Below are 72,089 nucleotides of genomic sequence, written 5' to 3' on the forward strand. Positions count from 1 at the left end.
GTTGATCCTATTGATTCAACATGTGTGCGAATGCACCCAATCATCTATCAACCCTTCTAAATTATCTTTCCGGCTCAGACATCCTTTTAAACATGAGCTGGTTCCCGACCAGTCGGATTGCCATTGATTGTACCCCTAAGTCTATGCAACTTATCCATCCTTAAGTCAGAGTGTTTTCTTCTGATCCCTTGATCGGAAATCATAATCCTTTTGCATTTGAACTTTGAATTAGTCAGGTGTTTCTATAATCAGATCTCCTTGCATTCTTCTTCCTCTGGTTGAGTATCGATGCTCACATCATATCCCTTGTGGACCATCGGTTCCTTTGTTGGATTTTATCCGACAGTGTGCTTCATATTGAATAACCTTGTGAGCCTTTGCATGGGTATATAATGCCTTTGGTAAATTGTATCATCTGCTTTTGAACAATGCTCTACTTTCGAGCTTGTATTATTTACTCCGAAGTTTGTGGTATATGTTCCTAAGATGCCCTGATGGGTTGGACCTACGCCTTCCCTAATCCGCGTGAACCCGAAATATTACATGGGTCATACTTATCTGGTATTGCACCAGGTAAAAACTTTCAACAACTAATGTCATTTTCGAAATACGAGAGATGAATGAAAGGTTATGCGTTGAACAAGTGGGAGTCGACCTTGAACCCTATGTTCATGCCCATGGACACGATGTATACCTTATCATGGAAGCTTCTCTTAAAATAATTATCCCCTTGTTATAAGTTCATCTTGTATCCATGGACGTGGTTCCGACCATGTTCCTCCTTGATTCCGTTTCTCGTGCAAGTTTGAGCCCTTATCTTCTGCAGAGCAATACCCTAGTCCAACCTCTACCTTGATTTGTCATCGAGTATTACCCCCTGGTATCTTGAGATAATCATGGAACTGCATAACTTCTTATGAGTTCTTCATCAAGTGCTACATTCTCACTGATTCCAATTTTCCACGGGCTAGAGTTATTAGACACTCAAAGACACCGATAACTGAATCGAGATCGCACCGCGATTAAACAACTCTTGGTAACCTTCATTACTTACGAATTTGAACTCGGTCACATAAGTCCTGGCCTGCTCAGCTATATCATTATCATGCTAAACTTTAACTGTGCTACCTGGTCCTTAATCCCGGAGCACAACTTTCGATGATGAGCTAAGCTCATGTCGACCTTACTCGTCATAGCATTTCGCCTTGAATAGCAAGCTTGATTTTGAGTATGTGTCTAATCCTTGGTTCCAATAACCTTTCGCTTCATCATTCCTTTGACTTGATGTCATCGCCGACCGATTACATCTTCATGAAATTTCTCGACAAATGTGTCATGATCATCATCGGCATTCGAAGCTCTTCCTGTATATCAATTGAGTTCATGATGAGAAATACCATCCTTGCCCTCGATGATTTGTGTTGTCATCAACCACTTATTGACTTCCCTCCAACACAAACTTGATCGTGTTTTGTGTTATACCTTGAGTTCCTTGTTATCCAGCATCTATTTTCTTTACCATGGAGTATTACCGTCTTTTATGTCAAGAATGTGGCAAGAATTACATCACCTCTTGAGAATTCGTGATACAGTGATGCCTCTCGCCATCACCATTCTTTTCTTGGTCCCCGTGTTGAGTGAACTCCGTTGTGTGAATTTGATATCTCTAGCAACCCTATTGCTTCAGAGTTATTGGACAATGATTCTAATTTAGTGTGTTCATTACTTAATCGCCATTCCGACGTTGGGTGTGCAACCCAGCCCATGTCTTGGGTGCACCTTTCAACCAATGTTTAACTGTGTATGTTTTCCTCCAGCATACCTCATTATATCATTTGATCTGACAAATGTTATCTCCTTGTTCACATAAGTGTGGAAATCCATATTTTGAAAATCTCAATGAATTGTCGCTGAGTCAATCCGCCACCTCCTCACCACTCCTTGATTTAATGATGAACTCGTGTGTCGGAACTCGCTCCATAGTTCATTTCCCGAGAATCTTATAATGTCATCTCGTCAATTTGTATTGCCCCTTTTCTTCTCAGGCATCCTAAGTTGAGGTATCCTGACACCAATCGGATCTAAACCTCGGTCAGATATGATGGTTGGAACATATTTAACATTGGTCTTTAAATGACTCGGTAAGGTGATGTCATGCCTAGCACGCCTGGCCAGAGGATCTATTGTTATAGTTTCCTTCTTAGCAAGGATATCCATTCTTCCATGATGAAATTGTAGAACTTATTCTATAAGTTGTTCCTGATGGATGCTTTTGTGTATCCAAAGTCTAACCTTTACTTGGTGACCATGTCAATGCTATCTCGAAGCATGTCTGTGGTACTCCGATTTTAACAAGAACATTTGAAGCCCAATGCTAAATGTTTCTTGCTCAATTATCCAAACACCGTTGCATGGGTAATGCCATGAAATTTCTCTCCCCTTACCTAAAGGGTTTTCTACATTATATCCTGTCATGGATATCATGCTCTGCTTGTCCTTGGGAAGGATATACCCCCAGAATATGTGTTTTAACACATTTTCCTTTCCATTGTTCAGTCTAATCTGATAATCATATTTTCCTTTCCATTGTTGGGTTTAACCTTTCTTGTGATATATATGATCTAAGCAGCAATATTCTCCTGCTTATGTAAACCCCTCGTTGTACAATTCTGTCAGCAAGACCCTGTTACTATTGTTGATGACATTCCGGTAGCCACCGATGGACGAGAACTTTGCCTATTGGTCCGCCTCGTTCAACGAGCAGGAATATGGTTCTCCTCGTCCCTCGCCCTTGGTACCGACATTGTTGGCGACATAACTGACAGACTATTTTCTGACATGCCTTGCTATCATGACCATGAAAGATGACATCACCCTACCTATTTTTAACCCACATGGTGGGCCCATAACCCACAGTTCCACAGGGTCGAAATCTGACTCTCCTATACACCCCCGGTTTCCAAAGTTAATTCCTCGCACTTGGCTCGTATGTGATTCACGAGCCACCTTCCGAGAGATCATCAATTCTGGTATCACACGCAATACTTATTCCCGTTGCTTTGAACCCCTTTCACGCCCTGTTTCAGGCACCGAACGATTGCCTGCCCGCTCGAAAATTCTCATGATACCTTCTTACCCTGCTCTCGATATTTTCTAAGGTTTCAATTCGAGAGTTACTTTCCGCCGCCTTCCCCGATGTTATCTACCAGATAGTCAACCTTGCAAGGGTCCGTTCTCCAGGAATACCCCTCTTATTTTTTTCATAAGTACGATGAAGATCATGAAGGAAGAATGACAACTTTGTCACGATGCCCTGAAACAGAGAACTAAAGACATCAACGAAAAGGATCGACTACTTTGGGAAGAGCAATCAAGACTGAGAAGATCCGTTAGAATTTCGCAACCACAACTTTCCCCCTTACACCACCTCTTAAATCTCGGGACGAGATTTCTTGTAGTGGAGGAGATTTGTAACACCCGGGTAGTTAAGCTACAGTAACCACACACTAATGGTGCCATGTCATCGCAATTAATTTTCTAAACCTCACTTTGATCCAAACCGAATTTAATTCAAAATTTAAAATAAAGTCAAATTATTATTTCTTCCAACGGTAAAACAAAAATGTTAGTTGGGTTGCAAAAATTCACTAACCAATTGTCATGAATAAACCAATATTATTGGAATTATTAAAATACCCTTAACCTATTTTGAATTGGACCAACAACTTTTAATTGATCCTTTTCAATTTAAATAAATATTTGCACGTTTCAAAATAAGTTGGGACTTGATGTGCTAGCTCATAGCATTGCATAGTATTTATGTGTCAGGTACCTTGTTGAACCAAAACTCCATATCTTTTATGTAGAAATTGCAAAACAGAGAAGAATTGTGAAAGCAGAACATAAATAAAAGGTAAGAGGACCTAATCTACTAGGCACCTTGGCCCATCTAGCAAAATGGCCAGCCCAGCCCACCTCCACCTCTCCTCCCACCTCTCTACAGGAGACAGGGGATCGTGGAGGGCATCCGACCGGCCATGGCAGCACCATCTGTGCGTGGCGGCCATCCCGTGACTCCTCGACGTCCTATAAGGTGCTCCCGACCCAGTGGCAAACCCTAGCAACCCAACTCTCCCCCTCTCGCCCCAGATCCTCCTCCCCCGCACACACCCGGACGCCATCATCGCCATGACACTCTTCGATCCCGTGGCCACTGCCCTTCCCTTCGCCTAGGACTGCGCCAGGAGCTCCTCCCGCCTCCGCTTCTTCCTCTACGCTGAAGAACGCGAGCCGAGTGCCTCTGCTTCGACCGGATCGAGTCGTTCCCCTTCTCTGCACCGCCAACGCCATTGCCGGGATTCGTCGCCTCCGAGTCTCCCCCGAGCCCGCTATGCACACCTACAGGCTCACTGTGAGCTCCTCTTCCTTCCCCCTCACCTCTCTTGCACGAGCTCGTCCTCTAGGCCATAGGACCGTCATGGCCGAAGCTTGAGGCCGCACGGCTGGTCGCCGGCGTCACTCCAGTGGCCTACTGGTCACACGCGTGTGCCCATCATCTTCGCTGGATCGCGTAGGTGCTCCCCTAGCCTCATGCTCGTCGTGTGTGCGCCCGTGGCTTCGACCCCGTCGAGTCCGAGCCGACGCCACCGCTCAGCCTCGCGCTCCCTCGCCTCTGGCCGCGTCCGGCCGCGACCTTGGCCGCCCTACACGCGCTCACCCGCACATGCTCACGCCCACGCCCGCGCCTACGCCCGAGCTGCATCCTACTTTGCCGCGTGTCGCGTCTTCTGCCGTTGCTACTTTGCTCTGTCGCCGCGGCTGCTGCGTTCTGCTGCTGGCGCTGCGTATGGCTGCTAGTTGCTGTTGTTCAGGCCGCTGCGTTGCTGCCTTGCTTGCCGCCCGGCGCTGCTCGCTACTCCCCGTGCTGGCCGTGCCTTGCGCTTGCGCACGCGCCGTCGTGCGTGCCTGATACTACCGGCGACTACTGCTTCTGGTTGCCCAATGCTGCTGCCGCTTGCTACTCGTCTACTGCTAACTGATGATAGCTACTGTAGCTGCTAGCTAGCTTTGCGAATATTACATCGAGTAACCCCCTGGGCAGCCCCTAAACTGTGGTTAAACAGTTGTAAACATGAGTGAAAATAATATAAGTAGAAAGTATACATGACAAACTCCATTTTATCCCACTGGACCAAATACTTTTGATGCGTGGTTTAAATCCTACAAAAATCACAAAATGCTATCTTGTGTTAAAAGGAATAGAGTTACTCCCTAACATTATGTGTGTGCGCCGTGTGTGGCCGGCTGTGTGCCTCTGGCCGGCCCTGTGTGCTTGTGTGATGTGTGTGTGTGTGTGCAGCGTGTGTGTGGCCGGCTGCGTCTCTGGATGTGACCGGCCCTATTTAGGTTAGTAGCTAATGAGTAGTTAGACTAATTAGTACTTTGGATAATTGCTAGCCTATGACATGTGGCCCCCTGTGTTAATTTAACCCCTCCATTTTAGTTTATCCATCAATTAAATTATATGTCAATGACATGTGGGCCACATCCTCCCTTTTGACTAGTCAAATTGACTTGGTCAAATTCGGATTAGATTAAATAAAAATATTCCAGAAAATCATAAAAAAAATACTATAAACTTTGAAAAATCATATAAAATAAACCGTATCTCGGATGGAAATATTTTGTACATGAAAGTTGCTCAGAACAACGAGATGAATCTAAATACACAACCCGTTCGTCCGTCACACTTCCCTAGTATAGCAAACATGCAACTTTCCCCCACCGGTCCGTCTGTCCGGAAACGCGGAACATCGGGAATACTTTCCCGGATGTTTTCCCCGTTCGTCGGTATCACCTGTCCCTGCGTTTGGTCACTCCTAGCACAACGTATTGCCGCGTCTTGCTTTGTGTTGCATTTGATTGCTCTGTTATTTATTGTGTTCCCCCTCCGTTACTTCTTTCCGGTAAGCTCCGAGGCCGTTGTCGATACCCCTGTGATCGACTACATCGAAGACGACCCCTTCTTCTTGCCAGAGCAACCAGGCAAGCCCCCCCTTTGATCACCAGATATCGCCTACTCTTCTCTATACTGCTTGCATTAGAGTAGTGTAGCATGTTACTGCTTTCCATTATTCCTATCCTGATGCATAGCCTGTCCTTGCTACTACTGTTGTTACCATTACCTGCTATCCTACTGCTTAGTATAGGATGCTAGTGTTCCATCAGTGGCCCTACACTCTTGTCCGTCTGCCATGCTATACTACTGGGCCGTGATCACTTCGGGAGGTGATCACGGGCATATACAATATACTTTGCACAGTTACATTACCTGTGATACTGTTCGGAGATGGGGGCTGAAGGGGCAGGTGGCTCCATCCCGGTAGAGGTGGGCCTGGGTTCCCGACGGCCCCCGACTGTTACTTTGAGGCGGAGCGACAGGGAAGGTTGAGACCACCTAGGAGAGAGGTGGGCCTGGCCCTGGTCGGCGTTCGCAGATACTTAACACGTTTAACGAGATCTTAGTATTTGATCTGAGTCTGGCTATTGGCCTATACGCACTAACCATCTACGCGGGGACAGTTATGGGCACTCGACGTCGTGGTATCAGCCGAAGCCTTCGTGACGTCAGCAACGGAGCGGCGCGCGCTGGATTGGACTGGAACGCCTACTAGGCTAGGTCTGCTTCCGGCCGCCCACGCAACGTGCAGGTGTGCTAAGGGCGATGGGCCCAGACCCCTGGGCGCTTAGGTTTAGACCGGCGTGCTGACCTCTCTGTTGGTCTAGGTGGGGCTGCGACGTGTTGATCTTCCGAGGCCGGGCATGACCCAGGAAAGTGTGTACGGCCAAATGGGATCGAGCGTGTTGGGATATGTGGTGCACCCCTGCAGGGAAGTTAATCTATTCGAATAGCCGTGATCTTCGGTAACAGGATGACTTGGAGTTGTACCTTGACCTTATGACAACTAGAACCGGATACTTAATAAAACACACCCTCCCAAGTGCCAGATACAACCGGTGATCGCTCTCTCACAGGGCGACGAGGGGAGGATCATCGGTTAGGATTATGCTATGCGATGCTACTTGGAGGACTTCAGTCTATTCTCTTCTACATGCTGCAAGACGGAGGCTGCCAGAAGCGTAGTCTTCGAAAGGACTAGCTATCCCCCCCTTATCCCGGCTTTCTGCAGTTCAGTCCACATATAATAGCCTTATTCCAGTTGATACCAATGCATACATATGTAGTGTAGCTCCTTGCTTGCGAGTACTTTGGATGAGTACTCACGGTTGCTTTCTCCTTCCCTTTCCTCTATCCTTTCTACCTGGTTGTCGCAACCAGATGTTGGAGCCCAGGAGCCAGACGCCACCTTCGACGACGACTCCTACTACACCGGAGGTGCCTACTACCATGTGCTGCCCGCTGACGACGACCAGGAGTAGTTAGGAGGATCCCAGGCAGGAGGCATGCGCCTCTTTCGATCTGTATCCCAGTTTGTGCTAGCCTTCTTAAGGCAAACTTGTTTATCTTATGTCTGTACTTAGATATTGTTGCTTCCGCTGACTCGTCTATGATCGAGCTCTTGTATTCGAGCCTCCGAGGCCCCTGGCTTGTAATATGATGCTTGTATGACTTATTTTATTTGTAGAGTTGTGTTGTGATATCTTCCCGTGAGTCCCTGATCTTGATCGTACACGTTTGCGTGTATGATTAGTGTACGGTCAAACCGGGGGCGTCACAATATCCCTCTAATCATCTAAGTGATCACGTGATCCATATCAACTAAACCGTAACTGATCATCACGTGAGATGGAGTAGTTTTCAATGGTGAACATCACTATGTTGATCATATCTACTATATGATTCATGCTCGACCTTTCGGTCTCAGTGTTCCAAGGCCATATCTACATATGCTAGGCTCGTCAAGTTTAACCTGAGTATTCTGCGTGTGCAAAACTGGCTTGCACCCGTTGTATAAGAACGTTGATCTTATCACACCCGATCATCACGTGGTGTCTCGGCACGACGATCTTTTGCAACAGTGCATACTTAGGGAGAACCCTTGTACCTTGAAATTTTTAGTGAGAGATCATCTTATAATGCTACCGTCAATCAAAGCAGAATAAGATGCATAAAGGATAAGCATCACATGCAATCAATATAAGTGATATGATATGGCCATCATCATCTTGTGCCTTTGATCTCCATCTCCAAAGCACCGTCATGATCACCATCATCACCGGCGCGACACCTTGATCTCCATCGTAGCATCGTTGTCGTCTCGCCAACTATTACTTCTACGACTATCGCTACCGCTTAGTGATAAAGTAAAGCAATTACATGGCGGTTGCATTTCATACAATAAAGCGACAACCATATGGCTCCTGCCAGTTGCTGATAACTCTGTTACAAAACATGATCATCTCATACAATAAAATATAGCATCATGCCTTGACCATATCACATCACAACATGCCCTGCAAAAACAAGTTGGACATCCTCTACTTTGTTGTTGCAAGTTTTATGCGACTGCTACGGGCTGAGCAAGAACCGTTCTTACCTACGCATCAAAACCACAAAGATAGTTCGTCAAGTTAGTGTTGTTTAAACCTTCAACAAGGACCGGGCGTAGTCACACTCGGTTCAATTAAAGTTGGAGAAACTGACATTCGCCATCCACCTGTGTGCAAAGCACGTCGGTAGAAGCAGTCTTGCGTAAGCGTACGCGTAATGTCGGTCCGGGCCGCTTCATCCAACAATACCGCCAAACCAAAGTATGACATGCTGGTAAGCAGTATGACTTGTATCGCCCACAATTCACTTGTGTTCTACTCATGCATATAACATCTACGCATAAACCTGGCTCGGATGCCACTATTGGGAACGTAGTAATTTCAAAAAAAAATCCTACGCACACGCAAGATCATGGTGATGCATAGCAACGATAGGGGAGAGTGTCGTCCACGTACCCTCGTAGGCAGTTAAGCGGAAGCGTTATGACAACGTGGTTGATGTAGTCATACGTCTTCGCGATCGATCGATCCTCAGCATCAAACGTACGGCACCTCCGCGTTCAGCACACATTCAGCTCGGTGACGTCCCGCGAACTCACGATCCAGTAGAGCTCGAGGGAGAGTTTCATCAGCACGATGACGTGGTGACGATGTTGATGAAGCTACCGATGCAGGGCTTCACCTAAGCACCGCTACGATATGACCGAGGTGGATTATGGTGGAGGGGGGCACCGCACACGGCTGGGAGAGATCAATGATCAACTTGTGTGTTCTAGGGTGCCCCCTTCCCCCGTATATAAAGGAGCAAGGGGGGAGGCCGGCCGGCCCTGTAGGGCGCGCCAGGAGGAGGAGTCCTCCTCCTAGTAGGAGTAGAACTCCCCTCTTTCCTACTCCTACTAGGAGGGGGAAAGGAACGGGGAGAAGGAGAAGGAAAGGGGGCGCCGCCCCTCCCCCTTCCTAGTCCAATTCGGACCAGAGGGGGCGGGGCGGGCGGCCTGCCCTGGCCGGCCCCTCTCTCTCCACTAGGGCCCAACAAGGCCCATTAACCCCCGGGGGGTTCCGGTAACCCCTCCGGCACTCCGGTAAAATCCCAATTTCACCTGGAACTCTTCCGATGTCCAAATGTAGGCTTCTAATATATCAATCTTTATGTATCTACCATTTATAGACTCCTCGTCATGTCCGTGATCATATCCGGGACTCCGAACTACCTTCAGTACATCAAAACATATAAACTCATAATACCGATCATCACAGAACTTTAAGCGTGCGGACCCTACGGGTTCAAGAACTATGTAGACATGACCGAGACATGTCTCTGGTCAATAACCAATAGCGGAACCTGGATGCTCATATTGGTTCCTACATATTCTACGAAGATCTTTATCGGTCAAACCGCATAACAACATACGTTGTTCCCTTTGTCATCGGTATGTTACTTGCCCAAGATTCGGTCGTCGGTATCTCAATACCTAGCTCAATCTCGTTACCGGCAAGTCTCTTTACTCGTTCCTTAATGCATCATCCCGCAACTAACTCATTAGTCACATTGCTTGCAAGGCTTATAGTGATGTGCATTACCGAGAGGGCCAGGGGATACCTCTTCGACAATCGAGTGACAAATCCTATTCTTGATCTATGCCAACTCCACGAACACCATCGGATACACCTGTAGAGCACCTTTATATCACCCAGTTATGCTGTGATGTTTGGTAGCACACAAAGTGTTCCTCCGGTATTCGGGAGTTGCATAATCTCATAGTCATAGGAACATGTATAAGTCATGAAGAAAGCAATAGAAGTAAACTAAACGATCAAGTGCTAAGCTAACAGAATGGGTCAAGTCAATCACATCATTCTCCTAATGATGTGATCCTGTTGATCAAATGACAACTCATGTCTATGGCTAGGAAACTCAACCATCTTTGATCAACGAGCTAGTCAAGTAGAGGCATACTAGTGACACTATGTTTGTCTATGTATTCACACATGTATTATGTTTCCGGTTAATACAATTCTAGCATGAATAATAAACATTTATCATGATATGAGGAAATAAATAATAACTTTATTATTGCCTCTAGGGCATATTTCCTTCAGCAAGTCCCCCGAGTTCTTTAGGTTTGCAAACCATCTGCCAGTTTGCAAGGCAATTACCTTTCTTGTTTGATGTCCTTTCCATGCCAGAGAAAGTTTCCACCTGCCCTGTTTACATGTTCTAGTACAGTGACATGAATTCTGAAAGTGCACATTGCAAATATTGGCATGGATGCAATTACTGAGTTAACATATGTGAGTCTGCCAGCATAGTTCATGAAGTTTGCTACTCCAAAAAATTTCCTGTCAATTCTTGAGATAATGGGCATTAGATCATGTACTAAGGGCTTGGTGGTACCAAGTGGAAGGCTTAGATAAGTGAAAGGCAGGCTCTCTACTTTACATCCAAATGCATCATTCAATTGATTGATCGTATCATTATCAGTGTTTATTGGAACCATCGAGGATTTACTGTAGTTCACAAAAAGCCCAGTGGATGGGCTGAAGATCTGTAGTGGTGTTTTGAGATGCATCACTTGGTCAATATCATCAAGCATAATCATAAGCGTGTCATCAACATATTATATGATAGGATATTGTTGTTCATAAGCACAGTTGAAAGGAAGAGTTATTTCACCATTTCTCCATGCTTCATTGACAATAGATTGCAGTAGATCGGCCACAATCACATATAGTAGTGGAGAGAAGGGGTCTCCTTGTCCCACACCACATTTGCAGTGTATAATTTTGCCAGCAACTCCATTAAGTAGTACTGAAGTAGTAGCAGAATTCAGAATTCTTGTGACCCAATTGATCCACCTTGGTCCAAATCCTTTTGCATGCAGCATTACAATTATAGCACTCTGTTCCAGCTTGTCGAAGGCCTTTTCAAAATCAAGTTTCAGTATAATAATGGGCGTCTTTGATTGATGGCAGATGTGTAAGTATTCAAAAGCAAATCCCAGACAATCTTGGATATTTTTGCCCTTGATGAATCCATATTCATTTTGATGTATCATTGGGATTATCTCTTTCTGCAGTCTATTAGCGATAACTTTGGTAAACTATTTGAGTGGTAGACTTACTAGGGATATTCGCCTATAGTCATTCATGGTTTCAGGTGACTGCTTTTTTGGAATAAGTGTAATGTATGCAGTGTTAGTACCGTGAATGTCCATGTCACCCTCAAAGAAATCCCATATCATGGAGTAAAAGTCTTGTTTGATGATGTTCCAGCATTTTTTGAGAAATAATCCATTGAAGCCATCAGGGCCAAGAGCTCTGCTAGTTGGAAATTCTTTAACCACATTTTGAATTTCAACAACAGAAAATTGTTCATCTAAATGATTAAGATTATGTGGCAGAATGATCTCCAAGTTAATGAGTATGATGGGATTGATGGATGTACCCAATATGTCTTTGTATGCTTGCCATATAATTGTTGCTTTTTTAGCATGATCATGAAATATATTACCACCCTCTGTAGTAATGGATGATATGTAATTTGCTTTGTATCTATGTGTGGCTAAGGCCTGCAAAAAATTAATGTTTTCATCTCCACATATGATCTTCCTTATTTTGTATCTGCTTTTTTAGTAGATTCTCTTATCAATGAAAAATTTAGCGCTCTTATATTTCTTTACAGAGGGGTACCAAATAAATGCTTAACAATAGGATGATAGGTAAATCATGATGACTGCTTACAAAAACTTACTAAAATTTTATCACACCAATGTAATAATAAATGTGCAATTACAGGATAATCTACTAAAAAAATTACGTGTTGCAACGCGTAGGCAATTATCTATCTATACAAATGGTTGAGACTAGCAGCGAACGTGCAGTGATGAAAACCTGAATGTACCCTTAAAAGCCTCTAGTGGTCGAATATGTTCCTAATATTTCTTACTGTACATTTCTTATAAGTTATAACTACTACTTTTTCGCAAAAAAAAAGTTATAACTACTACTTCCTCCGTTCATAATAAGATATTTTGAATATTTCAATATAGCCTATATACAGATTGAAATGAATAAACAAACACACTAAAATATGTCCATATACATACGATTCAGAAAAAAATCAAAACACCTTAGTTAGAACTCCCTCCTTCCCATCTTATATTATGGGACGGAGGGAATATTCGGAGTATTTTTTTTACTGTAAATCTACCATAAGACACAGGGAATATTTAATTTCTGATGCTATATATAGTCCCTAAAAAGCAGCTAAAACGCCCAAAATCCCCACGGAGAAACACAGCCCCATGGAGAAGGACAACGTTCACTCGTGGCCGTGCCGACGTGGATCCAATAATTGTTGCGGGCCCACACCTCCACCCGAAGCCGATCTGACGAGCCGTTCCGGGCCCAGGCACTACTCACAACTCCCTCCAAACAAATTGTATAATTATTTTGAAGTCCTTAAAACCTTTTTGTGCTCGATGACATGCGGGCCAGAGCAGCCTCCGACCAACTATTTCCCAATTTATATACTCGAGTGAATTGCTTCCCCCTCTCTACCCCCCCCCCCCCCCCCCCTCTCTCTCCTCTCTCCCGTTCAAAGTCGTCGTCTTGCTCTCGAGCTGCTTGATTCGATTCTTATCAATCCACCATCCTCCGTAGCTGCAGGTCCGATCGTGGCGGTTATGCCATCGGCAGCGCTGGCTGCCACGCCGGACTCTCCGTCGCCGTCGCCGCACCACTACCGCGGCCGGTTACGCTCGCCGCTGGCAAACGGCGGCACCAAGGGGAACTTCGAGCTCCGGCACTGGCGCACGCCGCTCAAGCGGGCTCCGTCGTGCCCCCCGCCGGGGATCGAGATACCCAGCAACGACGACGATGGCAGCGGGAACGGGTACACCAGCCTCCGGGACATCCTAGCGTCGCCGCGGTACACGGGGGCAGGGAGCTCACCGGCGGCCTGCGTCATCGGTGGCGCCGGCAGCTGTGGGGACATACACATGATACGCCACCCGCTGGTAAAACACGCGGCGTACGCGTACCTGCAGATGACGCCGTCGGCGAGGGAGGACCCAACCCGCCGGAACCGGCGCTGGCGCGGCCCGCTCTGCCGCCTCCTGTTCGGCTGCCTCAGCTTCATCGGAGCACTCTTCCGGCCGTGACTTCTCCTGACGGCGCACCTCCATGCGGTTCTTGTTGCACCTCCGTGAATTCTCTTTGATTTCTCTTTTCTTCTTTTCTTTTGTGCGATTAGATTCTTTTGTAGAGTTTGCCGGCTTATGTTTGGGTTGTAATTTGTGTGAATAATTTGGTAGGATTAGACACAAAGAGGAATGATAGCAACAAGAGAAATGATTAATGTCATACTACTAACAAAGCTGATTAGTCGTCATGAACTCATGATTGATGCAATAATGGAATGATCAGAACACAAGCATGTGGAGGAAAACAATTGAAGTAAATTGATCCGGAAAAAGAGACAATAAATTGCTATCACCACAAGTCTACAACATGCTTCATTCATATCTCTTCACACTGGGTTAATTGCTGGATTGTTTTTCTATGTACTAGATTTCTTCTTTCAATTTGACCTTTGCTTGAATCATTCTATTTCTATGTACACAATCATTTCCTTACACCGGTGTAAAATTCCATCCCTCTCCTCTAATAGTCCTTGTCATTATGAGCTCGCCGGGGCTTAGGGTTGATGGCCGCGCGCAGAACTTCAGCGACAACTGCAGCATCAGGGTTGTCAAAGAGAGATTCCTGCGGCGGCGATGGCGGCCGACGTTTAGTCGCAAAGGGACTCCAGCTAGACTTCTTATTCCTCTGCTGAACACGCACAATCAGAAAAGAGATGAAACTGCTGTCAATACCACTTGTGCTCAAATTGTTTCCAGTGCATTGTATCTTATCATATGATTCGTGCACGTGATTTCTATAGCTGACAGGCAGGATGTTCAGGATATTTATCAGATAACAACATACATACTTGATTATATGAGGGAATTCCAGTTTTTACCCCTGGTTTCACGTTTGTGGTAGGTTTTACCCCATTTAGCAGAAATTCTCAATTTAGCAAAACTTGTGCCACAAATTACCCCATTTCATTTTATTTTTTATTACTCTGCTGACTGTGTATATGCCACGTAGATGGTTCCGTTAGCACCCCTGTGTTTTCTCTGGTGCGCTCCGGTCTTTGGATGATCAAACCAATGACACAATTGAAGACTGGCCGCCCTACGCCGGGGAGCTTGCCGGTGACATTTTCCCCTGAAGCAGAGATGCGGGAAGGGTTATAGGGGTGGAGGGGATACAGGAGTAACTGTTCGGGATATACCGAACTAGTTGGAATAGGCTCAGTGGCCATGGCAGCATGTCCTGCCAGATGCGAGTTAGGAGGCGCATGCGGCCTAAATTGGACCGGGGGGGGAGCTCCAAGGAGAGATGGGAGCAGCATGAGCAGCGCCGGTACCGGCCTATGGCGGTGGCACATGCCGACCACGGCATGGAGACAAGGGAGTTTGAGGTGTACAGGGTGCCACACGCGGCTAACAGAAGTCAGGCGTCTCCCCTGCTGCTCTGGTCAACAGAAAAAACCAGCCAAAATAACCAGAAAAATAAAATAAACTGTCGATGTGGCATGCGTGGTTAACAGAGAAACTTAATAAAATAAAAGGGCACAAGTTTCGCTAAATTGAGTAAAAATTAAGAATTTCTGCTAAATGGGGCAAAAGCTGTCACAAACATGAAACTGGCGGTAAAAAATGGAATTCACTCCAATTATATCAACAGTCATGAAAATCAGGGCAATGCAAGAATGAAGAGAGCAAAATTACAAGATGGGAAGGTGCAGTAGTAACATGACAGGAATTGGACAGGAGATTTGGTCTGTGGAAGGGGACGAATCAACAAACGGTTCCGTTGTGTCTTTGGCTCTTGTGCAGACAAGACCCACGTTGCCTGGGGAAATGGTTTCCCCCTGTTTACAATACAGCAGGTTGCGGCGTCGCTATCCGGTGGGCCGACACTGAGTGCTGACAACGGAAGGGGCCTATGGCCTTGGTTGAGATCGGGGTGGAGGACCGGGTCGTTGGCTTGGATGGGTTGGATAATGCTCCTGTCTGATTGTCAAAGTGGGGTAGTGAGAGGGAAACAAAGGAAATAGTGGTTTGGCAAGGTTGGGGCTGTTGCCCTCTTATTCAAAACACTCTGTTTTGAGATTACGCTGGTTGGAGTTTATTCAAAATGGAATGGCAGGTGGTGTCATGGCTCATGGGAGATCTGCTGCAGTACATCATAGTAGGACCGCAAACTTGGTAGCATCCAGTGGCTAAGTTGCATTGGAGTTTCAACTGTTTTCCTTGATATCACTTTGAGTAATTTGCACTTCAAGAATAGGATAAATGAAAATAATTACCGATGGCAAAATAGTTTTTGGTAGTAAATAAATGCTTATTTAACTGTGGTACTTTGCTTGCTAGTGTATCCCAGGATACTTAGAACTACATATTCCTGAAAAAAACTATATGTAGTCGAGTGGGGCCTTTTTTGGTAAGAACTGATGGTGACACTTGATATTTAAAGAAGCTACATATTTCATGTACTGTGACAATCCTACGATTTCTCTGTACAAGATATAACAATGTTAAACTACGCTATATGCATAGCAGCAATCAGTTCTCTTAAATTTGTAGTAAATTGATCATGAGTTCTCCCGATAGTACAATGCTCAGGAGATGAACTTAAACTGGCAACAGACCAATCTTTATGACAGCAAGTGCATGGTCAAATTACTCCGCAAAAAGATTCACACCTCAAAAAGGGATATGCATTCTTTAAACCTATGCAGCCCTTGACTACCTCATGCATTAAATTTACCAAGAACAAATCACCTGGTAGATGAAAACTCTAATACAGTGCATGTTACAATGACAGGGGGGATGCCATTACCTCTAGATTTGATCCTTCGGCCTTGTCAGAGACCACATAACGCAAGACATCCATGAAAAATGCCGTCCCTTTGTCAGCACAGTTCTTAACATAGAAGCTAAGTAACTGCCCAGACTTTGCCCTCAGATGCAGTAACCTCTGCTCGATGTTTGGTTCATATTGCATCACAATGGGCCGAAGAAAGGTGTCATATACAACATCACTGCCCTGCAGAAATAATTGTATTAACACAGATGTTAGTTGTTACTTACATGCACTTGAGGAATTTAAAAGCAGAGTAAGTTCCATTTCACCCCCTGCTAAACATCACAATAAACGCCACTGAACCCCCCAGAACAACAAAAGTAGAGAGTGTTTAAGCCCCAAAACTTGCAAAGCCAGGTTTACATACACCCTAAGGTTTTTGTTTTCGTTTTACCAAAAAGGCAGACACTGTGCTGTTTCATTAAGATAGAGAAAGCCAAAACCAGAGTGTCATGTACAAGGCACACTGAGACAGTTTTTCGAGGGTGTGTGCTGACAGACATCCAATTCAAGGTGCATGTTGCCATTTAGACAGCCACATCACCCATTTTTTATGACAAGAAAGTATCTTACTATGTTTATATAGCCACATCACCAGGCCTTTACTTCCTTATATCTCCTGGTTAGGAAAAAATGGTGATATGACTACAAAATGGCAAAAACTACCCATGAATGGACCATCGTCAGCAAAGCAGCCCTCATTAGACGGTCCCATGGTGAAACTTTAACCTACATTTTTAGGTTCTCGGGAATTAACACCCACTTTATTGTTCATGGATTATGTGGCCTTTCTGTGCACCGGGAGGGAGAGGGGGGGGGGGGGGTTACCTTTGTTTTGGGGTACCATAGGTAAACAAAGAAAGCAAGCTTAATTTCTCCATACATTGGCATCCTGGAATGGGTACAGATGCATAAGTAAGATGAAAAGTTAAAGTAGAAAAGACAGAAGAAACGAGGAACTGAACTGACCAAGAGATGAGGCTCTCAAAGGCTATCACCATGGCCACAATAATCCTGGAGACATTTCACAAATAGATCAGTTTATAAGCGAGCCATATCCGATTTAATACTTGAATATATATCAAGTTTAAGAATACACATATTGCCATGGGATAAAAATGGAAACAGTTAGGGCATCCACAGTGCTTATATGGCCTCTAAGGTGGGACCTGATGATTGCCTGTAGGCCATGCTAACTTGATGGTGCATATAACCTTGCAGCCGCAAAAGCACCACGAGTTCCAAAGATAATACAAGTATAGAAACATTGCAGCCAGTCTAATATTCTTCAGATAACCTAGGGAAATCACTTGAGTACCATATGCTTACATGCATACACTATCTAATTTAGTTTATTGCTCAAAGCACGCATCCAATATTATTACAAGTCTCTTTCCTGCTCCACCTTAGTTTAGCTGAAAATCATCCAAGTGAATGAGTAATTCTTGACAAACCAAGCATTTGATCATGGAAGTATTAAACATATAACTATCCCTGGTTAGCTTTGAACAAAAACATAACAGCGGATATTGATATTTTCTGCCATAGCAAACATTCATGAAATAAGGACCCCCTGCAAGCATTTTGTACATGCACAACTAGCAAGCCAATATCAGGCTTGAAAAATACTGTGTTAACACATGCCGGTGATGTTTCCTATCAAACATAATGGATTCAACAGGAGCAATTAAACATCAGCACTATTCACTACTTACCTCAACTAACATATGCATGTGAAGATTTTAACAAAGCTCCATAATGTAAACAAATAGCGAAGCGCAACACACGCGTTCAATACACAATAAGGGCATCTCCAACGCGGATCACCAAAATGCCCGCAAATGTCTGGATCAGGTCGTCCGGACACTTCTAGCCATCCAATGTGGATCACCAAAACGGGCCGGACCGGTCCAGACGTCCGAAATCCCACAGACCGGCCGCAAATCAAGGGGAGCTCTGGGGGAGTCCGGACGTCCGCCACATCGGACTCCAACACCCCGGTCCCACCCCAAAACCCCTCTACGGCTGCTCTAGAACCCTCCGCGCATTCACACATAATTCACCGGCCTCCCGCCTACCTGCATTCACGGCGGCCTGCTGCCCGAGAAGCCTACTCGGGCTTTAAAGCAAACCAGCCTCCTCCGCAAATCCTACCCGCACTCACTCCTCCCACTCTCCCAACACCGCCGCACACCACACCTCCATCCTCCTCCACGATGGGCAAGAAGATGACTAAGGAGGAGAAGGGGCGCAGCCGGGCATGATGGCTGCTCGCCGGATACCGCTCCAACCAGCATGGTATTTGGACAGTGGAAAATAAATTGGGAAAAATTGAACAGTTAGAATGGGTAAAGTGAGATCATCTAGAATAGTAGTTACCAATTGTTAAATCACACATGAAGGCTGTTACCAACTCGCAGCAATAATAATGTATCTTTTTTCCTGCCTGCCAACAGTAATTTATTTGCAAAGACAGATAGATTTAGATGGTCCATAAACATGTTCCCTTTTAAGCATAGGTACAAACTAAGCCCTGTTTGATTTCAGGCCTTAGTAACAACTATGTACAAAGAAGAAAATCTTAAAAATTTAATCTCCGGGTCTCTAGTCTTTAGCATTGATTTCTGATCAAACACCCTGCATACAGTTACTAATCATCGATCTGCGGGCCCTTTTAAGCATTGATTTGCGGGCATTTTGGTAATCCGCGTTGGAGATGCCCTTGTTGGACATGTGCTGGTGCGGATAAGGTCGTTGTTGTAGTTTGCCGGTCGCTGGTTTGATCCCTTCGGGCCTTTTCCTTTTCCTTGCTAGGGAATAGCTTTGGTCTTGCATGACTTTGCCATTTGCCGGCGTGTTTAGTTGTGTGTGTTTTTGTTGGCTGTGTGCATCTTAGCTATGCAGAGGCTGGGTGTATGCTCATCGTGTTTGTATCCACTTGATGCTTCATTTTGAGTCAATAAAATCAACCCTTTGTTGAAAAAAACAGAACAGCGGAACAATCGATTAATCTAAATAAGACCACTAATATTACAGTTACTATTGATACCTACTGCCAAAACTATCATTTTCAAATGACAAATAGAGGTAAGGTAGAAATTATAGGGTATGACTACAGCTAGTCCAAGCATCTCAATGGGAAGTTTCTTGATCTGTTTCTTTGAATAGCTTCATGCTAGGGCCAAAGTCATGTTAGGTAATAATAAAGAAATATTATTGCAATTTAGGAAGTGTATATTATACTTTGAATTAGTCTTCTTATCAGTCAATTAGCTGATCAAAGTAAATATAGTAGTCTTAGAACCTTCCATAGTTTAGTTGGTCATTGACCCAGTCCAGTCATGTTCAAGTCTTGGAACAGAAAAGTAAAATAACATATGTGGAAGCATTCCTCGTGGAAAATCAATCAGCTAGCGTGTGAGGTGCGCTATGTATTGCCATAGATATTTGGAATATTTCCTCAACGCACATGTAGACGTGGACAAAAGACTAAGAAACTGCACAATCTATTGATTGACTGAAAAACTCAAGCTGGGTAACTTGTGATATGCACTAACCTCTGAGCTAAGTGGGCTTACATAAGCGAAATAGTGTAACAAATAGAAATAGGTATAGTATAGGAAATCTGTACAATCTCATATACTCCCTCTGTTCACAAATATAAGATGTTTTTGATATTTTAATATGGACTGCATACGGACTGAAATGACCGAATAGACACACTAAAATGTGTCTATATACATCTGATTCACAAAAAAGTTAGAACATCTTATATTTGTGAACGGATGGAGTACTAATTATTAATCTTAGCTGGGCCTAACCTCCAACAACAAAGACAGCTTGAAATAACCGATGATATCATATTAAAATGTTAAAATTTGTAACTAACCAGATACAACCCGAATTGGTTTAGGGAACTCTTAAAGGTATATTGACTAGTAGCAAGTGCAAATGTCCAATTTCCCTCAAAAATAAGTGCAAATGTCGTAGCTTGTATTCGACAACCTAGTTAGTTAAAACGTCAGGTGCGTTGCAATGTCTAATTGATACATTGCTATGAGTCTATCAAAGGCAATTCAATTCTGGGATATAGAAATCAGAAACAACAGTTATGGTCTCAAAAAGCTTCAGTTATTCTTTCAAAAATTCCTAGGTGAGGAGGCAATATTGTCTTGATATACACTAAATTAATGCTTACTGGGTCTGTCAAGAACCGAAATGAATAGGCTCGCTCATTGTTTTCGAGTCGATGAGTCGTTCTGGGGTAGCGACTCGGAAAAAGTCGAGCCTGCAGTTGCGACTAGTCGCGACTTGAGTCATGAGTTGACACTAAGTTGAGTCGACATTTTTTTGCGACTCATCGACTAGTCGCGCGACTCAAAAACCCCGGGCTCGCTAAAATCCATTTCATAATTGTGCATAAGGGATAGAGCATCCTCTTTTTTTAGCATCCTCATTAAAAGCAAGCGGTACAGAACAAGTACAATAAAATGTTTATGCATCTAGAGTCCTTGGCCCGAATTCAAGTGACCAACTTACAAACAAAACTACAATTTTGGGTAATTTAAGTGAAACGAACAAAACAGGCCTTCACCCCGCTTTATATATAAAGTAAACCATCACGGCCATACATCATGTCTGAGTGAAGGAAATAAAATAGAAGTTCTGCTGGGGCAACAACACAAACATGAACAAAAAGAAAAAGAAAAAGGCGACACAAGGCTCCATGGAGCCAAAGGTAATTAAGTGAAATGCTTGTAAATCTTCCACAAGGAATGGGATGAATAAGGGACATGGGACCTGTATGATATTTATTTCCTTGAATAATAGACAATAAGGGCATCTCCAACGCGGATCACCAAAATTCCCGCAAATGTCCGGATCAGGTCGTCCGGACACTTCTAGCCATCCAACGTGGATCACAAAAACGGGCTGGACCGGTCCAGACGTCCGAAATCCCACAGACCGGCCGCAAATCGAGGGGAGCTCTGGGGGAATCCGAACGTCCGCCACATCTGACTCCAACACCCCTGTCCCACCCTAAAACCCCTCTAAGGCTGCTCTAGAACCCTCCGCGCATTCACACATAATTCACCGGCCTCCCACCTACCTGCATTCACGGAGGCCCGCCGCCCAAGAAGCCTACTCAGGCTCTATAGCCAGCCGGCCTCCTCCGCAAATCCTATCCGCACTCACTCCTCCCCCTCTCCCAACACCGCCGCACACCACACCTCCATCCTTCTCCGCGATGGGCAAGAAGATGACCGAGAAGGGGCGCAGCCAGGCATGATGGCTGCTCGGCGGATACCGCTCTGACCAGCGTGGCATTTGGACGGTGGAAAAATAATTGGGAAAATTTGAACAGTTAAAATGGTAAAGGGAGATCATCTAGAATAGTAGTTACCAATTGTTAGGTCACACATGAAGGCTGTTACCAGGTCACAGTAATAATAATGTATTTTTTCCTGCCAGCCAACATATTTATTTGCAAAGACAGATGGATTTAGATGGTCCATGAACAAGTTCCCTTGTAAGCATAGGTGCAAACTAAGCCCTGTTTGATTTCAGGACTTAGTAACAACTATATACAAAGAAGAAAATCATAAATAAAAAATCTCTGGGCCCTCTTGTCTGGAGCACTGATTTCTGATCAAACACCCTGCATACAATTACTAATTATATGCAGCTCGGCGCCTATGATACCAATCTGAAACTGTAGCAGAACTTGCAACCATTTTGTTGGGACAAAAGAAATAAGCATAGAACTGCGAATCGTAATGCTACAGCTTAAGAGGGTTAAAAGTCTATTGCAAGCATAAGGCAGGATCGTGGTGCCATCATCCACCTAACACCCAACATATAACACGTGGAAACAAAAGAAGGCATGTGACCCAATAGAAAGGCAAAAGTGAGTCAGTTATTGAAACTGGCACTATCATTAACATAAACTTTCGTCTAGATACACAAATAAAGAACTACTAATATCATGCTTAGCAAATTCAAGTATATGGAATCCAAGTAGTGCATCCGACTCCACATCGAAAGGAAACGAAAGCAAATTCGCATCAATTGGGGGCGGCCGTGCAGGCACCGGGTCAAGTTAACTCGAAGGGAATGGAGGAGGAAGAAGGAACGGCTCACCAGTACTGGCACCAGAAGCGGAGCATGTGCGCGTCGTTGGGGCGCGCCTCCACCGTCTTGAAGCACTCGAACGCCGGCATCGCGTACCCGAACAGCAGCCTGCGTCGGCGTCGGAGCAAAATCAGGAGACAGAAGAGGGAGAGAAACCGCCACGAACCCGTTCGCCCAGCCCAGTGCAGCGGCGAATAGCCATCCTACGTAAGGAACGGGTACTCACAGCAGGGTCTTGGACAGGACGCCCCCCAACATCTCGCCGGCCGCCGACCAGCCGGATCAGAAATGCAGGCGCGGAGTCGGAGTCGTACGCGCGTGGACGATCCGCGGCGTAGCGGTCCCCTCCAGCACCGTGCGGGATGCAAATTGCGGCTCTCTCGGCGCTGGCGCTCCTTGGGGACACGAGCGGGGGATTGGGGAGGACAATATCAGCGAAGGCGGGCGAGAGGGGGACGAGGAAGAAGGTGTTGCGGGAGAAGAGAAGACGACTCGCAACTCAGGAAGTGGGAAGTTGCCGAGTTGAACAGACGTTGTTGACTGCGGAGGGGTCTCGGCCCGGTATCTCTCGTCACGTTTACCTGGGGTCATGTAGAGGCTGCGGAAGTGGTCAAGTTTGCGACTTTACGGTGGATGATGATCCGGTGGGGCCACCTGCTGCGGAGGTGGTCGCGTGTGGGTAAGACTGTTTGTAATGGGTAGTATCGTACCTTAGTATCCTAAATGCACAATATCATATACTGGTATGATAGCTAACCTTATGTATTGCCATATATGACACATAGTAGCATAGCATTTAATATGATACAGTATTATGATATGATACTCAATACCCTCTTTTTTCATTTAGTTTTATGCCACTTCAATAAAATAGTCTAGTTGGTATGCACGATACTAGCTATGATACTATCATTACGACCAGTCTAAGGCCAACTCCACCGCGTGACCTCAAACGAACGTCCGGTTTGACCGAATTTTGTCCGTTTTGGGCACCGATGGGTTTGACCATGTCCGGTCTTGTCCGTTGGGACATGCGTACGCCCACCGCGCGGCCGCACCCCAAATCACGTCCGCGTTAGACATGATTTAAAAAAATAGAAAAACGTAAATAAAATAACTAAAAAATAAATAAGCGCATTTTAATAAACGTAAAATTTAGTTAGGCTCACCACGACCACAAAACGGCCCAGTTTCACGTCCAACTTGATATAATTAAACATAAAAAATAATAAATGGTCGCCGCCAGCACGCTCCTGCCCGTGCCCATCGATGCCCGCCGGCGTCGTCGTCGTCGCTGACGAGGTCCACGTAGGCCGGCGGCGTCCAGAGGTGGGCCGGCGGTGCGTGGTAGACGGGGGCGGGCTGGACGGCAGGAGGTGCCTGCACGACCTCCTCCCGTGGCGACGCCTCCCGCTCCGGTGACCGCGGCGGAGTGACGCACCAGTTCACGCCCACGGCGGCGGCAATCTCCGGTGCAGTGCAGGACCAGCCTCACCCTTGGCCCAGCAGACCCGGGTGGAACGCGGCCACCGACTCCTCCTCCATCGCCTCCTTCTCGGGGATGGCTACCTCGCCGGCGGCGGAGCGGGCCATCATCTCCTCCAGGCCCTCCATTGCCGCTCATCGTGTGTGTACATGGAGTCCTCCATGACACGCGCCATGAGACGGCCCTCCTCCTCCGCTGTCATGCGAGGAGGTGGTGGTGGAGATGGCGAAGGCGACGGCGAGGGCGTGGGCGTGAAGCCGCACACCAGTCTACGCCCGCGCTCCTGGGGAGCAGGCGTTGCGCGCTCACGACGTGGCCGCCGCGGCCCAGACACCGTGCCGGCAAAGAAAGAGGCACGCCGCACGTCGTGCTCGTCCCCGAGCCAGGTATCCCAGAGGGAGGAGTCCGGGACGTACCTATCGTCGTAGTACAGGTCGTCGGGGAGGAGGCGGCGGCGGCGCTTGATCTCTTGACGACGTGCACGGCCGGTCGCCGGGATCGGCACACGGTCGGCACTGAGGTGCCATCCGTTGGGGAGGTGGACGTCGCTTCATGGGAGCGGCGTCCTCGTCTTCTAATAACGGCGACACACCGACACGCGAATGTAGTGTCGGTCGCACTCGCCGGCGGACGTGGGGGCGATAGAGAAAGCAGGCGGCGCGGGGGCCCGGCGTGGTGGTGATGCGGCCTCCTTCTTCACGGAGCCGGCGCGGCGCCCCGACGAGGAGCCGGCCTCGCGATCGTGCTTCCCTTTATGGTTCCAGAAGCCCATGGCTTCGAGGTGGCCGGCCGGCGAGCTCGACAAGAGAGGGCTAGGTTTAGCGCAGTCGGGTTTCGAGGAGGTCACGGGATGAAGTGGGGCAGTGTGGACGACGACCAGTCCATGGGTTTCCCATTTAAAAAGGACGGCAACCTTCTATTAAGCCGATGACAGGTGGGGTCGGTCACCCGTGCGCATTGATGTTGGCGGGCGGGAGGTAGGTGGCCGCTCCGCCACGCGGCCAGACGCGGACGAGCGGCGCGTCTGTGCGGTGTCCACGACGACCCAAATCCGACGCAAAGATGCGCTTGAAATGAGTCGGCTCGGACACAAAACGGACCAAATGAGTCCAAACTGTCACGCATTGGATCACTTCGTTTGTCCGTTTTATTCCAAACAAACGGGACCGAATAAGATGGAGCCACGCGATGAAGTTGACCTAACACGATGAGTATCGGTGCCAAATTTCTTTGGCTTCTGCCTTGAACCTTAGATTCCGTGCCTCGCATGATTCCATGGACGGATATATACACTTACCAAAACTTTATCGTCAACTTTTTTTGTGCTTCTGGGAAGGTTAGGCCAACTCCGACGCAAACGGATGCACATTTAGTTGGTTTATTTGTGTGTTTGGAACCGATGTTGCAGAGGCGTCCGCCTTCGCCCACGTATTTTTGTGGGTAGTGCGTTCAACCGCTTAATTCATTTGGTCCGTCTTATCTTTTCCTGCCAATTTTTTGAATTTAGACATTCTATGCACATCGATCAAACAAATAAATTTAAATAAAACATTGCACGTGATTAAACAATAAGTCACAAAATTTTACGTCATGATAAATACAAATCTCATAGATCACAACTAAATGAATTTTAAACTGTACCAAATACATTTAAAAAAATGAGCAGATACATTATTGGTTGATGCCTATGTGAGTCCACATAATGCTCAACCAAATCCAATGCCAAGTAAATGAATAGTTTTTTCACTGTCAGTGTATACAATCACGCATCCATGAAAAATTTCTTTTTTCGATAAAGGGCGATTTTATTATCTCAGAATGTAGCATCAAGGGGATACAAAACATTATGAGTAACACCCGGCCTCTGCATAACTAAGATGCACACAGTCAAATCCAAAAATCTGACAAAAAACAAGAAATATAAACCGACATATCGACAACAGTAAAGTCCTATAGACCGACACTATGCCTATGTCGAAGGTGGTGGTGGATCGATCCGGAGGTTATGCTGCCACACATGTTGGGAAAAAACCTCCGTAGCCACCTACTCCAACCGCGTACACATCGTCTTGAACAACGATTGGTGCTCCGATCGTTGTAGCATAGACCACGTATGAAGCGAGTGCGTACAACGGAAAATAACCTGCAGAGGAGAAGCATTTTTTCCATTAAAAACCAAATCGTTTCTACATAGCCAGAGCGACCAAATTAAGGCGTACGCTCCCACCCTTATAAGCGCTTTAAACCTATTTGGAATACCGTCCAACCAGTGACCAAATATATTGACAACACTTGTGGGCGGATATAAATTTGACGCTATTTGGATGATTGACCACGTAGAACATGCAAACTTGCATTGGAAAAAGAGGTGTTTGATTGTCTCGTCATGAGTACAAAAACAACACTTCTTACTCCCTGGCCAGTTGCGTCATGCGAGGTTGTCTTTAGTCAACACAACTCCCTTACGAAGATACCACATGAAAATTTTCACTTTTAGTGGAATCTTGGACTTCCAAATTTTCTTGTTATTACTCATTGGTACCTCAGAATGTGTGAGCGCACGGTACATAGAGTCTACTGTAAAGACCCTGATGTAGTAAGGTTCCAGTGAAACACATCCCGACCTTGTGTCAAGTTAATCGAATCCAACCCAGACAAAAGATTATGCCATGACAGAAGTCTGAGGCCAATCAAATCCCGCCTAAACGAAATGTTCGGCGGGGATGAACTGAGCACATGCGCAATAGTGTTGTTCTTATTGCGAGCAATGTTATATAAGGATGGATATTGTGCTCTGAGACTGGCATTGCCTAGCCAGATGTCTTCCCAGACTCGAATCTCCGACCCGTCTTTTATCGCGAAAGACCCAAAGCGAAAGAGATGTTTCTTTGCCGCCATTAGGCCAGCCCAGAAGTGCGAGTCACCAGGTTTCCAATATGCCTGGGACACCGCCTTTTGGCCTAGATACTTGTTGCGCAACATGGTTTGCCAAACACCATCCTCAGTAAGAAGTTTGAACAACCATTTACTGAGCAATGCCTCATTCTTGACCTGTAGGTCATGAATTCCAAGGCCGCCTTGGTCTTTTGGCCTACAAACCATGCTCCATTTGGCCAACCGATATTTTTTCTTTTCTCCATCTCCTTGCCAAAAAAAATCTGGATCTAAAATAATCCAATCTTTGCAGGACCCCTTTTGGGAGTTGGAAGAAAGAAAGTATATAGAGAACCATATTTGTGAGAACGGAGTTAATCAAAACCAACCGTCCTCCAATTGAGAGCAGCTTGCCTTTCCAACTGCTCAATCATTTCTCTAGACGCTCCTCTACATGCTTCCACTCTGCAATGGTGAGACGCCGATAGTGGATCGGTATTCCCAAATATTTAATCGGGAATTGGCCATGTGCACAACCAAAGAGGTCAGCATAATCGGCAGCCGCCTCAACGGCTTCTCCAAAGCAGAAAAGTTCACTTTTATGGAAGTTAATTTTGAGACCCGACATTTGCTCAAACGTTGAGAGCAAGAGTTTTAGGTTTCGAGCCTTGTCTAGGTCATGTTCCGTAAAAAGAATTGTGTCATCGGCGTATTGCAGAATAGAGAGGCCACCATCCACAAGATGTGGCACTACTCCTTCTATCTGGCCGTCCTGCTTAGCACGCTCAATCAGAATAGCCAACATGTCAGCAACAATGTTAAATAACATTGGAGACATGGAGTCACCCTGCCGTAGTCCTTTTTTTGTCTGAAAGTAAGGGCCTACATCATCATTGACTTTGATGGCCACACTACCTCCAGTTACAAAATTTTGGATCCACTGACGCCATTTATCGGAGAAACCTTTTATTCTTAGGGCTTGTTGGAGGAAAGACCATTTGACCTTGTCATAGGCTTTTTCAAAGTCAATTTTGAATACTACTCCACTCATATTTTTCCGGTGCATCTCGTGAATGGTCTCATGCAAAATTACTACGCCATCGAGTATATTCCTTCCTTGCATGAACGTCGTTTGAGATGGCCGAACAACATGATCAGCTACCGAGTTTAACCTATTTGTGGCCACTTTGGTGAAAATCTTGAAGCTAACATTAAGGAGGCATATGGGTTTGAACTATTGGATCCGTTCGGCCTCCTTAATCTTGGGCAACAAGACAATCTCGCCAAAATTAAGTCTAAATAGGTCTAGTCGGTCGGCATGAAGACAATTGAACAAATCCAAAAGGTCGGTCTTGATGATATCCCAAAAATTCTGATAGAATTCTGCGGGGAAACCATCTGGCCCTGGAGCTTTGTTATGTTCCATTTGGAACACCGCCGCTCTCACCTCCTCTTCTGAGAATGGTGCCGTTAGGATATCATTTTCTTCTGCCGTGACTTGTGGAATATCATCCGTTCGGGTCTCATCAAGGATGAAGTTCCCTTCAACTGACGCTCCAAACAGAGATTTGTAGTATTTGGTGATATACTTCTTGAACTCCTCATGTCCTTCAATCCGCCCCTCATCTTGTTGGAGAATGTAAATACATTTTTTCCTATGCCGCCCATTGGCGATCAATTGGAAGTATTTTGTATTACTATCACCCATCAAGATGAAGTCAGCTTTGGATCTCTGGTAGTATTTGATCTCCTCTTCTCGCAAAAGACGTGCAACCTTCTCGTTAGATTGACTTTTCAGCTCAATCTCTTGTTGAGATAAGGTGTGCGTCTCTGCAATTTTGTCGAGGTCGTCAATAATGGTAGAGAGTCTTTGTTTTTCTTTTTTATATATCCCGTTGATGTGTTTCGCCCATCCAGTGAGGTGTTTCCTCATGGCCCTTATTTTAAAGTTCTATCTCTGAATAGGCGTATGACTAACAGCGGGCTTCTCCCAAACATTCTTGATTATGTCTACAAATCCATCCCGATGCAGCCATCCCAATTCAAATTTGAAAGGGTGACGAACGTTTGGCTTCGTAGAGTTAGAATCCAGAATTATGGGTGCATGATCCGATAACGCCTCGATACGCTCCATGAAAAATTTCTATCGGTTGTTGCAGTGTTTGGTGCCTCACATGCTTCCAAAGATGGATATATATACATTTCCCTTCTCCGTCCGGTGATGAATGCCAAGCAAATAAGTCACCCAATTCAATTTTAACACGTCCCTTTGTATTGCCCCTGCCAATTAAGTGGATAGTTCTTTCACTTTCGATGTATACAATCTATGCTTCCAAGTATCCCCCAAAAGCCTCTCGATTCATTGATCACTAACAACCAGGTTGTATCCGCAGTATTTTGTTCTCTCAAGTACTCCGGGTCAAACACTGCAACCACAACTTTGCAAAATTTGTACAATGACGCAAGGGATGCTGACTCACTCATGCGGACATACTCATCTACAAGATCACCAGGAATTTCGTGTGCAAGCATACAAACAGCTACAATACATTTCTGATAAGAGAAAAAGCCAGCCTTTCCAAGGGTATCATACTTGCATTTGAATTAGCCATCATACGTCACCACTCTCTCCCGAATACGGTTGAATGCATGTCTCGCTATCCGGAAGCATCGCCGAAAAAGGTTGGGAGGAAATAGTGGGGCATTGTACTTGAAATAATTGTTGTAGAGTAGGCACCTTGACCGCTGCCTAGTAATGTGCTCATTGATGACCAAAGTAGCTATCGCGGCATCATCATCATTGTCGGACGATTCTTCGGATGATGAACACATGTTGTTCTAAAAAAACTCATCCGAGCTGTACACCATGATGAAACCGTACCTCGTCTGATTTAGGAAAACTGCCGAACACCTTGCGGGCGACGACGGGGGTGGGGCAGCAGGGCACGGCCAGTGAATGGAGCCCTCTTTGGCACATCCACAAAAATGGAGGGAATAGGTTTGTCAAACCCTCGCGTTCTCCGGCGGTGACCTTGGGGTGTAGTCGTGAGCAGTCGGTGATGTCCGACAAGTAGGTAGAGTGTGGATGCAGTGGCCACAATGACGAAAAAGTGGGCGATGATGGATGCGGCAAAACATGGGGCTGTCGATGGATGTGATGGTGGGTGGTGGGATGGTGGCGCAGAGGCCGAAAATGGACGGCAGCGGGATGGCGACGCGATGGCGAAGAGGGCTTGTTGCTGGTTTGGGGGGAATGTCATGTGTGCCACAGACGGGCGGGCCAGAGGGATAATGGAAGGACGTTGCGGACGTCCGTTGCGGGCCCACACAAATGTAAACCCGGCCAAAAATTTGGCCGGAAATGGGTCCAAACAGACATATGTCCGCGTGCGTCGGCATGTTGAGCTACGTTTTCTATCCTCTTAGACCCAAACGGATGCGGGCGAATGAATGGGTCACCGTTTTGGAGTTGGCCTTAGGTCAACTCTAACCCGGACCATCAGATGGACGGCTCCAAATATTCGTGGAAATGTTCGGGCTTGTCGATGGACAGCTGGACCGATAGAGGTCATCCAATGAGAGTAATCAAATAAAACAAAATTGATTTCTTGTTTATTTTTCATTAATTTTTACATAGCAAAATAATATAAAAAAGAACTCAAAATCTCCTCCTTCACGTTTGAGATAGGTTGTGTTAGAAGGGAGAGAGAGGATTGGTGGAATAGTTTGTTGTATTGCTTGAGCCTCGTGGGCATATATATAGGAGTACGATGACCAACTTGGAGTACAAGACAAGGCATGACAAATCCTAGTCTATCCTATACTTCCTAATATACATTATGCTCAACATCCCCCGCAGTCACAACAGTAGCGACACAGACGGTGAGACTGGAGAAGAATCCGAAGGCAAGCTGACGGACCCCCCCCGGTAGTCGTAACGCTCGTTGCATCATGGAAGTCGTGGCTGGAGTGGAAGCCGACAAGGTTGCTCAAGCAAGGCAGTATCCCTTTATGCCGTTTGTCGAGGTAGCCGAGAGCGTGGGTGGTGGAGCTGTGGTCGAGGTGTCCGTGCGAAGAATGCCGTGGTCAATGTCGAGTCGGGATGGCCGGTGTTGAGGTAGTCGTCGTGGAGCCGCAGGCGCAAGGAGGAGCCAAGTTAGCATGGGTGCAGTGATGTCGAAGTAGGGGTGCGCCGGAGAGAACACGGTGTTGACGAGGCATCGCGTCGGGTGTGCCAAGCCCGAGGACACGCCGTGGACGAAGGCACACATCGGTGTTGCCAGCATCGGGCATGCGTAGACGCACGAATAAGAAGTTGACGAAGCACCGCACCAGGCTTGCCAGGCCTGGGGATACGTCATGGACGAAGGCACGCATCAGCGTTGCCTGAAGGAAATATGCCCTAGAGGCAATAATAAAGTTGTTATTTATATTTCCTTGTATCATGATAAATGTTTATTATTCAAGATAGAATTGTATTAACCGGAAACTTAGTACATGTGTGAATACATAGACAAACAGAGTGTCACTACAAAAAAAAGACACATCCGTGACATTTTGGGCCAAACGAAAAAAATTTCTGTCATACATATGACACTTCTATGACGATAATTGTGACAAAACCCGGTATCATCATAGATGTGGTGGGCTCCTACTTCTATGACAAAAAATCATGACAGAAAATGGGCTTTTCGTCCTGGGCGGGCCAGAGACGCAGCTGCATGACATTCTTTGGGCCGTCCATGACGGAAAAAACCGTGGTAGAAGCGAGGGGGAGGAAAATTTCGGGGAGTTCCCGGTTACGGTGAGAGGTCGGGGGCCGAGCGATGCGCGTTTCTCTCATACACGTACGCGCGTGTGTGTGAGGCGTTGGCTCTAACTGAACCCGAGCGAGGCGTTGGGCTCTAACTGAACCCGAGCGATTGCACTGCAGGCTACGCGTTACTGAACCCGAGCGATCGATCGATGGCTGTTAACTGAACCTGATCGAGCGATTCCTTCGCTACTGCTGCTAACTAAAGCCGATCGATGTTGCCTCTGGATGAACAGTGAGCGTTGCGGGGGGGGGGGGGGGGGGGTTGGATGAACAGTTCCCGATGGGGGTGGATGAACAGGACCCCGTGGTGTTGCCTCTGGATGAACAGGACCCCGATCGATCGAGTCAGTTGGGGCTGGATGAACAGGACCCCGTGGAGGGCTGGATGAATAGGACCACCCCGTGGAGGGCAGGATGAACAGTAGACGGTGGAGGGCAGGATGAACAGTAGCCCATGGAGGGGTGGTTGAATAGGAGCCCGTGGAGAGGGGTGGTTGAACAGTAGCCGGTGGAGTAACGCGCGGTGGAGGCTGGATGAATAGGAGCCCGTGGATGAACAGTCGCAGGTGGAGGCTGGAGGAGGTCGACGGTGGATGAACAGTAGCTCGTGGAGGCTGGAGGGGGTCGACGGTGGAGATGAACAGTATCCCGTGGAGTCCCATTTTGCGGTACGCCACACCCCTGCCGATGAACAGGACCCCCGTTTCGACCGTAGCGCTCCAACACAAGTCCGTTTCCTCCAGTTTGCGGTATGCCATACTGATAACCCACAAGTATAGGGGATCAATTGTAGCCTCTTTCGATAAATAAGAGTGTCGAACCCAACGAGGAGCTAAATGTAGAACAAATATTCCCTCAAGTTCTATCGACCACCGATACAACTCTACGCACGCTTGACGTTCGCTTTACCGGAAACAAGTATGAAACTAGAAGCACTTTGTAGGTGTTTTTGGGTAAGCTTGCAAGAAAGTAAAGAGCACGTAAATAAAAGCTAGGGGCTGTTTAGATAAATACACAACTAAATTAGTTTTAGTAAAGAGCTTTTGTCAACAAGAAGGTTATTTGTTCCTAGGCAATCGATAACTAGATCGGTAATCATTATTGCAATTTTATTTGAGGGAGAGACATAAGCTAACATACTTTCTCTACTTGGATCATATGCACTTATGATTGGAACTCTAGCAAGCATCCGCAACTACTAAAGATTCATTAAGGTAAAACCCAACCATAGCATTAAAGTATCAAGTCCTCTTTATCCCATACGCAAACAACCTACTTACTCGGGTCTGTGCTTCTGTCACTCATGCCACCCACCATAAGCAAATCATAAGCATATTGCAGACCCTACAGCGGGAATCCCTCACGCTTGCGCGACATGGAGAGCACCATAGGACAACACCAATAATAAAACATACAACTCAAACCAATCACGATCATCAAATAGCCATTAGGACAAAACAGATCTACTCAAACATCATAGGATAGCCATACATCATTGGAAAATAATATATAGCGTTGAGCACCATGTTTAAGTAGATATTACAACGGGTAAGAGAGAGGTTACACCGCTGCATAGAGGGGGGAAGAGTTGGTGATGATGGCGGTGAAGTTGTTGGTGAAGATGGCGGTGATGATGATGGCCCCGGCAGCGCTCCGGCGCCACCGGAAGCAATGGGGAGAGGGCCCCATTTCTTCTTCTTCCTTGACCTCCTCCCTAGATGGGAGAAGGGTTTCCCCTCTGGTCCTTAGCTCCCATGGCGTGGGAGGGGCGAGAGCCCCTCCGAGATTGGATCTGTCTCTCTGTCTCTCTCTGGTTCTGCGTTCTCTCCTGGCTCTGTTTCACCGTTTCGTATATATATGAAGATCCGTAACTCCGATTGGGCTGAAACCTTCACCGTGATTTTTTTTCCGAATATTAGCTTTCTTGCGGCAAAAGAAGAGCGTCAACCGCCTTATGGTGGGCTCACGAGGGTAGGGGGCGCGCCCCCCTGCCTCGTGACCACCTCGGACACTGGTTCGCGTTGATTTTCCTTTCGAATTTTCCATATTTTCCAAAAATAAGCTCCGTCCGTTTTTATCCCGTTTGGACTCCGTTTGATATGGATATTCTGCGAAACCAAAAACATGCAACAGACAGGAACTGGCACTGGGCACTGGATCAATATGTTAGTCCCAAAAATAATATAAAAAGTTGCCAAAAAGTATATGGAAGTTGAATAATATTGGCATGGAACAATAAAAAATTATAGATACGACGGAGACGTATCAGCATCCCCAAGCTTAATTCCTGCTCGTCCTCGAGTAGGTAAATGATAAAAAAGATAATTTTTGATGTGGAATGCTACCTAGCATAATCTTGATCATATGTCTAATCATGGCATGAATATTAAGACACGAGTGATTCAAAGAAATAGTCTATCCTTTGACATAAAAATAATAATACTTCAAGCATACCAACCAAGCAATTATGTCTTATTGAAATAACATAGACAAAGAAAGCTCATCCCTACAAAATCATATAGTCTGGCTATGCTCCATCTTCACCACACAAAATATTCACATCATGCACAACCCCGATGACAAGCCAAGCAATTGTTTTATACTTTTGATGTTCTCAAACCTTTTCAACTTTCACACAATACATGAGCGTGAGCCATGGACATAACACTATAGGTGGAATAGAATATGATGATGGGGGTTATGTGGAGAAGACAAAAAAAGGAAGAAAGTCTCACATCAACTAGGCATATCAACGGGCTATGGAGATGCCCATTAATAGATATCAATGTGAGGAGTAGGGATTGCCATGCAACGGATGCACTAGAGCTATAAGTATATGAAAGCTCAAACTGAAACTAAGTGGGTGTGCATCCAACTTGCTTGCTCATGAAGACCTAGGGCATTTGAGGAAGCCCATCGTTGGAATATACAAGCCAAGTTCTATCATTAAAATTCCCACTAGTATATGAAAGTGATAACTCAAGAGACTCTCTATATGAAGAACATGGTGCTACTTTGAAGCACAAGTGTGGTAAAAGGATAGTAACATTGCCCCTTCTCTCTTTTTCTCTCATTTTTTTGTTTTTGTTTTTGTTTTCCCCCTTTTTTGTAGGCTTCTTTGGCCTCTCTCTCTTTTTTGGGGGGCTTCTTTGGCCACTTTTATTTTGATAACCTCACATGGGACAATGTTCTAATAATGATGATCATCACACTTTTATTTACTTACAACTCAATATTACAAACTCGATATCTAGAACAAAGATATGACTCTATATGAATGCCTCCGGCGGTGTATCGGGATGTGCAATGATCTAGCGTAGCAATGACATCAAAAAACGGACAAGCCATGAAAACATCATGCTAGCTATCTTACGATCATGCAAAGCAATATGACAATGAATGCTCAAGTCATGTATATGATGATGATGAAAGTTGCATGGCAATATATCTCGTAATGGCTATGGAAATGCCATGATAGGTAGGTATGGTGGCTGTTTTGAGGAAGATATAATGAGGCTTATGTGTGACAGAGCGTATCGTATCACGGGGTTTGGATGCACTGGCGAAGTTTGCACCAACTCTCGAGGTGAGAAAGGGCAATGCACGGTATCGAAAAGGCTAGCAATGATGGAAGGGTGAGAGTGCGTATAATCCATGAACTCAACATTAGTCATAAAGAACACACATACTTATTGCAAAAATCTATTAGTAATCAAAACAAAGTACTACGCGCATGTTCCTAGGGGGATAGATTGGTAGGAAAAGACCATCGCTCGTCCCCGACCACCACTCATAAGGAAGACAATCAATAAACACCTCATGCTCCGACTTCGTTACATAACGGTTCACCATACGTGCATGCTACGGGACTTGCAAACCTCAACACAAGTATTTCTCAATTTCACAATTACTCGACTAGCATGACTCTAATATCACCGCCTTTATATTGCAAAACTATTGCAAGGAATCAAACATATCATATTCAGCGATCTACAAGTTTATGAAGGATTTTATGACTAACCATGTGAATGACCAGTTCCTGTCATCTCTCTAAATAGATATAAGTGAAGCAAGAGAGTTTAATTCTTTCTACAAAAGATATGCCCATGCTCTAACAAATATAATTGAAGCAAAAGAGCATTCTACAAATGGCGGTTGTCTAAGTGAAGAGAAACATGCAATCCAAACTTCAAATGATATAAGTGAAGCACATGAAGCATTCTATAAAGCCATACTCAAAGGATATAAGTGAAGTGTAAAGAGCATTCTATAAATCAACCAAGGACCATCTCATACCATCTTGGTGCATAAAAAAAAATAAAAACCTAAATGCAAAAGACGCTCCAAGACTTGCACATATCGCATGAATGAAACGAATCCGAAAACATACCGATACTTGTTGAAGAAAGAGGGGATGCCTCCCCAGCATCCCCAAGATTAGACGCTTGAGTCTCCTTGAATATTTACTTGGGGTGCCTCGGGCATCCCCAAGCTTGAGCTCTTGCCTCTCTTCCTTCTTCTCACATCGAAACCTTCTCGATCATCGAACACTTCATCCACACAAAACTTCAACAGAAAACTCGGTAAGATCCGTTAGTATAATAAAGCAAATCACTACTCTAGGAACTGTTGCAAACCAATTCATATTTTTTTTGCATTGTGTCTACTGTAATATAATTTTTCCATGGCTTAATCCACTGATATAAATTGATAGTTTCATCAAAACAAGCAAACTATGCATCAAAAACAGAATCTGTCTAAAATAGAACAGTCTGTAGCAATCTGAACATTCACCATACTTCTGATACTTGAAAAATTCTGCCAAAATTAGGAAAAAAACAATTTGTACAAAAAGACAGTGCAAAAAGAATTAGAACCATTGGACGTTCCAGTAAAAAAATAAAAATCGCGCACTACAGCCAAAGTTTCTGTCCTGCACCGCACAAACCAACAAGCATTGTAAACATCCTAAAGGCAAACCTTGGCACATTATTTTTATAATACAATGGAATTGTACAAGGGGATAATTATTTTTGTTGAAAAGTTTCTGTAATCAGGATTCACAAAGTTGTCGTGAGCATGAACAAAGTTCAAGGAGCTCTCCCACTTCAACAATGCTTGTCTTTCTCACTTTCGCTTTTCTTTTTGAAAAAGTTTTGGGTTCCCCTCTTTATTTTTGTTATTTTTAAACTATATGAAAGCACTCAATAGAAATAGATGACTCTGTAAAACTTCCAGGTTGTCTCCCCGACATCGCTTTCTTTAAAGCCATTAAGCTAGGCATATAGTGCTCAAGTAGTGAATCCACCCGGATCCCAAGGTATATCAAAGCCAATTTTAATTAACAATAATTTGTAATTTAGTAATGAGCACAAATCAACATATATTAAGCAATGACGAAGTCTAACTCTCTTCCTATGCATCGGCATGTCATAAAAGAACAATTCATGCACACAAAGTAAAGGCCAATGCATAGTATAAACAATTTCTTGCAATTTTATCGTGTTGGAAATATAGAGAGGTGGAGATATAGTTCCTCTCTCATAATAATTGCAAGTAGGAGCAGCAAGCACATGCATATTATGTCTATCAAAATCATCATGTGCAACGGTAAAAGGCAACCCATCAATATAATCCTTAATAAAAGCAAACTTCTCAGATATAGTGTAATTGGGAGAATTCAAAAAGATAATAGGACTATCATGCGTGGGTGCAATATAAATAATTTCATGTTTAACATAAGGAACTATAGCAAGTTCATCTCCATAAGCATAATTCATATTGGCATCTTGGCCACAAGCATAGCAAGCATCATCAAAAAGGGATATTTCAAGAGAATCAACGGGATCATAACAGTCATCATAGCAATCATCCTTCGGTGAGCATGAAGGGAAATTAAACAATGTATGAGTTGGAGGGTTACTCTCATTAGAAGGTGGGCACGGGTAGCTAATCCGCTCTTCCTCCTTTTGTTCTTCGCTCTCCTCATCATCTTTTTCATCCAATGAGCTCACAGTTTCATCAATTTCTTCTTCCATAGACTCCTGCAAAATATTAGTCTTTTCTTAGACAGCGGAGTAGTCCTCAATATATGGTTCAACATAGGGATTAGAAGCATAATTATCATAGCAATATTTAAGTATGGCAAAATTTTCAGATTTGTGAAAAGTAGCATCATACTTTTCAATCAAAGAAGCAATTTCATAAGCACCCTTAAAAGCAACAAATTCTTCAATTTGTTGAACATCATAGTAACTATAAACACCTTTAGCATACGAAGATACGATTCCATTATCACTAAACTCACATTGGTAGGGAAGGTGTTTCTTAGGGTTTTCAAAACAAGTAAAATCATATATTTCACATAAATTCCAAGCATAGCATTGCAAACGAGGAATTTGACCCAATAGAATTTTCCCTTTTTCAGATATTCAGTGTCGCACATAACAAGCATGCTCATCTAAAGATTTGCCCTCAACTAAGCTAGTTGGGGTTTCAGCACGAGCACAAAGGGATCGAAGATGATCCAAGTAATAAGCTTCAACAATGTGATAGATTTTGAGTGGTTCTTCAACCATTGGTTCAGTAGGTACCACTAATTTTTTTGGTATTTTGCGTTTCCTACCCATGACTAAAGATAGAAAACAACTAAGAACAGCAAATAAAAATTACTTAGTGATAAAGCAAACAAGCACACACGAGAATATTCACCCCACGCTATTGCTCCCCGGCAACGGCGCCAGAAAAAGGTCTTGATAACCCACAAGTATAGGGGATCAATTGTAGCCTCTTTCGATAAGTAAGAGTGTCGAACCCAACGAGGAGCTAAAGGTAGAACAAATATTCCCTCAAGTTCTATCGACCACCGATACAACTCTACGCACGCTTGACGTTCGCTTTACCGGAAACAAGTATGAAACTAGAAGTACTTTGTAGGAGTTTTTGGGTAAGCTTGCAAGAAAGTAAAGAGCACGTAAATAAAAGCTAGGGGTTGTTTAGATAAAGACACAACTAAATTAGTTTTAGTAAAGAGCTTTTGTCAACAAGAAGGTTATTTGTCCCTAGGCAATCGATAACTAGACCGGTAATCATTATTGCAATTTTATTTGAGGGAGAGGCATAAGCTAACATACTTTCTCTACTTGGATCATATGCACTTATGATTGGAACTCTAGCAAGCATCCGCAACTACTAAAGATTCATTAAGGTAAAACCCAACCATAGCATTAAAGCATCAAGTCCCCTTTATCCCATACGCAAACAACCTACTTACTCGGGTATGTGCTTCTTTCACTCATGCCACCCACCATAAGCAAATCGTAATCATATTGCAAACCCTACAGCGGGAATCCCTCACGCTTGCGCGACATGGAGAGCACCATAGGACAGCACCAATAATAAAACATACAACTCAAACCAATCACGATCATCAAATAGCCATTAGGACAAAACAGATCTACTCAAACATCATAGGATAGCCATACATCATTGGGAAATAATATATAGCATTGAGCACCATGTTTAAGTAGATATTACAGCGGTAAGAGAGAGGTTACACCGCTGCATAGAGGGGGGAAGAGTTGGTGATGATGGCGGTGAAGTTGTTGGTGAAGATGGCGGTGATGATGATGGCCCCGGTAGCGCTCCGGCGCCACCGGAAGCAATGGGGAGAGGGCCCTCCTTCTTCTTCTTCTTCTTCTTCTTCATCCTTGACCTCCTCCCTAGATGGGAGAAGGGTTTCCCCTCTGGTCCTTGTGTAACGCCCTCGATGCGACTATATCTCCCACGTGTCGAAGCACGACTTAGAGGCATAACCGCATTGAAAGCAATGCCGCAAGTGAGGTAATCTTCACACAACCCATGTAATACATAAGGGAAAGAGATACATAGTTGGCTTACAATCACCACTTCACACAAATACATGAATAAAGCATTATATCATCCAAATACAATCAGGGCCCGACTAAGGAACCAAAATAAAAGAAGACTACCCCAAATGCTACACAGATCCCCGATCGACCCCAACTGGGCTCCACTACTGATCAACTGGAATGAAACAACACAACGGACAAAGTCTTCATCGAGCTCCTCCTGAGCTTGGTTGCGTCCTCTGCATGGTTCAACGGCACTTGCAAGCTGGTTTTGGAAGTATTTGTGAGTCACGGGGACTCAGCAATCTCACACCCTCGCGATCAAGACTATTTAAGCTTATAGGTAGGGAAAAAGTATGAGGTGGAGCTACAGCAAGCGACTAGCATATCTGGTGGCTAACATACGCAAATGAGAGCGAGAAGAGAAGGCAAAGCACGTTCGAGAAAGTATGATCAAGAAGTGATCCTAGAACAACCTACGTCAAGCATTACTCCAACACTGTGTTCACTTCCCGGACCCCGCCGAGAAGAGACCATCACGGTAACACACGCGGTTGATGTATTTTAATTAAGATAAACTTCAGGTTTTCTACAACCGGACGTTAACAAATTCCCATCTGCCCATAACCGCGGGCACGGCTTTCGAAAGTTCAAATCCCTGCAGGGGTGTCCCAACTTAGCCCATGACAAGCTCTCACGGTCAACGAAGGATATACCTTCTCCCGAGACATTCCGATCAGACTCGGTATCCCGGTTCTACAAGACACTTCGACAAGTTAAAACAAATCCAGCAACACCGCCCGAATGTGCCGACAAATCCCGATAGGAGCTGCACATATCTCTTTCTCAGGGCACACTCAGATTGTCCAAGGTACGGGTAGGCCAGCCCAGAGTTGCCCCTGGTGGCCACCGGCAGCTGACAGGTGGACCAACACTCAAAGGAGCACTGGCCCGGGGGGTTAAAATAATGATGACCCTTGAGTCTGCAGAACCCAAGGGAAAGAAAAGGGTAGGTGGCAAATGGTAAAACCAAGGTTGGGCATTGCTGGAAGAGTTTTATTCAAGGCGAACTGTCAAGGGGTTCCCATTATAGCCCAACCGCGTAAGGAACGCAAAATCCGGGAACATAACACCGATATGACGGAAACTAGGGCGGCAAGAGTGGAACAAAACACTAGGCATAAGGCCGAACCTTCCACCCTTTACCAAGTATATAGATGCATTAATTAAATAAGATATATTGTGATATCCCAACAAGTAAACATGTTCCAACAAGGAACAACATCTCCATGTTCCAACAAGGAACAACATCTCCATGTTCCAACAAGGAACAAACTTCAATCTTCACCTGCAACTAACAACGCTATAAGAGGGGCTGAGCAAAGCGGTAACATAGCCAAACAACGGTTTGCTAGGACAAGGTGGGTTAGAGGCTTGGTTCAACAATATAGGAGGCATGATAATCAAGTGGTAGGTATCGCAACATAGGCATAGCAAAAGAGCGAGCATCTAGCAAGCAAAGATAGAAGTGATTTCGAGGGTATGGTCATCTTGCCTGAGATCCCGCAAGGAAGAAGAACGAGTCCATGAAGAAGACAAACAGACGTAGACGAACAGGTCCTCAAAAACGCGACGTTACCGGAACCAACCCGAAGAAGCAAACACCGGAAAGAAGCACACAACATAGTAAACAACCAACCCATGAACATGGTATGATATGCGGGATGCGGGATGCGATGCATATGCATGACTTGCAAAGGAATGATTGAACCTGGCCTAAACTTGGAAATCCAAGAGTGCCACTGGAAAGGTGAGGTGATTTCGGTTGAAATAGATATAAAGATCACCAGAATCGGATGCACGGTTTGGAAATGGCAAGCAAAACAAATATGGCACCGGTCTGCGATTAACAGCAAGTAGCCATCTAAAGCAACAAAATAAATATGCTACAGCACCCAAACATGGAAACAAAATACATGGCAGGGATCCACTCATGATGCTTGACAAAAGATGAACACTGAGCTATGGCCGATTCATCCATTAACAGGTTCAAACAAGCATGGCAAAAGTGCAACTGATAAACAGATTTCAGACTTGGTGAAATTAACACAAGCCTAGAATTTCAGATCAGGTAGCACACTTTGGAGCAAGAAAACTATATGCTAAAGGAACTTAACATGGCAAAGCAAGGCATGGCATGGATATACTCAAAGAGCTTAACAAAAGTCCCCTAGTGACCTTGAGCCAAAAGGGATTCGAAAATACAATTGCAAGCATGTGAACATGGCAAAAACATAATCAGATCACAGATATGATATCAAGTAGGCATGTTTGCGAGATCGATGCACTCACTACAGAGCAAGGCATGACAATCTAAGCATACACCCATCAAGAATACACATTATACAAGCTAGACATGGCAAGAACAACAACATAACATGCACGGATCAACAACAACATCCTCGGCAAAATCGCTAACAAGTAGACAATCTGCCCAGATTCATGAAATAGCAAAAATAGAGCTCGATTGACTCAAGCTAGGGTGCTCCATAATTGCAAACAAAGACATGGATGGATAGAGCACTACAAGATTAACAAATCATCATTACTGATCATCCTCAAAAGAGGCACGGATCACTAGGAAACAACATGAACATATGGCATATTGATAAAAACAGATCAAGGACTTGGTGGAATTGGGAAGTCCCTGAAATCAGCATGAACGAATGCACCACTTTGCAAGCTTGTGCTAGTCACCACACACATCACAAAAATACATGGATGGCACCCCTGGAAAGATGGCATGGCATATAACAAAACACATGTAGAGCTCATGAGCATATCATGCACACATTAATCATGGCAAAAATGACAAATAGCTATTTGGAGCAGCAGATCTGACAATTAACCCAAATAGCACTCTTTCAACAGCATTTCGGGCATCAAGATGAACTCAAATGAAAAAGATGCAATGAGATGAAATGATGTACTCTCTGAGACGAACATTTTTATATTCTATATGCCCAAAACGGAACTACGGATGCAAAGTTACGACATGATGAACAAGGGCATTTGAATCTGGGAATTTCGGGAACTTAGTGAAATTATACCTCCACGAAAAGTCAACGGGACCGGACGAAGCGGGATGGCGAGATCCGGATCGGGAGGGGTCGTTTGGTTCGTGGGACGGGTGGATCTCATCCCACCTGGCCGGATCTGGGACAGGGCGGCGGCGAGGTCGCTGGAGTTCGCCGGCACGGTGCACGGAAGACGGGGCGGCGATGGAACTCGGCCGGGGCGGCGGAAATCGCCGGAGGCGGCGGGCGAAGCCGGCGGCCGGCGTCTGCTGCAAGGCGGCGGCAACGAAAACAAGGTGGTGGCGCAGAGCGGAAACCGATGCCGGCGGGAGGCGGCGGCGCAGCCGAGGCAAGGCGGCGGCCGGCGGCGAAGCGAGCGGGGCGGCCCGGCGAGCGCAGGCGGCGAGGCACGCGGACGGGCGGCGGGCGCGGCGCTGGGCCCGTGGGCCGGACGCGGGCCTGGCGGGCTGCGGTGGGCGCGGGACGGACGGGGGCTGAGGTGGCGGCGCCCCATTGGAGGAGGGAGGCGGCGGAGGCGACGTGGTGGCTCCCGATTTGCCGGAGTGACGCGTCTGGCGGACATGTCCGGTGCGGGATGGACGTGTCCGGCAGCGCGAGGAGGGAGATGGCTAGGGTTTCGGTGGACGACGGCGAGGCTTAGGAAGGGGACGACGCGGAGCCGGGGAAGACGCGGCAGTGGATGCCCACGCGTAGAGGAGTACGAGGGTTCACTGGTTCGCTGCGGTGTGAGGCTACCGTCGTCGCAGAATAACAGGGGGTGTGGGTGAGTAGAGGGATGGCCTGGCCAGCGGTGGGAGTAGTAGGTTGCGGTGAGGCCTCCGCCGCATCGCAGCCGGCCACGGGAGGCAGGAGCACGAGGCACGACCAGCGCTGGTTTGGGCGGCTGGAGCAAGAAGACCAGAGGTTGAAGAAGCACTACGGCCGTTGGATGGACATCGTACGGTCACTGGAGCTAGAATCGTGCATATTGACTAAGTTGACAAAGCCCTCCGTCCCCGTCAACTTAGTAGGCCCACAAGTCAGCCTCTCACCAAGGTGGGTCCCAGCTAGCAGGGGGTATTCATTTTTTGTGCGTAATAAGGAGGCACTTCCGGTGGGTCCGAGCTGACAGCAGGGGAACATTTTTTTGCGAAATACGATGGCCCGTCGGGTGGGTTCCAGCAGTCAGGGGCAAACGTTTTTTTCGTGATATACTGGTGGGCGTCCGGTGGGTCCCTGCTGTCAGGTGGAGGAATAATTATTTTCCGCGTAATAAGGAGGCACTTCCTTGTGGCTGCCATGGACTCAGCTGTCAGCCTCTCCACGTACAGTATTCTTCCGATGGAATTCGGTCGTTGACCACATTGACCACGCCGCGCTGACAACACCACAGCGGTGGACGACGACGAGGCCTAGGAAGGGGACGACGCGGAGCCGGGGAAGACGCGGCAGTGGATGCCCACGCGGAGAGGAGTACGAGGGTTCACTGGTTCGGCTGCGCTGCTGCCGCCGCAGAATAACAGGGGGTGTGGGTGAGTGGAGTGGAGGGATGGCCTGGCCAGCGGTGGCAGTAGTATGGGGGCGGTGAGGCCTCCGCGGCAGCACAGCCGGCCATGGGAGGCAGGAGCAGGCAGCACGACCAGCGCTGCTTTGGGTGGCTGGAGCAAGAAGACCAGAGGTTGAAGAAGCACTACGACTGTTGGATGGACATCGTACGGTCAGTTGAGCTAGAATCGTGCATATTGACTAAGTTGACAAAGCCCTTCGTCCCCGTCAACTTAGTAGGCCCACTATACTAGGTCCCAGCTAGCAGGGCAGTATTCATTTTTTTTGTGCGTAATAAGGAGGCACTTCCTTGCGTCCGAAGATATAGCTGGTGGGTCCGAGCTGTCAGCGGCGGTAACGTTTTTTTCGTGAAATACAGAGGCCGTTTCGGTGGGTCCCAGATGTCAGGTGGAGGAAATCATTATTTTGCGCGTAATAAGGAGGCATTTTCTTGCGTGTGGCCGTGGACCCAGCTGTCAGCCTCTCCACATACAGTCCACTTCAGATGCATGTCGGTCATTGACCACGCTGACCACGCCACGCCGAGAGCACCAGGGCAGTGGACGACGGCGAGGCCTAGGAAGGGAACGACACGGAGGCAGGGAAGACTCGGCCGTTGTTTTTGTTTCCCACGCGGAGGGGAGTACGACTATACGTGGGTTTACTGGTTCGTCTGCCATCGCCGGAGAATAACATCAGGTGTAGGTGAGTAGAGGGATGGCTAGGCCAGCGATGGGAGTACGGTGGGGCGGTGAGGCTTGCGCGGCAGCATAGCCGGCCACGGGGAGGAAGGAGCAGGCAGTCCCTGCGACGCTTGTTTGAGTGGCTGGAGCAGGAAGAGCAGAGATTGAAGAAGCACGACGGCCGTTGGATGAACATCCAACAGTATATAGGCCATCTGTCGAAAGCCTCAAATCTGTGGAAAACAGCATACATCCCATCTGCCATTATTTCAAATAATTTACAGCCCATTTGCTAATTTTTACGGGTTTTTTGGAGCTCATATTCTTTATGTTAGCATTACAACCCATATTGTGGCCATGGTTAAAAAATTATATGAAATTTTGCATATGCCGGTGCCGTCTGAACTGTTTTTAATCCCGAAATTTCGAGTCACATTCAGACTGATTTTAAAAATAAATGTATATCAATATAAAGTCCAATAAATTGTCCATGCATAAAAATCAATGCAATTTAAAATCTCGAAATGAAAAAAAGATATTTGAAAATAATTGCCAGTTTGATGTGTTTTAAAAATGTACAACCCATTTCTCATTACTGATAGGCCATTTTCTCGGCCAGCTGAATGAAGCTCTCCTCATCTTGAAAGATTTGCAGCCCAACAGGCCTGATAAAGCGACTTACTTGACAAATCACAAAAGAACTGGGATAGCCATTTTCAGAAAGAAAAAAGAACTATTGGGCTGGTCTGTGGTAAACATAAAAGAAAAGGATGCTAGACAAGCCAGAGTGTCCCGCACAGCCCAGTTGACACCCTGCTTCCGTCTCAAAAACAAATTAGATAAATGCCACTCCAATTATGGCGATTCATAAAAATGCCACTACAATTTCCAAACTTTGAAAAATGGCACTGCAATTTTTGCAAACTTTGAAAAACGCCACTCCAAACTTCGAAAAATGCCACTAGAAATGGCATTAAATGGCATTTTTCAAAGTTTGGAAATTGTAGTGGCATTTCTCGGATACACCAAATTTGGAGTGGCATTTATCAAATTAACCCCTAACTGGGCGAGCTGCTGGGTCCCTGGTGTCAGCCGCTCGTTGTGCAATTCTCTCGTTTATTGACTACGTTGACAATGGCATGGGACCCAGATGTCAGAAATCCACTAGGAGGAGCCATTTTTTATTGGCTTGAAATAAGGAGGCACTTGCTTGCGTACTGCCATGACCTTGGTGGGTCCCTGCTGTCATCCTCTCCACATACAATCATCTCCTGATTGTGTACGCGTCAACTTGCTAGGCCCACAAGTCAGCCTCTAAACCGTGGAGGACAAATACAACCCATTTAAGAAAATAACAGCCCATTCCATATGTTCAAACGGAAAGTTCAACATTCAGACCAAAGTAATAGGTCTGATCCACATATAGAGTACTGAACTTCCACGTTGACAACCATCATAGCCAAGTTAACTATCTACTCCCACTAACACTCTAGTAGCGTACAAGCACTAACTTACTCTTAGCTAACTAGACGATGCCGACCGCCATCTGCTGTCCATGCTAAACGCCGGCACCGGCGTCCTCCGCCTTGCCTCGGACTTGCCAGAGGTGCGATAGGGCGCGTTGCTCGCGAGCGTTGGCCCTTTCCATGCCGGCGTGGTCCACCGAAGCTTCGGCTTCCAAGCGGGAAACCCACTTGACAAGCTGGTAGTAAAAATCGGCGTCGCGAATGCGTGCGTGCCCGACAGCCTCCAGGGCTATTTGCCGGGCGCCGGCCTCCACGTAGTCGGACCAGTTGCGGGCGCTCTGCTCGTGACTCAGAGCATCGGTGCGCTGCTGCTCCATGTCCCGCTGGCGGCGCAAATCGGCGAGACGCTGCTCCTCCGCTAGGCGGTCGCGCTCCAACAACTCCTGCTCCTTCGCCATGCGGTCGCGCTCCAACAACTCCTCGATCTCCGCATTGCCATCTAAAGACAGATAGAATGCCTCCTCCCTCCGTTTGCCTTCCGGTGAAAACCCGAACACTAGTTCCGGCGGTGACAGCCTCCAGCGTCGCCTACCGCGGACGGGCGGGGGCATGGCGGACGTGGCGAGCGACGTCGGGCCGGTCGGGGCTTATGAGGATATGGCGAGTTGGGTCACGGTGGCACCTGAGAAGGCCGGGAAACAGTACTTATAGACGGAAGGTAGTGCGACGGTCATCGGAATTCAATGCATAATGGCTTAGCGCGCCAGCTTGCCGTGGAAAACTAGAGAAACTGAAATTATGACTGTGCCGTCCCGTCCCATCTGGGTCACACGCCGGCATGGCGGTCAAACGAGTGCACTCAAATCATCTCCCTCCTTGTCAATAATGATTCCACGGATTTAAAGCGTATCTTTTTTTGCATCAGTTAGTTGCCTTAATTACGGCCGGCTGCATGCAGGCACTCAGAATCGCTAGCAGGCAGTACGCGAAGCAGCATGCAATGACTCACAGCCGAGGGCACGCATGCAGCCACTTAAATCGTTGGAATTAATTAGGCTTAAACTTCTGCATGCCATTAATTATTGTCATGCCTTGGTCTTGCTGCTTTGCTCACGAGACTAATAAATCCCGGACGGAGGGAGTACCTTGGTTGGTGAGAGGTTTGAATTAAGCCTGCAAACCAGAAAGGAGGTACTCCCTCCGTTTCTATTTAGTTCGCATATTAGCTTTGGTCAAAGTCAAGCTTTACAAACTTTGACCAAGTTTATATACAAAAATATTAAGATATACAATAACAAATCAACAACAAAAATATTAAGATATACAATAACATATCATATACAAATATGTAGCTCCAAAAGCAGAGATCTAGAAAAAACATATGTTCTTCCTACTAACATGGATGCTTCTCTTGGCCAACATTCAGTACAGACTGAAAGACAAATTTGTTTGTGAAGTCTACAATTCCTCTTGCAAACGTAAGTGGTTTCACCAACAGCTAGAACCATGAGAATGAACCACACATGATGGAGAAACATCCACTGCAATATGATTTGGTCTTCTCTCGATCACACCGCGAGACTATTTTCGGAATACAAACTTTAACTTAGGCAAAATGATGCTCATTGTATAATCAGACCAAAGCAATGAAGCACCTAGTGTTGGCCAATAAATAGTACAGTACTACTTTTCTGCAGTCCATGAAGTGACTATCTAATCTTTCTGTGTCTATTTTCAAATGGCACTGCATGCAGTGACTATACTATTCTCTTGTGCAATTCAACCAAAATTGCGGACACTTTGTTTGTTTGCCAAATAGCAACGGGCAGACATCTCTGTCTGCACAAATATCAAGAAGCTAGTAAACATATACCACACCTTGTATTTTTGGTTTAAACATGTCTCTTCAGCTTAGCATCTGTCATGTTCTGCACTGGACAATCTGATACAGTTATGTTTTGCCCTGGGCAATTTCATACTGAATTGATTTGCTGGTTCAGAGCAGAAATATAGCGCCTATTCTTCATCAGACCGAGGATACCCATGTTCGCAGTGATGGAAGAGGTGAAATCAATACAACCGAAATTGAGCATCCAATCATTGAATCATGTCCTGCACCTCCAATGTAGGTCCACCCTGCCAATAAATTCACATGCAAACCACTAGTATTACTATCTAATGACAGTACAAAAAGAGTAGCAAGATAGTAGCAAACCATGTACCTTCGTAATGAACAGCTCATAGTGCCACCAATTGGATATAAAGGTTTGGAAAAAACATGCTCCTAATGTTGAACCAGTTGGACTTTTTGTGCAGTTCCACTAAAATTGAGCATCCCTGTTTGCATAGATATTGAAAGTGTGATTACTCTAAAAGTGGCACTAGTTGGAGCATAGACTCACATAAGCATTCCAATTTCATAATGGGAAAAGGTAGCAATACTATTTCTAACCACCTGTTTGAAGGAATAAATAAAGTAACATCGGCTGATGCCAGGAAGGCATACATAGTTTTTTCTGAAAAACTAAGCCATTCTTGACCTTTCCTCTTCTTTTAAGAAGATTTTGTGCAGTTCTACTAAAATAAAATGCCATCACCACCTTGACAATTCAGTGACACTGTACAGAAGGAAATGACTTTAACATTACATCATGATGTCAGGTATGTAGTCGACAGGCATTAGAGACAAACATACAGACCTCCTCCGATAACATAATGAACATTAATTTTAACAAAGGTGTGACTAGCTTTACCAGGATAATTTGAGTGAACTCTACACCCTTTGTTCCTTAATATAAGACGTTTACGCGGTTCAATTTAAAGTACCCAAACGTCTAGTATTTAGAAAAACAGGTAGTAGTTTTCTTGAGCACATATCTAGGAAAGCTTGCCACACTTTATTTATGTCCATACGCTAATGCAACACCATTCGAATACTACAAATATACATAATCCAGTGGCCAGTGCAACAGTAGAGTAGTTAGTTTATTACAGGGTACAGTACAATGGTTTTACTGAAGAGAATTCAATAAACTCTAGCACTGGAAGGTTTCTATAAGAATTAACAATACAAAATGTAAAGGTAACAAGTTTCAGCATTGGTATACTAGCTCTACATGAGCATTAAACCAAATACAAAAGTCTGAAGGTAACTAGCATTATTAACTAATGACAGTATAAAAAAATTGCAAACCATGTACCTCCAAGGTAAATATCATTTCGAACTCGGGGGGACCTTAAAAATTGCTATCCCAATCTTGATAATTGATCAAACATAAAAACTTGATCGAATGAATCAAGAAAACAGCCGGAGGAGGAGGTGCCCACTCTTGACCTTTTCTCTTGTCTTCATAATTGTCTGTGCAGTTTAACCAAAATAAAATGACATCAATGCCTTGGCATTTTGGTGACACTGTACAAAAAAATTAACTTATCTCATGGAAGTGAGGTATGTAATCTATAAGCATTAACAGTGCAAAAATCTGAAGGTAGTAACAAGTTTCATCGTTGGTATACTGGCTGTGCAACAGCATTAGAATATCTTAGACTACTGGCATTGCTTAAATTTATCGGTGGCATTAGAATGAGAGCGGAATTAGTTAAATGTGGCATCACTTTAGCAGTAGCATTGCTTGACTTGACTGCTGGCGTTATACTAACAGCAAAAAAAGTGGCAATAAGAGCATGGGAGGCCCATTTGGACAGTGGGCGCACCAGTACGATGTACCTCCATGGACGCGGAGTGGTGAGGGAGGTATAGTTGCCCAGAGCAACAAATATCCAGGCAGCATATGTGGATTACGTCCCATTTTTGCTCTCTTTAGCCACCTTTTTCCTATGCGAGGACAACAAACCGATCGACCTGGTCATTCTCTATTACATTGTCATGCCCTTCTACCCTTCTTCAACCAAGAGACACGAGACTCATTCCTTAGCTACTGATTTTCCCCTTTTCAACCTAGATGCGGGTTCGATGCCTACTCTCTTGGACAGTACAGTCTCCCTTCCTTTCCTTATTCAACCCAGACATGGATTAGTCTGCATGAAGTAGGGTTTCCTTTAATAGTGCAAATTATGGTTTTCTTCTGCGTGGCCAGCAGAGCAGAGGATAGCAAATTGGGAAGATGGTGGAGTGGAAAAAGATCCACATGCAACGACATGGCAGATGGGGCAATAGAACAAGGTTATGGTTCGAGAAGAGGTAGCATACCTGAGGGTCGGCGGGAAGTGGCTTCACTCGTGGTCGTCGTCCTCCGCACACACTACGGCAGCGAGCTTGGGGACGGAGGCCATCCCGCGCGGGCGCTAGGTCTAAGAGGACGACCTTGTTGTCAGTGCGTGACCTCGCTCGCCGACGACGAGTGCGTCAACGCTGCACGTCCTTTTTTCCCCGGCGGATCTATGACCACGTGTGAGGAGGGAGAGAGGGGCCTTCTTTTTTAGATCTGGAGAGAGGGTGGTAGTGTGAGAAGCAAGTGGGCAGCCCTTAGCAAGAAAGCGCTCAAGCTCCAGCCTATATATCTTTTTTATACTACTAGTACTGGAGGTGGAGTAGTGGTAGAGTAGTTTATATTTTCTCTGCGTATAGTACCAGTTAGTCGTGCTTCAAAACTGACCGGCACGCCATTAAAAAAATAAAGGTCGATAACTAATGCGGCACCTCGGGCCAACGCGGCCAGATCGTATTTTGCACGAGAAATTACACACCATGTTTCGTTGACATGTGGTCTCGTTCCAACATAGCAGTGAGACGACGGCGAGTAGTAGGAGTATTTCTGAACGGACGTGTAGGCCGGGGCGCCTCTTCGTGAACCGTGGCAAACTCGCAACCGTCCACCGACTCTTCGCCTTTCCCTCTCGATTTGGAACTGCTGTCGCACGCTCTTCCTCTCCCTCCTCCATTTTCCTTCAGCCCTGCACCCTTTCTTCTGCCATTGTTCGATCGTCTTCTCCATGGAGGGAATGAGCCGGAAACGACCCCGTTATTCTTGCCCCGATCTGAAAGATGACGTGGTGGAGGAACTCATTGATCGGTGCGACGTCATCACCTCGGCTAGCATGGCAGGTTCGTTCAAGCCCATTCTCGACTCAACTAATAACATCATTACAAAGAACCCAAGAGTCAAGGAGCGGTTTGATCTCCCCTATCTTCTTCCCCGTGACCCTGATGATGACTGGCGCCGGCACGACGGAGGCCTCGCCCTGTGCAAGTTGATGCCGCTTGATAATGATACGTATGATGTTAAGATGCCATCGCTTGAGGGCAAGGCTTGGGTGAGTGCAAATGGAGATTGGGTTGTTTATATTGGGTCCAACTGCGAGTGGGAACTTGTGAATGTGTACACTCGTCACCGGGTTCCACTTCCAAAAATCTCAGCACACTGCCCAGAGGTTGAGCACACCGGTAATGTATGCACGTTCAAATACGATCATGGTGACTGTATTCTACGGAAGATAGCAATTTGTCGAGTTCCCAACCGCTCTTGGAATTACATCGACTATGATGTTGTTGCTATCTTCGACAAGCTTGTTGCCTTGATGGTTTCACTCGATGGATATTGCTCAAAAATTAGTTTTTGTACACGGATGAGTACTGTGATGCAATTCAATACGAGCGCCTTGTGTTTGCTGCTACCACCCGTGGCACTGTTTTTGCATGGCATCCTCATAGTTTCGGTACATTTGTCTTCCACCGTAATTATAATTATTTCATCCACATGCATGCGGGTTAGCAAGTTTCCCTTTACTAATTAACCTTCTTCTTGTGTTTCCAAGGTCCTGTGAACATCCCACCACCTATACTTGAAAAATTTTATAACCAAGGGGGAGATGACGATGGTGATGATCATGAGCATGAGGACGAGCAGCGCCCATATACTCTGTGGCGCCTGGCAACTAATTCCGATGGATCACCTCTTCTTGTGTGTATACAGCCCACTGATGATGTTACTGGTAAGGAAGCAGGTGTCTCCCATGGTCGCACTCTCCGGACCTATTCCAACACCCGTTGCATGGTATTCGGGATGGATACTAGTGTGCTAGCGCCAACTCCTTCTCCCTGGTACAGAATTGATAGTCTTGGAGAAAAATCGCTCTTCCTTGGACAAAACTATCCGATGATGGTGAAAGGCGATCCAACTGCTAGATGTGTACACGTGTGCTGGTGTGTGTTGTGTGCTGGGTGTGCGCGAGTGCGTCCTTCTGTGCATGCCGCCGCGCAGTGGTGAATTGTGCGCGAGTGCGTCCTTCGCGCGCAAGAAGTTTTTCCTCAATGCGCCCTCAATTTACTAGCGTGCGGGGTGCTACCCCGAGTGGTTTCAACTTTGTTTACTTCACCGCGTGTCAGATGGGCCTCTAGTTTACTTATTTTCACCCACTGCCACCTGGGCCAGCACACGAAGATACAGAACACGAGCTGACAAGGCAGCATGTGGATTGGTTGACCGGTCAACTAAACAATATACGAAGCTATACGCTGACACAGTGAGCGTATAATCCGTTGGTATAGAGAGTTCGAGTGAGAGGGGAGGCCCGTGAGAGATAGCAGAGAGAGAGAGAAAGAGCTACCCCTCCGTTCGATAATGTATTTCCAACATTTTTTTAAGTCAAACTTTTGAAACTTTGACCAAGTTTATAAAGAAATTACTTATATCTACAATATCAAAGATAAATGATAGTATGAAGTAAGTACATGTTGTGATGAATCTAATGATCGTTCCAGATGTAAATGTTTTTCTCCACATATACCTGGTCAAACGTTTCTGAGGTTTGACTTTTCAAAACATCCATATGCTTTGGACGTGACAGAGTCCCTAACAAGAGAGAGAGAGAGAGAGAGAGTGAAAAAAGTGTGTGTGCGTGTGTGAAAGAGACATGGACAACACACGATAAAAGTAGAGAAAAAGCATGTGTGTCTTATGCAAACACATCACACATGCATCTTCGACAACGGAGGCAAGGTGAGGAGATAGTGTGTGGTTGTTTGGAACTGAGAGAGCAAGACCCCTAAGCTAGCACGTGGCCAAGAGGGGTCTGACAAACAAGGGAGAGAGGTCGAGAGAGACGTACGGAGAAAATGCATACATGGGGAGGAGAGAGCGTATGTTTGTCATAGAGAGATCCCCTGGAGATCGTGATGGGACTACATGGGTGGGAGATCGAGTGACAAGGTGTGTGCGCGATAGAAGATGCCCCGAGAGATATCAAGATAGACGTATGGATGGAAGGAGACAATATGTGTGTTCTTGTTGGCTAGTAAGAGATAATCATACTTAGGAGGGGGGTGCTTGCGCCTATGATGGATTGAGGGATTATGGTACTTAGGGGGGTGCGTGTCACATGGAGAGAGAACAAGGGCGGAGAGTGTTGGATGGGTCTATATGTATAGCGCGAGCGAGACATGTGTATGTGTGAACCAGGGAGATATAAGGCCAGTTTGGCTTGCGTCCTGAGCATCTTTTGCCTGGCCTGGGGTTGTGGCTGGATTTCATGCACGCTTGTTTGGTTGCTACCCTGTGAAAAAGAAAGCCCACTTGGCCTGGGTTCCCTTGCACTTTAATTAGCCAGGCTGAACTCCAGACACTGCAAGTAGCCTGGCCCAGGCGACCGATTTCGAACGCCTGGTCGTGCCTGGTCGTGTGGCCACGAGGCTAACAACAACATGGATGGATATTAGCATTAAATAATTGATGCATGGATTGATTGATGGGACGTTGATGCTTTGCCTGGCCCAAGCATGAACCAAACACTTCAGCACCACATAAGCCTGGCCAGGCAGAAATATTTTACATCTCACGTCCACACTAGGCAGTACCGGCCATCAAGGCATGAGGGTCAGGTCACGAACCAAACTGACCAATAAAGTTTGAGAGATATTGAGGAGCCCCAATAAGGCTGAGTGGTGCGTCAGATAGCTGAGAGGGGGAAAGAGATATTCCATCTGCTCAATAATGCAGTGCGTGTAAATTTTTTAGAAGTCAAACTTTGGAAACTTTGATCAGGTTTACGCAAATGTTATTTATATCTACAATACCGAAGATACATCATACAAAACTACATCTCATGGTGAATCTAATGGCATATGTTTGCCGTACTAGATGTAATTCCTTTTCTCCACATACATGGTCAAACTTTGTGATGTTTGAATTTTCAATAAATCTATATGCTATGGACCGAGGAGAGTGCCTCAGTCGAGACAGATCAAGTGCGTGTGAAGGAGAATGAGTAAGTGTGCAAAAAGAGTATGTGTGTGAAAGAGAAAGTGACAACAAACAATAAATTAGAGAGAGAGTGTGTGTGTGTTTTTTCATTTCTTATGCGAACATATCATGCATGCATCTCCGAGATGGAAAAGCGAGGCGAGGAGATACACCAAGATAGCTAGTGTGTGATTGTTTGCAACGGAGAGAGACACCCCTGTAGCACATGTCCAATAGAGGTGTGGCCAACAAGGAACAAAGGTCGATAGGGACACATGGATGGCATGGACGCATGAGGAGGGAGAGAGGGTGTGTTTGTCATAGAGAGATCCCGTCGAGATCGTGAGGGGACTATATGGGTGGGAGATCGAGGGAGTGCGTGCGCGATAGAAAGATGCCCCGAGAGAAACCGAGATAGACCATGCACATGTTTGTGATGGAGACTAAGATTAGCTAGTCATATACATATAGGGGGACTGCGTGTGCCTACAATTGAGTGAGAGACCATCATACTTGGCTAGCTGGGCATGAGATTGTGTGTGTGCGCATGTGAGATGGAGAGAGAATGAGGGGGACAGATAGAGTTTTAGATGGGCCTATCGAGTGCGAGTGAGATATGCATGTGTATGTGTGACCCAGGTGGATGGAGAGTTTGAGAGAGGGGGGAAGAGCTCCGAGACGACATAGTGGTGCGTGAGAGAGTTACAGGTAAAGAGCCAAGGAATCTGTGTGCGTACGATGAGTGCACCCAAGATATCTAGCTTGGACTAGCTAGAGTATCATACATAGTGTGCGAGAGAGACCTATAGATGGTGTATATATGCATGCGAACTAGAACCCCCCCCCACACACACACAAAGAGAGAGAGAGAGAGATGGAGAGAAAGGGAGAGGGACGAACAAGGTTTTTGTGTCGGATGCGTGTGACAGAATTGAAGATTGTCGACGAGAGAGAGAGAGAGAGAAAGAGAACAGGAGTCCAGGAGAGGGGGAGGTCGGGTTTTATGCATCAAAGACTGATATAAACCATGTTTCGATATAAACTTGCATTCAAATATTTAAATTGGAGAACATGTTGTCTGCAATCCACACATGAACGGATATATGCGTATATCAAACAAGTTCATTAATTTGACTTTCAACATGTTCATGGAGTACTATAGTACTGTACAACATGCTACTCGATTGAGGTGTTCAATTTTGGATTTAGTTCACTATTTTGACCTACTGAATGAGCTATTTCATTGAATCGAGATATTTCATTTTGGGTTTGATTCGCGTTTTTGAGTGGGTCAACTATTTGTCATATAGTAAATCGCTAGCAACGAGCATGTAAAAACACATTACTCCCGAGCATCATCTCTCCATCTAAAAAAGAAGTGGCAAGCTAATATTTCAAAATTTGATCCGAATTGACTTGGTAAGGTAGACGTGGATGCTCGTTCTCCCAAAATTTGAACGAACCGTTAAACATCCTCTCTGCTCGGTGGAATTCGCCCGAGCAAATAAATGGGAGACACAAAATTACCGTCCTATGTGGGACACGCATCAATTGGCCCGTTGTACATCGAGGGTAGGTTCGTAACTTCATCCAAGCGCGCCTTCTCCTCGGCCGAAGTGACATGTGTCGAATAATTCATAAACCATGGTCGGCAAAACATGCTCTCCTCGCCCGAAATAGCTCGCGCCCACTATTTCAAAAGACGCTCTCCTCGCCCGAAATCGCTTGCGCCCACTATAGTTCAAAACACGCCCTCCTCGCCCGAAATCGCTCCCGCCCAGAGAAGCAAAGTTACTCTACTATCCCCGACCCTCAGTACATAGACCCAAGCCGAGAAGCCTATATGCAAGGGTAGAACTGTAACTCCCCCTCACATTTCAGACAAATGCGTCCGGAAGACATGGTTCCACTCCCCTCCCAATTTCCCCCGCCCACCCCCATTCATACCTCATGGGCGCCAAATCACCTTCTCCCCGGGAAGCTCCCTTCTCCCGAGCCGCGAAACCTCAGCCCCACCTCCATGGCGCCCCCCACCGCACCAATTTCATAGCCGCCCTCCTCCCTAATGCCGGAGACGCTGTCCATTTGCCCTCGTGCACTGGGCCATGCGCCTCTTACTCCATGACGCTGGTGCTGCCTCGACGACGGCCGCGTGAACCGTACCAGAGCCGATTCACCCCCGCCGTTGTTCACGGCGCCGGAGCGGCTCCAACTTTGGATCCGTCCAGAGTCCTGGCGCTGCTTCGGCGTAGCCGTCGACCGTTGCAACATCGCTCTTTCCCTGCCATCGGTCGCCACCACAACCGCGCCGGCCTCACCGACTCGGCAGCTGGACCTGCCTAATTCACCATGCCGCCAGATAGGTCGCACCCTCATCTCAAATCACTTTATTTAGGCGTCAGTTGTCTGAATTTTTATTCTGGGCCAATCGATTTGCAATGGGAAGCATCACCCTCGAGGCAGCGGAGCTCCTAGGCTGCCGGTTGGCTGGTGTCTAATGTAAGGGTGCGGGGCCGCAAAGTTCGCCGCGGAAGCAGCGCTTAGATGGCTATCTTTTAGAGTTGCGTGGGTTGAAGGTACTGTCGCCGCCGGATCTGGATGATGGGGAGTCTTTGTGGATTGGCCCGGGGGCGGTGCAACCACGGCAGTGTGGTGGGGCGGGGAGCGGGGTTTTGGTCGGGGCCACAGACGGCGGAGGCAGGCTGCTCTGCTGTTGGTCGCTGGCTCTTCGGGGAAGATTCCGAACAGTGTCAGCCGGGAGGCACAAGACGGCCAGCCATCCGGCATAGATCAGACAGTACCAAAATAAAATAAAATCGTGTGACCCCAATTTAGTCTTCAGTCAACAGACGTGTGACCACTCTCGTACCTTGCTGTTGATCTCTTAGTGTATTTCTTCAGATCAAAGAGATATGTCGTTCTTAACATTATGCGTTATCTGCATCTTTAGACACACCGTCTTCCGACTCACCGTAGCTGCTCCAACAAGGGAAGCATACACCAGAAGGGAGCTATAGTCCCCACTCAACAGTTCCCTGCATCGAATGCGCGTGCCCGACATGCACAACCACAACAACTGCAGGGCCATCCACAAGTCAGCACATGATGCTCACTCCTATGGATGGCAGCCAGATAGGTTGTACCCTCATCTTACTTGTGTGCAACATTTATGGCTTTGTTATTCATCTAAGCATGGAAAATAGATCATCACATTTCACTGTATATTCATGATGATCTCTTATGGGTCTTGTTCAGGAGTTAACGTTGTTCCATAGTTCAGCTAAGATACTTGTTCTTTAGGTAACACTGTTCCATAGTTATCATCCATCAGCCAATGCTATCCCACAGGCTGGTGATTATAGTATTATACCACTTCTAGTATTTCCTATGTTGTTATTTAATACTTTTGTGTGCCATCTAGTTAATCTCGAGTACAAACGATACATATTCTGTAGCTTTCATCTATGTTCTCCCTTTAGTTTATGAGACCTGTTGCTGCTAGTTAACCCCAGTCCTACTATTTATGTCGTCTCCTACAGGCACTCATTACATAAATCTAACTAGTTGTCTTCCATGCATGTCAGATATAATTGCACACACTGATATATCCACAAGAACCTCGCGGAGCAATGTAAAGGCCAATAAACTTGATGTCAATGATACCCAATATGATGGAACATGTAAAGGCAGTTCTTCAGAAGACTTGCAGAAAGATGATGAATCCTCTTCACCCCACAAGGTCCTTGCTCTAACTTGGCCTGTGATATGGGTACAACATGCATATAATGTCCTGGAGTGTATCTACTCTGTTACAATGCCATGTGCTTAGCATGCTGATCATGCATGTAAATATGTCATGCCTTCCTGTTTTTCAGTACCTATTCCATTCATGATAACATGTTTTCAAATTTAAGTACTGTCATTCTACTCTATCGCAATGCCATCTGCTTAATTTGGACATCATGCTTCTGAATATCTTATGCATTATTATTCATCAGTATGTACTTCATCTGTCTACCATACCATGTTTTTTACATTGAAGTGTTGTTCTAGTGCTCTGTTGCAATGCCATCTTATTCTCCCAATCATACACGTGTATGTTGCCTTAGTTATTTCTGTATGTATTCCGCTAGCATACAGTTTTACATTCAACTAGTGTTTTTTTTGCTGTGCTGTCCTGTCGTATCCCTAGCTCTTACACCATACTCCCTCCGTCCGGATTACATGTTGCCGAAATGGATAAAAAAGGATGTATCTAGAACTGAAATACGCCTAGACCCATCCATTTTTTTTCCGGATGGAGGGAATACATGTCAATATGTCATGCCTTTCTATTCTTCAGTACCTATTCCATCTCTCTGCTGCTGCATGTTTTATAATTAAAGCACAATTCTTCTATACAAGGCATGCAAGGGGAAGACGACTATGTTAGAATCTGAAGGGTTACAAACAAGGCCTTTGCAAAAGATCCAAACGCCAGGAGATAATAAACCAACTCCAGTTTTTAAAGATACTGCTTCAGCACAGAGAAACCCAACTCCTACTGATAATAAGCAGATTCCAATGGCCAAAGAACTAGTCCGCTCCAGTCCAGCAAAAATATGTCAACTCAACTCTAAGAAGCATGTGCGTATCCTTGGATCATGAAATTTTATAGCATGTTGATCATATTTTCTACATGTTTCTTACCCATCTCTCTTTTAGAAAATAAGCTTAACAGATAGAAGAATTTCTGCACTGGTATTGTCTGTGAGGAAAGATTCTTGCAGGAATTCTCTGTACTCCAATGCAGATATAAGTACCTATTGTATATCACTATATTTTTACATCAGCATGTATTTTGTTAATCAGCGTGAATCCAACCTTTATCTGATCTAAATTTAGTTGTAGCAAAATGTATGATTAAAGGCCACAATGTTGATTTTCGTAAGGAAAACTGCCTGGTAGTTTTGCATCCTGAGCGGCATGAGTGTACTATCTAATATCAGTGGGTTTGATTACTTTGGTTCTGCAGTGGGTTTTCAGTATTTTTTTACTGTGTTGTCCTGTCGTATCCCTAGCTCTTACGTCATACTCCCTTGGCACGGATTACATGTCGCAGAAATGGATCAAACTGGATGTATCTAGAACTGAAATACGCCTAGACCCATCCATTTATTTCCGGATGGAGGGAATACATGTCAATATGTCATGCCTTTCTATTCTTCAGTACCTATTCCATCTCTGCTATAGCATGTTTTATAATCGAAGCACCATTCTTCTATATAAGGCATGCAAGGGGAAGACGGCTAGGTTAGAATCTGAAGGGTTACAAACCAGGTCTTTGCAAAAGATCCAAACGCCAGGAGATAATAAACCAACTCCATTTTTCATAGATACTGCTCCAGCACAGAGAAACCCAACTCCCACTGATAATAAGCAGATTCCAGTGGCCAAAGAACTAGTCCGCTCCAGTCCAGCAAAAGAATGTCAACTCCATTCTAAGAAGCGTGTGCGTATCCTTGCATCATGAAATTTTATAGCATTCTGATCATATTTTCTACATGTTTCTTACCCGTCTCTCTTTTAGAAAATAAGGTTAAACGATACAAGACTTCCTCCATTGGGATCGTATTCGAGGAAAATATCTTGCGGGAATTCTCTGTGCTCCAGTGCTGATGTAAGTACCTGTTGTATATCACTATATTTTTACATCAGCATGTATTTTGTTAATCGGCCTGAATCTAACCTTTATCTGATCTAAAATTAGTTGTAGCAAAATGTTAAAGGCGCCAATGTTGATTTTTGTACGGAAAACTGCCTGGTAGTTTTGCGTACTGAGCTACATGAATGTGCTATCTCATATCACGCACATTACTGAATTGTAGTGCTTCTCTGGTTGCCCATTCATTCATTGTGTCAATGTTGCTTTCGTATTACCTTACCTGGCTGATGATAGCTGTGCCATATTGTGTTAATTTGGTGTAGGCTAGTTGCCCAAACGTTCGTTGTGTCAATGTTGCTTTCCTATTATCTGATTTGGCCAATGATAGCAATGCCAGTGTGTTAATTTTGTGCAGGCTGCTGAAGATAAGAAGACAAACTCTGAAAACAGCAAGGCAACCCCATTGTTTCTTGCTACCTCTTGAGCTTGCGTTGGTTTTCCCCGAAGAGGAAAGGACGATGCACCAGAGTAGCGTAAGTATTTCCCTCAGTTTTTGAGAACCAAGGTATCAATCCAGTAGGAGGCCACGCGCAAGTCCCTCGTACCTACACAACACAAAGAGCTCAACACAACCAACACGATTAGGGGTTGTCAATCCCTTCACGGTCACTTACGGAAGTGAGATCCGATAGATAATATTTTTGGTATTTTTGATATAAAGATGCAAAGTGAAAAGTAAAAGGCAAAGTAAAAACAAAGCAAGATTAAAGTGATGGAGATTGATATGATGAGAATAGACCCGAGGGCCATAGGTTTCACTAGTGGCTTCTCTCAAGAGCCTAAGTTTTCTACGGTGGGTGAACAAATTATTGTTGAGCAATTGACAGAATTGAGCATAGTTATGAGAATATCTAGGCATGATCATGTATATAGGCATCACGTCCGTAACAAGTAGATTGAAACGATTCTGCATCTACTACTATTACTCCACTCATCGACCGCTATCCAGCATGCATCTAAAGTATTAAGTTAAAAACAGAGTAACACTTTAAGCAAGATGACATGATGTAGAGAGATAAAATCATGCAATATGAAATAAACCCCATCTTGTTATCCTCGATGGCAACGATACAATACGTGTCTTGCTGCCCCTTCTATCACTGGGAAAGAACACCGCAAGATCGAACCCAAAGCTAAGCACTTCTCCCATGGCAAGAACTACCAATCTAGTTGGCCAAACCAAACGGATAATTCGAAGAGACTTGCAAAGATAACCAATCATACATAAAAGAATTCAGAGAAGATTCAAATATTGTTCATAGATAGACTTGATCATAAACCCACAATTCATCGGTCTCAACAAACACACCGCAAAAGAAGAAGATTACATCGAATAGATCTCCACAAGAGAGGGGGAGAACATTGTATTGAGATCCAAAAAGAGAGAAGAAGCCATCTAGCTAATAACTATGGACCCGAAGGTCTGAGGTAAACTACTCACACTTCATCGGGGTACGTGGGTATATATAGGAGGAAGGAGTACGTCGGTGGAGCACCGAGGGGCCCACGAGGCAGGGGGGCGCGCCCCCTACCCTCATGACCGCCTCCGGTACTTCTTGGAGTAGGGTCCAAGTCTCCTGGGTCTTATTCGAGAAGAAAATCACGTTCCAAAAAGGATTTTTCTGTTTGGACTCTGTTTGATATTCTGTTTCTTCGAAACACTGAAATAGGCAAAAAAACAACAATTTTGGGCTGGGCCTCCGGTTAATAGGTTAGTCCCAAAAATAATATAAAAGTGGAAAATAAAGCCCAATATAGTCCAAAACAGTAGATAATATAGCATGGAGCAATCAAAAATTATAGATACGTTGGAGACGTATCATTTCTTTCCAGTAAATCTAGGCCAGGTAATATGGGAATAACTCATGATTAATCTGTTTGGTTCCCGTCCTAATTTATGTTATGATGCAGTGCTCAGGACACTCTCCACTATCAATAATACAAGCCTGCCAAAATCGCCATCTGAATCTGTTCAGTATCCTCTGTCTCGAATGCGACAGAATAAATGTACGTTTGTGAACCAATTAATGGCTGAAGCAATGATGGAAATGGTGGATGAATTAGAGGTGCAGAGTCGTGCTACACAACAACTGATCAGTGTTTTCAGAGACAGTGTGGCAAACCAGCAAGAACCTGTCCACATGCTTATGGGCGTCATCTGTGCTGAGGTTGCAGATTGTGACGTTGTAGATGGTTAGGTTCTACTCATTTATTTGCACTGGCATCAATCTTCGATTGCCCAGTGGATGTAATTTCCTATAATATATTCTGGATGTGCAACGTTATTCCCTGTATGCTGTACCTTTGCTCGTCGTAATGGGCTCAAATTATCTAATTTGGCCTAAAGACATGAACGAACTTTAGTGGGCCCATTAAGTTAATGGGCCGTTAATAGGCCGAAAGTTAATGGTCGGCCCTCTTACCTCCCGGGTCGTTAACAGGCCGACATCAAAGCGGGCAACAGGTGGCCCCAATTTATTTCACGGGCCGTTACTAAGTTTGGGCTACATATGGCCCAACTATACTATAGGCCTTTAGCAGGCCGAAAGAGACAGCGGGCTTGTATTGGACCATGAAGAGCATGGGCCGCTAAGAGGCCGAAAGTCAGGTCGTATTGTAAACGGCCCAACTGTGTTGTGGGCCTTTAGCAGGCCGAAACAGAAACCGGGCTAGTATTGGACCATGAAGGGCATGGGCCGTTAAGAGGCCAAAACTAAGGTCCGACTACAAATGGTCCAACACATTTATGGTCCGTTAATAGGCCGAAAAGCACACAGGGCCGGGAATTGGCCCAACACTTAAATGGGTCGCTAAAAGGCCAAAACTCAGGTCCGACTACAATTGGCCCAACTGATTTATGGGTCGTCAACAGGCTGAAAGTGACACCGGGCCAGAAGTTGGCCCAACACTTAAATGGGCCGCTAAAAGGCTGAAACTCAGGTCCGACTACAAATGGCCCATCAGATTTATGGGCCATCAACAGGCTGAAAGACACACCGGGCCGGAAATTAGCCCAACATTTAAATAGGTCGCTAAAAGGCCAAAAGATGTACATCCTGAAAATTGGCCCATCCATTAAATGGGCCGTTAACAGGCCGAAATCTCATCGGGCCGATATTGAGCCCAAATATATAGCGGGCTGTTAACAGGCTCGAACTGACGATGGGTTGCAATGGTGTCAAATCTTTAACGGGCCGAATTGGCACATCTCGTGTGGGCTGTGGGCTTAAATGGACCTGACACAAGTAGGCCTTATATGGGTCGGCCTGCTAATTTTTACTGGGCCGGCCTTTTTCACCAAAATGGGCCACTGTTGGGCCGTGCCACGTGTCGACCTATCATAGGCGCCTCCTGTCCAATGAGTGGATGACATCTGTCCCAACGATGAGCCGACACATGTTTCCTCTAGCCAATGATGATTTTACACGTGGAAAATCCCCATTGGTCGGGGCTGTTAACGGGTTATCGGATCCAAAACCCGACCCGATAGCTTAACGGCATTCCGTTACGGTGGATGCCACGTGTCGGTCACCCTTGACGAAAGCACTTCTGTGACGCGCGATTTATCGTCATGGAAGTGGACACTTCCGTGATGATAATTTTGGTAATGTCATGGAACACTTCTACGACAGTACAGGTATGACTATCTTGATTCTGTCATAAATTTGTCATGGATGTACATGCATGACAAAAAAGCGACCTACTGTGACAAACACGTATCATCACGGAAGTGTATTTTTTTGTAGTGTCACTAGTATGCCTCTACTTTGACTAGCTCGTTAATCAAAGATAGTTAAGTTTCCTAGCAATAGACATGAGTTGTCATTTGATGAACGGGGTCACATCATTAGAGAATGATGTGATTGACTTGAACCATCCGTTAGCTTAGCACTATGATTGTTTAGTTTATTGTTATTGCTTTCTTCATAATTTATACATGTTCCTATGACTATGAGATTATGCAACTCCCGAATATCGGAGGAACACTTAGTGTGCTATCAAACGTCACAACGTAACTGGGTGATTATAAAGATGCTCTACAGGTGTCTCCGATGGTGTTTGTTGAGTTGGCATAGATCGAGATTAGGACTTGTCACTCCGATTGTCGGTGAGGTATCTATGGGCCCTCTCGGTAATGCACATCACTATAAGCCTTGCAAGCAATGTGGCTAATGAGTTAGTTGCGGGATGTTGCATTATGGAACGAGTAAAGAGACTTGCCGGTAACGAGATTGAACTAGGTATGATGATACCGACGATTGAATCTCGGGCAAGTAACATACCGATGACAAAGGGAACAATGTATGTTGTATGCGGTTTGACCGATAAATATCTTCCTAGAATATGTAAGAACCAATATGATCATCCAGGTTCCGCTATTGGTTATTGACCGAAGATGAGTCTCGATCATGTCTTCATAGTTCTTGAACCCGTAGGGTCCGCACGCTTAACGTTCGATGACGACCGATATTATGAGTTTATGTCATTTGATGTACCGAAAGTTGTTGGGAGTCCCGGATGTGATCACGGACATGACGAGGAGTCTCGAAATGGTCAAGACATAAATATTGATATGTTGGATCACTATATTCGGACACCGGAATAGTTCCGAGGGTCAACGTATATATATCGGAGTGTCGGAAGGGTTATCGGAACCACCGGAGAAGTAATGGGCCTTATTGGGCCTAGGGGGGAGAGAGAGGGGCAGCCAAGGGCTGGCCGCGCGCCCCCCATGGGTCTAGTCCAAATTGGACTAGGGGAAGGGGCGGCGCTCCCTCCTTCCTTCTCTTTCCCCTCTCCTTCCTTCTTCTCCTAGTAGTACTAGGACAGGGGGATCCAACTCCTACTTGGAGTAGGATTTCCCCCTTGGGCGCGCCCTATGAGGGCCGGCCGGCCTCCCCCTTGCTCCTTTATATACGGGGCAGGGGGGCACCCTAGAACACACAAGTTGACAATTGTTTTAGCCATGTGCGGTGCCCCCCTCCACAGAAACACACCTCAGTCATATTGTCGTAGTTCTTAGGCGAAGCCCTGTATTGGTAACATCATCATCATCGTCACCATGCCGTCGTGCTGACGAAACTCTCCCTCGGCCTCAGCTGGATCTAGAGTTCGAGGGACGTCACCGAGCTGAACATGTGCAGATCACGGAGGTGTCGTATGTTCGATACTTGATCGGTTGGATCGCGAAGACGTTCGACTACATCAACCGCGTTACTTAACGCTTACGCTTTCGGTCTACGAGGGTACGTAGACACCTCTCCCCTCTAGTTTCTATGCATCTCCTAGATAGATCTTGCGTGATCGTAGGAATTTTTTTGAAATACTGCGTTCCCCAACAGTGGCAACCGAGCCAGGTCTATGCGTAGATGTTATATGCACGAGTAGAACACAATGGAGTTGTGGGCATGGGTATATACATATTGCTTGCCGTCACTAGTTGTTTCTGGATTCGGCGGTATTGTTGGATGAAGCGGCCCGGACCGACATTACATGACCGCGTTCATGAGACTGGTTATACCAACGTGCTTTGCACATAGGTGGCTGGCGGGTGTCAGTTTCTTCAACTTTAGTTTAATTGGATTCAATGAACAGGGTTCTTTTTGAAGATCAAAAAGCAATCACTATACCGCGTTGTAGTTTTTTATGCGTAGGTAAGAACGGTTCTTCCTAAGCCCGTAGGAGCCACGTAAAACTTACAACAACAAAGTAGAGGATGTCTAACTTGTTTTTGCAGGGCATGTTATGATGTGATATGGTCAAGACGTGATTATATAAATTGTTGTATGAGATGATCATGTTTTGTAACACAGTTATCGGCAACTGGCAGGAGCCATATGGTTGTCGCTTTATTGTATGAAATGCAATCGCCATGTAATTGCTTTACTTTATCACTAAGCGGTAGCGATAGTCATGGAAGCAATAGTTGGCGAGACGACAACGATGCTTCGATGAAGATCAAGGTGTCAAGCCGGTGACGATGGTGATCATGACGGTGCTTTGAAGATGGAGATCAAAGGCACAAGATGATGATGGCCATATCATATCACTTATATTGATTGCATGCGATGTTTATCCTTTATGCATCTTATTTTGCTTAGTACGGCGGTAGCATTATAAGATGATCTCTCACTAAATTTCAAGGTATAAGTGTTCTCCCTGAGTATGCACCGTTGCTACAGTTCGTCATGCCGAGACACCACGTGATGATCGAGTGTGATAAGCTCTATGTTCACATACAATGGAGTCAGTTTTGCACAAGCAGAATACTCGGGTTAAACTTGACGAGCCTAGCATATGCAGATATGGCCTCGGAACACTGAGTCCGAAAGGTCGAGCGTGAATCATATAGTAGATATGATCAACATAGTGATGTTCACCATTGAAAGTTACTCCATCTCATGTGATGATCGGACATGGTTTAGTTGATATGGACCACGTGATCGCTTAGATGATTAGAGGGATGTCTATCTAAGTGGGAGTTCTTAAGTAATATGAGTAATTGAACTTTAATTTATCATGAACTTAGTACCTGATAGTATTTTGCATGTCTATGTTGTTGTAGATAAATGGCCCGTGTTGTTGTTCCGTTGAATTTTAATGCGTTCCTAGAGAAAGCTAAGTTGAAAGATGATGGTAGCAACTACACGGACTGGGTCCGTAACTTGAGGATTATCCTCATTGCTGCACAGAAGAATTATGTCCTAGAAGGACCGCTAGGTGCCAAACCTGCTGCAGGAGCAACTCCAGATGTTATGAACACCTGGCAGAGCAAAGCTGATGACTACTCAATAGTTTAGTGTGCCATGCTTTACGGCTTAGAACCAGGACTTCAACGATGTTTTGAACATCATGGAGCATATGAGAAGTTTCATGAGTTGAAGTTAATATTTCAAGCAAATGCACGGATTGAGAGTTAATCTTCCAGTTGATAGTGTCATTGACAGAGTTCTTCAATCACTGCCACCAAGCTACAAAAGCTTCGTGATGAACTATAATATGCAAGGGATGGATAAGATAATTCCCGAGCTCTTCGCGATGCTAAAAGCTGCGGAGGTAGAAATCAAGAAGGAGCATCAAGTATTGATGGTCAACAAGACCACCAGTTTCAAGAAGAAGGGCAAAGGGAAGAAGCGGAACTTCAAGAAGAACGGGAAGCAAGTTGCTGCTCAAGTGAAGAAACCCAAGTCTGGACCTAAGCCTGAGACTGAGTGCTTCTACTGCAAAGGGACTGGTCACTGGAAGCAGAACTGCCCCCAAGTATTTGGCGGATAAGAAGGATGGCAAAGTGAAAGGTATATTTGATATACATGTTATTGATGTGTACCTTACTAATGCTTGCAGTAGCGCCTGGGTATTTGATACTGGTTCTGTAGCTAATATTTACAACTCAAAACAGGGGCTACGGATTAAGAGAAGATTGGCTAAGGACGAGGTGACGATGCGCGTGGGAAATGGTTCCAAAGTCGATGTGATCGCCGTCGGCACGCTACCTCTACATCTACCTTTAGATTAGTTTTAGACCTGAATAATTGTTATTTGGTGCCAGCATTAAGCATGAACATTATATCTGGATCTTGTTTGATGCGAGACGGTTATTCATTTAAATTAGAGAATAATGGTTGTTCTATTTATATGAGTAATATCTTTTATGGTCATGCACCCTTGATGAGTGGTCTACTTTTACTAAATCTTGATAGTAGTGATACACATATTCATAGTATTGAAGCCAAAAGATATAAGTTTAATAATGATAGTGCAACTTATTTGTGGCACTCCCGTTTAGGTCATATTGGTGTAAAGCGCATGAAGAAACTCCATGCTGATGGGCTTTTGGAATCACTTGATTATGAATCACTTGATGCTTGCGAACCATGCCTCATGGGCAATATGACCAAGACTCCGTTGTTCTGAACAATGGAATGAGCAACAGACTTATTGGAAATAATATATACTGATGTATGCGGTCCAATAAGTGTTGATGCTCGTGGCGGGTATCGTTATTTTCTGACCTTCACGGATGATTTGAGCAGATATGGGTACGTCTGCTTAATGAAACATAAGTCTGAAACATTTGAAAAGTTCAAAGAATTTCAGAGTGAAGTGGAAAATTATCGTAACAAGAAAATTAAGTTTCTACGATCTGATCGTGGAGGTGAATTTTTGAGTTATGAGTTTGGTCTTCATTTGAAACAATGCAGAATAGTTTCGCAACTCACGCCACCTAGAACACCACATCGTAATGGTGTGTCCGAACGTCATAACTGCACTTTATTAGATATATGGTGCAATCTATGATGTCTCTTACTGATTTACCGCTATCGTTTTGGGGTTATGCTTTGGAGACGACTGCATTCACGTTAAATAGGGAACCATCAAAATCCGTTGAGACGACACCATATGAACTGTGGTTTGGCAAGAAACCCAAGTTGTCGTTTCTTAAAGTTTGGGGCTGCGATGCTTATGTGAAAAAGCTTTAACCTGATAAGCTCGAACCCAAATCGGAGAAATGTGTCTTCATAGGATACCCAAAGGAGACTATTGGGTACACCTTCTATCACAGATCCGAAGGCAAGATATTCGTTGCTAAGAATGGATCCTTTCTAGAGAAGGAGTTTCTCTCGAAAGAAGTGAGTGGGAGGAAAGTAGAACTTGATGAGGTAATTGTACCTGCTCCCTTATTGGAAAGTAGTTCATCACAGAAATCAGTTCCAGTGATTCCTACACCAATTAGTGAGGAAGCTAATGATGATGATCATGAAACTTCTGATCAAGTTACTATCGAACCTCGTAGGTCAACTAGAGTAAGATCCACACTAGAGTGGTATGGTAATCCTGTTCTCGAGGTCATGTTACTTGACTATGACGAACCTACGAACTATGAGGAAGCGATGATGAGCCCAGATTCCGCAAAATGGCTTGAGGCCATGAAATCTGAGATGGGATCCATGTATGAGAATAAAGTGTGGACTTTGGTTGACTTGCCCGATGATCGACAAGCCATAGAGAATAAATGGATCTTCAAGAAGAAGACTGACGCTGACGGTAATGTTACTGTCTACAAACCTCGACATGTTGCGAAAGGTTTTCGACAAGTTCAAGGAGTTGACTATGATGAGACCTTCTCACCCGTAGCGATGCTTAAGTCCGTCCGAATCATGTTAGCAATTGCCGCATTTTATGATTATGAAATTTGGTAAATGGATGTCAAAACAACATTCCTTAATGGGTATCTTAAAGAAGAGTTGTATATGATGCAACCAGAAGGTTTTGTCGATCCAAAAGGTGCTAACAAAGTGTGTAAGCTCCAGCGATCCATTTGTGGACTGGTGCAAGCATCTCGGAGTTGGAATATACGCTTTGATAGTGTCGTGGAATTGTCACGGCAGATGTCCTCGTGGAAGGACTTAGTTGTGGAGCCATTGCGACGAGTTTGGCTTAAAGGGGTTCAACAGGACAAAGGACATGAGGAGTTTATACTGGTTCGGCCCCTTGTGGTGAAGGTAAAAGCCTAATCCAGTTTGAGGTGGTATTGCTAGGGTTTCGATTACCAGGGAGCGAATCCACCTTGCCTGGCTTTCGATCTGTTGTTTCTTGCCCTAAGCCGCTGCCGGGTCGTCCCCTTATATACATGGGTTGACACCCCGCAGCCTACAGAGTCCCGGCCGGCTCATACAAACGTGTCCGGCTTGGTGACTTATCTTACATGCCTTACAATACAAGTCATACATACATGTCAGTTTACACTTACGGTCCTTAAGCCGCCTTCGGGCTTGGGCCCTTTAACAAGCCTGTCTTATGAATCGCCATCTTCAATACACTCTTGGGCTTCAAGGAGATGAACCACCATTGGGATAACCCGGCCCCTCCTGGGCGGGTTATATCCAATAGTCATATCCCCAACATTAGGCCCCAGGTTGATTTGAACTTGTTCATGTCAATCTTCAATACTTAGAAAAAAATCCTTCTTCGTTTTCCTGTGAAATATTGTAACCCGCCATGACGTCACCTCCTCCGAAAATCGAGGCGCCTGATACGTCTCCGTCATATCTATAATTTTTGATTGTTCCATGCCAATATTATACAAATTTCATATAATTTTGGCAACCTTTTATACTATTTTTGGGACTAACATATTGATCTAGTGCCCAGTGCCAGTTCCTGTTTGTTGTATGTGTTTTGTTTCGCAGAAAATCCATATCAAACGGAGTCCAAACGAGATAAAAACTGACGGAGATTTTTTTGGAATATATGTGATTTTTGGGAAGAAGAATCAACGCGAGGCGATGCCTGAGGGGGCCACGAGGTAGGGGGCGTGCCCTGGGCCCTCGTGGCCACCTCGTAAGGCGGTTGGTGCCCTTCTTTCGCCACAAGAAAGCCAATATCCGGATAGAGATCGTGTTAAAATTTCAGCCCAATCGGAGTTATGGATCTCCGGGAATTTAAGAAACGGTGAAAGGGCAGAATCAGGGAACGCAGAAACAGAGAGAGACAGAGAGATAGATCCAATATCGGAGGGGCTCTCGCCCCTCCCATGCCATGGAGGCCATGGACCAGAGGGGAAACCCTTCTCCCATCTAGGGAGAAGGTCAAGTAAGAATAAGAAGAAGAAGGGGGGCTCTCTCCCCCTCTCTCCCGGTGGTGCCGGAACGCCGCTGGGGCCATCATCGTGTGACGGCGATCTACACCAACACCTCCATCATCTTCACCAACATCTCCATCACCTTCCCCCCTCTATCTACAGCGGTCCACTCTCCCACAACCCGTTGTACCCTCTACTTGAACAAGGTGCTTTATGCTTCATATTATTATTCAATGATGTGTTGCCATCCTATGATGTCTGAGTAGATTTTCGTTGTCCTATCGGTGGTTGATGAATTGTTATGATTGATTTAATTTGCTTGTGGTTATGTTGCTGTCCTTTGGTGCCCATTATATGAGTGCGCGCGTGGATCACACCATAGGGTTAGTTGTATGTTGATAGGACTATGTATTGGAGGGCAAGAGTGACAGAAACTTCAGTCTAGCATAGAAATTGATGCATACGGGATTGAAGGGGGGCCAATATATCTTAATGCTCTGGTTGGGTTTCACCTTAATGAACGTTAGTAGTTGCGGATGCTTGCTGATATTTTCAGTCATAAGTGCATAGAATTCCAAGTCAGGGATGACATGCTAGCAGTGGCCTCTCCCACATAAAACTTGCTATCGGTCTAGTAAAGTAGTCAATTGCTTAGGGACAATTTCACAACTCCTACCACCACTTTTCCACACTCGCTATATTTACTTTATTGCTTATTTATCTAAATAGCCCCTACTTTTTATTTACGCGCTCTTTATTATCTTGCAAACCTATCCAACAACACCTACAAAGTACTCCTAGTTTCATACTTGTTCTAGGTAAAGCGAACGTTAATCGTGCGTAGAGTTGTATCGGTGGTCGATAGAACTTGAGGGAATATTCGTTCTACATTTAGCTCCTCGTTGGGCTCGACACTCTTACTTATCGAAAGAGACTACAATTGATCCCCTATACTTGTGGGTTATCAAGACCTTTTTGTGGCGCCGTTGCCGGGGAGCCATAGCGTGGGGTGAATATTCTCGTGTGTGCTTGTTTGCTTTATCACTAAGTAATTTTTATCTGCTGTTCTAAGTTTTTCTCTATCTTTAGTTATGGATATGAAACACGAAATACCAAAAAATTTAGGTGTACCTGCTACTCATGGAGATGGGGAACCTCCTAAAACCC

The 72,089-nt window shown here is 45.4% G+C and overlaps 2 protein-coding genes across 3 annotated transcripts; one reads left to right on the forward strand and one right to left on the reverse strand.

Moving 5' to 3' along the window:
• The first annotated feature begins 13,084 nt into the window (after positions 1–13,084).
• Positions 13,085–13,907, forward strand: LOC125508312 (uncharacterized). The gene has a single exon (XM_048672972.2). The coding sequence runs from the start codon at positions 13,197–13,199 to the stop codon at positions 13,671–13,673; it is 477 nt and encodes a 158-aa protein (XP_048528929.1). The 5' UTR covers positions 13,085–13,196; the 3' UTR covers positions 13,674–13,907.
• A 62-nt stretch (positions 13,908–13,969) lies between these two features.
• Positions 13,970–23,194, reverse strand: LOC125508311 (putative HVA22-like protein g). Of its 2 annotated transcripts, none has more exons than XM_048672971.2 (6): positions 22,847–23,194; positions 22,630–22,728; positions 17,458–17,502; positions 17,317–17,380; positions 16,465–16,671; positions 13,970–14,340 (listed from the first exon to the last, which is right to left on the reverse strand). In XM_048672971.2, exons 1-6 carry the CDS (start codon positions 22,876–22,878, stop codon positions 14,176–14,178), a joined length of 612 nt encoding a protein of 203 aa, XP_048528928.1. In that variant the 5' UTR covers positions 22,879–23,194; the 3' UTR covers positions 13,970–14,175. The 2 variants fall into 2 exon arrangements, with proteins under 2 accessions (XP_048528928.1, XP_048528927.1); XM_048672970.2 differs by having other exon boundaries at positions 13,970–14,343.
• Positions 23,195–72,089: the final 48,895 nt, after the last annotated feature.

The sequence above is a fragment of the Triticum urartu genome, chromosome 5A (assembly GCF_056163025.1).
Source record: "Triticum urartu cultivar PI428250 chromosome 5A, HENAU_Tu73, whole genome shotgun sequence".
NCBI lineage: Eukaryota > Viridiplantae > Streptophyta > Magnoliopsida > Poales > Poaceae > Triticum > Triticum urartu.

Excerpts from the sequence above, each read along its gene's own strand:
- LOC125508312 (XM_048672972.2), top strand. The coding sequence starts at position 13,197 with ATGCCATCGGCAGCGCTGGCTGCCACGCCGGACTCTCCGTCGCCGTCG.
- LOC125508311 (XM_048672970.2), bottom strand. The coding sequence starts at position 22,878 with ATGTTGGGGGGCGTCCTGTCCAAGACCCTGCT. Across the intron at positions 17,381-17,457 it reads TTTGAGAGCCTCATCTCTTG|GATGCCAATGTATGGAGAAA; the intron begins GTCAGTTCAGTT and ends TACCCATTCCAG. Across the intron at positions 14,344-16,464 it reads CCGAAGGATCAAATCTAGAG|CAGAGGAATAAGAAGTCTAG; the intron begins GTAATGGCATCC and ends GTGCGTGTTCAG.